Source organism: Caloenas nicobarica, chromosome 6 (assembly GCF_036013445.1).
Source record: "Caloenas nicobarica isolate bCalNic1 chromosome 6, bCalNic1.hap1, whole genome shotgun sequence".
NCBI classification, from domain to species: domain Eukaryota; kingdom Metazoa; phylum Chordata; class Aves; order Columbiformes; family Columbidae; genus Caloenas; species Caloenas nicobarica.
The window spans coordinates 18,149,358-18,221,186 of NC_088250.1; the positions used below are offsets into that span (position 1 = coordinate 18,149,358).

General features: G+C 40.1%; 2 protein-coding genes across 14 annotated transcripts; one reads left to right on the plus strand and one right to left on the minus strand.

Moving 5' to 3' along the window:
• Positions 1-333: 333 nt before the first annotated feature.
• On the plus strand, positions 334-25,397 carry NFE2L2 (NFE2 like bZIP transcription factor 2). Of its 4 annotated transcripts, XM_065637804.1 has the most exons (6): positions 334-559; positions 1,052-1,209; positions 19,715-19,984; positions 20,149-20,244; positions 20,909-21,088; positions 23,112-25,397. In XM_065637804.1, exons 3-6 carry the CDS (start codon positions 19,718-19,720, stop codon positions 24,315-24,317), a joined length of 1,749 nt encoding a protein of 582 aa, XP_065493876.1. In that variant the 5' UTR covers positions 334-559; positions 1,052-1,209; positions 19,715-19,717; the 3' UTR covers positions 24,318-25,397. The 4 variants fall into 4 exon arrangements, with proteins under 4 accessions (XP_065493876.1, XP_065493874.1, XP_065493877.1 ...); XM_065637802.1 differs by lacking the exon at positions 1,052-1,209; XM_065637805.1 differs by lacking the exons at positions 334-559; positions 1,052-1,209 and adding an exon at positions 757-813.
• A 2,856-nt stretch (positions 25,398-28,253) lies between these two features.
• On the minus strand, positions 28,254-46,176 carry HNRNPA3 (heterogeneous nuclear ribonucleoprotein A3). Of its 10 annotated transcripts, XR_010606374.1 has the most exons (15): positions 46,066-46,173; positions 42,104-42,215; positions 41,599-41,622; positions 37,578-37,700; positions 37,350-37,496; positions 37,057-37,267; positions 36,723-36,812; positions 36,554-36,661; positions 36,353-36,433; positions 35,093-35,239; positions 34,123-34,248; positions 33,965-34,036; positions 30,815-30,887; positions 30,329-30,617; positions 28,261-28,562 (listed from the first exon to the last, which is right to left on the minus strand). XR_010606374.1 is itself a non-coding variant. In XM_065637383.1 (13 exons), exons 2-12 carry the CDS (start codon positions 42,167-42,169, stop codon positions 33,984-33,986), a joined length of 1,176 nt encoding a protein of 391 aa, XP_065493455.1. In that variant the 5' UTR covers positions 42,170-42,215; positions 46,071-46,176; the 3' UTR covers positions 31,435-33,878; positions 33,965-33,983. The 10 variants fall into 10 exon arrangements, 7 of the variants coding, with proteins under 7 accessions (XP_065493455.1, XP_065493456.1, XP_065493457.1 ...); XR_010606373.1 differs by having other exon boundaries at positions 28,254-30,617; XR_010606375.1 differs by lacking the exon at positions 30,329-30,617 and having other exon boundaries at positions 28,264-28,562.
• Between the last annotated feature and the right edge of the window lie 25,653 nt (positions 46,177-71,829).

Sequence of the window (71,829 nt, forward strand, 5' to 3'; positions counted from 1 at the left end):
CCCTTACAGCGCTGAGCCCGCAGTGCGACCGCACGGAGCCGACAAGCGCTGCGCGAATGTGAAACACGCAGCTCCGTGAGCAGCTGCGCTAAGGGACACGACCCCACACACCGAGCCGGCTCCGGGGGCTGTGCGGGGAACGCCGGCGCCTGCCCGGTGCGGCCGAGGGTGCCGCTGGCCGCTACCGCGGGCAGGGCCGGGCTGGCCCCGCGGGGGTGCCGGCCCCTCAGGGACGGAGGCTCCGGGCAGCGGGTCTGGGACGGGGCGGGGGGGGCTGTGGAAGCGCCGGGGGCGGGCGAAGTTCCCGGTACGGGCGCCGCCGCTGCCGGGAAAGGAGCCGCCTCCGCGGGCTCCCGCAGCCGCTGAGTGGCTGGGCGGCGGCGGCGGGGCGGAGCGCGGGGGCGGGCGCTGGCCCGGCCCGGCCCGGGCCGCCTCCGTTCCCAAACAGCGCCCGAGCGAGCGGACAGGCGGTGCCGGCCCAGCCGCCACCGCGCCGTACCGGCCCCTCCGTGCCCCCCGGCCCCGCGCGATGGAGATCGAGCTTCCCCCCGCCGCCCAGGTGAGAGCGCGGCCGGCGGGCGGGGGCAGCGGCGCCCCCTCCCTGCCCCGCAGGGCCCGGCCCGGCCGGGTGTCCGGGCGAGGGGTGGGGCGGGCGGTCACGAGGCCGGCGGAGCACGTGGCGCTGCCCCGCCCCTGCGAACGCGCTGAGTCACGGCGGGGGCGGGGCGGGGCCCCCACAGCCCCCCGCCCGCTGCAGTGGGGGGGCAGGTCGGGTCGGGTCGGGGCTCTTCCCGCCCACGCCGGTTGCGGAAGGTCAGTCAGGGCCTCCAGGAGCCGCTGGCAGGCTGGGGCGGGGGCAGCAGCTCCCAGGAGCCGGGGAGGGGGAGAGAGCCGGCGCCAGCCCCTGAGGGAGCGGCCGGGGAGGGGCTGGCCGCCCGCTCGAGGCACGGCCGCCCGCTCGAGGCGCGGCCCCGCGTCGCTGCCCCCGGCGTGGCCGCGCGCCGCTCGCTCCGCGCTCGGGTGAGTGACCGCGGGGTTCCTTCTGTCGTAGCGCGGCGGCCCCACCGGGCCCTGTCCCCTCAGCGTGGCCCGGGCCGGCGGCAGCTGTTGCACAATCACGCACTTCCCTGGGGCGGCGTTGGGCTTGGTCCGGCCTCTCACACGCAGCCTGAGGAGCCTGAACCGAGGTGACACCGGCCTGGGCCGCAGGTGAGGGGCCGTGGCCGGGGGGCTCCCCTCGCTCCTCGGCTGCTGGGCACGCCGCTCACGGGGGCTGAGCCGGGGCGCTTCTCGGGGGCTCCGGCACAGGACGAGGTTGAGGCTCGGTGGTCTCCTCCGAGGCAGAGCTCTTGGAGGCATGCGGGTGCTTGGATGTGTTTGGGTTTCGTGCTCTTGTGCTACGAAACCTCTTCTCTAGAAGGCTGGGGAAGTTTTGGATTGCAAACTAGTTGCACAAGAGTGCGAGTGGATAACTGAAAACATAGTTGAACTCCATTTTAAATTTATATAGTCATTACATGTTTTTCTTGGGCTTTTAAATGGAAAACGTACCCTTATCAACTACATATTAGGTTTAAAGAAGTAATACTTGAAACCGCATCTAAAGCTCTTTTAAGACTTGAGATTTTTGAGGGTCCTTCAGTGTATGTCAGTACAAGTAACACCTCATTAACAGTGTTGGATGTACCTTTCTCTGTTCGTTGAATGCTGTTGCTTTTCTGTCTTAGGCCACTCATGCCCCATCTGTTTTTCTAGCCCCATGTAGCACATCCATGACCTCCACCTTGCCTCCTTGCTTTCTTGGAAAATACTGCAATGAAAATCGGGCTTTTGGCCTGTGCTACGTAAATTTAATAAGTTAATTTCTTTTTGCCTATAGTATCCATTTATGGCAATATTTTTGTCTCGTTTTTGGGAGAATCTTGACAGACTGATTCCTGGGTATCTGCTTTTGCACTTTGTTGTCCGATCCACTGTATCTTTTCTGCCGGCAAACTTAGCTTTTGTTCCTCATTTCACTACTTTGTCAAACCCTTCCTACCGAGCCACCTGTTGCAATTTTCCTATCTAAGCTCAGCAGCTGCTGGTGTCTTCCCTTGCAGACCTAGCCTGAGAAGGCGCTGCATTTTTTAGATAGTAAATGATTACCATCTTTGACGTATAGTTTTAGATGTATGTATTAAATGGAAAATTCAAATACCCTTACCCATAAAATGTTTGCTCAAAATGAGAGACAAAGAACACAGTCTTCATTTAGCCCCTCAGATTTTGCAAGGCAGTGGCTGGGAAGGGTGTGCACTTGTGCAAATGCAGTACAAGCTCTTAGTTCTTTATGTGCCTGGTAGCAATTGCTGTAGCAGTAAAGGTAGATGCGAAAGACAGGGATTGGTCTAGCTCCTTAACTAGGATGTGAAATCGCCACTTTCTGCTACGTACTTCTGAGGGAGTTAGCCGTGCCATTGCCTGCAGTATTCTTGGAAAAAAGGACCTCTCTGCCTGGAAATAGGATGTATCTCTGTATGCAGAGTTGAAATGGGATGTTGCCTATTACACACTAGTAACACGGACATTGAAACACCTAAGAGAAAAGAGTGCAATGGAATGAGGGTCAAGATGTTTCAAATCACACTTGTGAAAGCATGATATTCTCATAGTAGCTGTTCCTCTCTTCAGGAAATTTGAAGTTGTTGAAATGGTTGCTTGTAACCTTGTAAAACAGCTCGACAAGCTCATCAGTTAGGAAGTTTTGAGCCTTACAACAAGAAGAGAGCATAAAGAATTCGCTTTCCAGCACAATGAAGGAAGATGTGGGTTGTATTTAGACTGAAGAAAGACCAACTGTAACAACTGGCAAAACCAAGTAGGCAAATAACTGAGTGCCTGTGTATCTGTTAGGGGGTTTTATACCTGGAGAACTGCCCTGAAGAATCTCCAGCTCAATTAGTATGATCTCTTCAGTCTAAAGGGCTTTAGTGAGGAATTACACATACCTTTTTTTTTTTTTCCTTATGACATGCTGCATTAAACTGTCAAATGAATGGGTTTATGTTTTTATTCCCTAATGGCCTATCATTTCCACATGAGGTAGATTCTGGAGGCAAAGACAAACAAGTGTACTGCTCATGCTTGACAACAAGTCTTTGTTTTTTGGCTTGGTGGTTTTTTGTTTTTGTTTCTTGATAATGAGGTTTAATAACACTTGAATAGGAATATCTGATCAAGATGTCTGTAGAAATATCTATTTATCTATGTGTGTAGATACATTTCAATATAAGAAAACATCCAAATTTCTGAATATAGTGTTATCTACTAAAATTATGGACAAGTTTGAAGGAAGTAAATGAGTACCACAAGCTTTATTTTAAGTGAAAATGCATTTATTTTGAACCTCTCAGTTCTTCTGTGCTCACCTTAATATCAAGTTCAACTGAGGGGGTTTTCTTTCCTTCAAAGCTCATGAAGAAATCTCTTCAATTAAGCCAGTGCTAGATGCAATGCAATGTGCTGCTATGTTTAGCTGAAATGTATGTCAACTCATAGGAGCCGACCGTGTCAATCCCTTCGGGAGGACAGCTAACTGGATATCACTGTTATTGTAGTAAATATCCTCTCCGTGGTAGGAACACTCTTCTGTAGTTTGTCTTTAAAATCTGCTAAGCATTTACAATTATATTGGAAATTGATGGAAGTGCAAGAAGCTGATTGCCTCAGAAAATTCAGCTTGAAGTGTGGTTAAGACTCAAAGCTAGAGAAGAGTTTGGCTTTGAAAATTTGTTGGAAAATATTTGAAAGAGAACAAACTGGGACAAAAAAGAACATTGAGTGCAAGCAGAGGGCAGCTGGATGATCTTGCGTGGTTTAAAGAACTTGAGACATTTTTATAGCACTGTGTGGGTGGTTAGGAAGGCTTGTGTACACTTCCCAGTAATGGTCATGGGCAAGAATGAATTTTGGCTCTCTGTGCCTTCTTTCTTTTTTAATTGAAGAAAAAGAGACAGTATAATACTTATCCTGAATAAGAATGCAGCAGGTTTTGTATAATCCTGAAGGACAAGGACGTTAAAAATGTGTCAGGTTATTACATTTAGTGTTGCACCTAAATGCCTTTTTGATTTCTTGTGGTTTCTATTCCTCGAGTTCTGTATCTTAAATTTTAACAGAGAAAAATATCTCTTCACTAGGTATTGCTACTTTTGTGATCCTGACTGAAATGAATGTAACAATAGCATATTGAATATACTTATTTTGTTAAAGAAATCTTGGACACCTTTGTGGAACATGCTGGGCTTTGTGAGATGATGACGAGGAACACTAGAAATGGAAGGAACTGAGTGAAATACTTGTTCATTTACTTTCTCAGTAAAATTGACTCATACTATTTTTTAAATGTAATTTTTCCTACATAGTTGTAAAATTTTCTTACTTCAATAGAACCAAAAAGCTCTAAACCAGCAAAAGCTGTTGGAGTCTGTCATTGAAAAATTTTTGAATGCATTAGATTTCTAAAGGAGAGTGAAAAAGAGTCAATTGCAGGCTCAGAAAAGGATGATCTTAGGGACAATATAGAAGGTTCAGATGATGACATTAAATGACACCAGCTTTGCCTGTAACACTGTTTGCACGCTTCATTGCAAAGAAGGATTTGGGTTGATTTTTGTATCTAGAATGCTGCTTCTTTCCTTCTCCCTGCTTTGAAATCATAAAGATAAGCTTTAAAATGACTAAACCATTCACTAAAGTTAGGCCAATTTGTGAAAGTGTGATGTATTTGCAATGATTGTGTTGGCTGAGGCTAGTCTGGACAAGTCCAGACAGTAACCTCTCGGCATAAATTAAATATTAATCCCCTGCTGCTGTGCTTGGATTGCACCCAGCAAAAAGTCTGCCAAAGGCTTCAGGTTAATCACCCTGTTAAAGTTTGTTGTGGCCTCCATCTCATTCCAACCCCAAGTGACCTATTATTTTAATATAGCACATTCCTAAAGAACTTGAAAGGGTTTGAAGTCTGTTCAGTTTTCTGATACAGAGTATTACACCAAAGCTGGACTTTGTGCCACAGAGTACTGCTTGATGTGAAGGCAAAAGAATACAATGTGTTTGCCAGATCAGTTTTTTTCAGTAACAATCTGGTTTAACTGGTTTGGGGAACACTACCTGCTACCTCTGCAGGTCTTTCTACACAGATCAATGAAAAGTCAGGTAGGAGGAGCTGGAAGTTGCGACTTTGAATTCATGTTATCCAAAGATGACGGATATACAGCGAACTCCAATCCTGCTCAAGGTTGCTCAACAGTAATACTTTTATGGCATATTTGTTTTAGTAACGTAAGCAATTAAACCAACCAATAAGAAATGAAGCCAGCAACACTATCTGTGGTGTATAAAACTGCTTTAAACTGTGGAAGACTTATCTGAAACCGATACTGACAGATACGTTTCAAGTAAAGATGGGCATTGTGCACTATTATCTTTCCTATCCACTAACTGATTTCTGTACAGAAAAAGCACAGCTAGTGACAGTCACATACTAATCAGCAGTAGTAAGAAGTAGTGCTCAGGTTTTTCGGAAGTATAAGAACAGTATTTCTGCTCTGTGCAGCACAGTACTGAAGCAAGCGCGAGGACAGCTCTGCCTCAGGATTTCTGTTTCAGTGAGTTTTTACATATCTATTTATTCATTTTTCTTTCCTACATTTTAAAATAAGGAAATTTAAAAAAATGCATTGCCCAGCAGAGTATCTTGTTGTACTATTAGTTTAGTTTTACCTTGACATGCTTAGTCCAACAGTGCCTGTTTTCAAATAGAAGCAAAGTCTCTCAGAACCATACGTTTAAATATTAATTTGGATAACTGAGTGGTCTGTAACAACATCAAATAAGGATAAAAATGTTTAATTATTTGACTGCTTTGGAGAAGAGGATTTGTCTTATGAAGCATCTTCTGTTTTCTGTCTTTAGCCATTTTGAATTCTTGGTAAAATATTTGCTCAGTTTTCTTTAACTGACATGTTGGTTTTTTGAATGCTATGTGTTGATACATGTGCTTGGTGTTTGGCACTTGATTTCTACTTTAATATTCACTTTCAAAGAGTTAATTTAAGTGTTTTGATATGATTGTGGAGCTGTTAGAAAGCTAATAGGAGTTAATAAGAGTGTTAATAACTCAATCATAGTAGTGGACATTAGCATTGTTTTACCAGCAGAGTGTAACTGCTGCTCAGTGGTAATTGGTAGTCCCTAGCACAAGTACTAAGTAGCAAGGCTGTAGTAGAATGCGTATAGTTTAGAAGTAATATTAATACTATGTCAGGGCAACTTATATACTACAGATCTGGTTTAAGTTTTTTGTCATGTGAGTTTAGATTTCTGGTTTTGGCCTGATTAGCTGCAGTTTTTATACTGGGAAGAAGGAATTATAAAGTAATGGGGTTTTTTAGCTAAGCTATTTTGGGGGCGCTGTAAATGACTACTAATGTTTCCTATCTTCACAATTAAGCCATTTCAAGAAGTATGGTCTCTGATGCTATTGCAGCACTGGGGGAGTTGAGACCACCTGACCTTGTACTTGTCTCGCAGAGTCTTAAGACTTTTACTCTGACTTCTGCAGTATTTTTATGAGCAATGCAATTAAAAAAGAGAAGAGAAAGGAAAATAAAGTTCCTTAAAGTTTGATGTTGCAGCAACAAGTTATGTAAGACCAGTTTGAAACCATCTCTTTCAAACCTTTTAAGGAAGTATCTTCTGTATAACTCTGAAATGTAAAGATAACTTCTCCTCCTTGGACCCACCTCTGTCTCGCAGTTTCAAGTCTTATTGCTGTTTGCTGTATTGGTTTTACATGCTGTCTGTTTTAAGTATGAAAAAATACACTCCTGGAGACTGCTTGCAAATCCAAGTTTGCACACTTGATAAATTGGCTCAGGAGGAGCTTGGGTGATAGCCTGCCTTTCAGAAGAGGTTTGTTTTTTGATTAAGGGTGTGTCTGTTTGCTGGGTTTGGAATTAATACCCGCTAAATGTTGAAGTGTTGACTTTTCTACTGCTGAGTTACGTGAAAAGCTGCTGTGACTTTGATTTGCTTCCCATTCAGATCATCGCTGTCATCTAGCCATAGCGAGCTATGACAGAAAGATCCTGGGGAGTTTTGTTTGTTTGACTCCTTGTGGTAAGATCATAAAATCATTTTGGTTGGAAGAGACCCTCAAGATCAGAGGGTCTAGCTGTCAAGCCAACACGGTCACTAAACCATGTTGCTGAGAACCTCATTTATGTGCCTTTTAAACACCTCCAAGGATGGTGACTCCACCGCTTCTCTGGGCAGCCTGTTCCAATGCCTGACAATCCTTTCCATGAAGAATTTTTTCCTAATATCCAATCGAAACCTCCCCAGCTCAACTTGAGGTCATTTCCCCTTGTCCTATCGCTACTTGGGAGAAGAGACCAACACCCTCCATGCTCCAACCTCCTTTAAGGTAGTTGTAGACAGCGATAAGGCCTGGAAGCTCGGTCAGTTCTTCTTTCTGTCTTCAGGAACTGTTTGGTTATGTGCTGTTGGGTAAGAAGGCTGAATTTTGTCCTAAAACAGGGTATTTCCAGTTAGATTGCATGCAGTTATGTGACCAGATGACATGTTCCGCAATCAGCTGAATAATAAAAAGATGGGTAAAAGAGAGTGGTAGGGTGGGTGGGTGGTCAGGTCTGAAGGTTGGTGCCGCTCAGCTCAGACGTGTAACAATTTTTCAGAAGCTTCACAGCTGGAAGGAGAACATGGAGATGTTAGTGGCAAAGATCATCTGAGACATATCAGTGGTAGGATACCACCCCAGCTTGTTACACTACCACTCACTCGCCTTCACTGGTATCACAGAAATAGTGGCTGATCTGTGTGCACCTGTGTACTTAATGTATTCATGAAGTGTCCTTGGAACAAGTGTACTGTAGACCATAATGCAGCCTTCTGTTAATTATTTGACATGAGTCACACAGACGTATTTTGTGTTTTATAACATTGAATTATATTTGCACTTTTTTTTTTTCTACTGTAGATGGGTCTTGAGCAGATCTGTGTCAGCTGAGAAATTCCTGGAAGATTATCCCACTGATATTTGTAAAATAAACCTGAGTAAGCTTTTGAAACAAGTAGGATTTATGATACCTAAGGATGAAAATGGAAGTACTTCAGTAACAAAAACGGTACAATTAAAATAGCGTAATATGATAAAACAGAACTTATATTTGAAACTAGGACATAACTTCTGACAGCTGGTCTTCCAAATTGTTTAAATTGAATTCTTTCGCTATGGAAATGCACGTCATGTTTAGGTGCCTCATAGCTGTATAAGCTGTAACAGAGAGAATTACAGCATAGCAGCTTTTGGTGCTGTGCTTTCTAATTTGGTTTTAATATTTGAACTAGAATATTGTCAGGTCAGTTCTTCAACTAGTATAAATAGTTGTGACTCTAGTGAGATGTTGTAGTTCCACAGAATGTTTCCAGCTTGATCTGTGATCCTTTATCATCTGCCACTTCAGGAATCCAGTCTGCACCTACCACTGTCAGGAATCCTTGCTCAGCTGATAAGCAGTACGAACGTCTCTAGACATCTCTTATCTCCGAGGTTTTTTTGCTGGCAAAATGAAGAATGGAAGACACTTAAATAATGAAACTTTTGATAGAGTGCTTTAAATTATTCTGAAAAACTCTGTTACTAAGGTCAAAACCATAGAATTATTTTAAATTCAAAATGAAGCTTGGGATGAGAGTTTTTAATAAGTAGTGTATATGTGGCCAAGATGATGAACAAGGTCTTACAAAATGCAAGTAGTAATAACAGAATTAACAGTTCGTAGCTCACTCTGTGAGCAGTGACTTATCTCTCATTGTCTGAATTAACTATGCTATAGAAAAATTTTAGAATCTTGCAATTTTTACTCTTAATTTGCTGTAATCTGTTTTTTTCCAAGTATTTACTGAGGCATAAGGAAGTCAAGAGTTTTGACCAAAAAGCAGAAAACTGTTTAAGATCCAAACCTGACATTTTCTTTGCATTCCATATTTTCTTATTTTACAAATGATCTTCTTAACATTTTGCTCAACAAATTGATTCTAATTACATCTGGGAAGCTATCAAACCTTCTGTGATGTCTGCTTCTAGAAACATCAGCTGTAAATGCTGATTTTAGAAACAGTCTAAATATAGTGTAGTACACTTGCAAACTGGATAGCCTCCCCCCCAGTATTTAATGTTTGTTAAGCATATTAACATGCCTGAAGTATGTTTGCTGCTTGTAGATGGAAGAGGTATATTGACATGTTTGTTATTCATGACAAGCAGTCTTGTTTTGGCTGTCATGAGTGCTGGTGGAGTGAGGGGACACACATCAGGGATTGGGCTCTAGTTTGATCTCTTAGGTACATGTATCTGTTTGATGAGCCAGCTGCCAGCAGCAGCCCCCGGGTAACCAGCCATACAGGCGGCGAGCGCCCGTGTGCTCCGGGGGGATGGACGGGGAGGCCCAAGGAACGTGGTGGGCGGTGGAGACTCTTGGTGTGGATGGAAGGACACAGTTATGGATGGTTGAGTTTTGGGAGTGGTTTTGTTCTTTTGAGGGCATCAAGAATTACTGCTTTTATATAATCTGGTAAGAGGTATGAAACCATTTGCCTGCTCTGATTCACTCCTCGGAAGATGAATTAGCTCCTTTTGCTTTCAGAATTTACAAATTGAGTATTATGCAGGACTTGAAAAAGTCAGGGTTGGATTGCACCACGCAGAAACAAAGCTTTAATTTTGTACACAGTGTTGTTCAGTTCCTCAGTAGGTTTACCATTTTTAAGCAAAAGCTGTCATTGTGTGCAAAAACGATAAACTGGTATGTAGATGTCTATATTGTTGGCCCTTCTTGAGCTTTCTGGTTTTGTTGTTTGACTTTGCAGGACCTTGAAGTGGAAGAGGTCCCTGGAACATTTGTGGGGGTTGATGGCTTCTGGAGGTTTGCTTTTTGCTGAGAAAAATGTGAATTACAAGTGCTGAAGAAAATGACTAAAATCTGTCCTTACCTCATACTATGGAAAAACAACTCTCATAATGTATCTTGGTGTGGCTGGAGGAAGAGGAAAAGCTATACAAATTCCTTTCATGCAAATTAAATAATTTCTATGATGTTTCATGTAAATTTAGGGAGAGCATTTTGGTCATCAGTACACAGTTGAATAGTATTGTTATTTACTGAAGCTTTTCTGTAGTATGTCACTAATAAAGGCTGTGCAGAGTGTCAAACCATTTAACTGTGAATTAGTTGTGTGGAAAGATAGTGTCAGCACAGCAAAAATTTGCTACACTGGGCCTCCCTTCCTCGATTCTGTTACAATCCTGTACTGTCCAGTGGTGAGCAGTTGAATAGCAATGTATTTTTGGCCTTTCTTCTGTGTATGTGTGGGTTTTTTCTTTCCTTATTGTAGAAATGAAATAACCTTTCCAAGTGTATTTGAAGTTGAACACTCAAAAACAAGCGCTGCTTATTTATTCAAAACCATGCACTGACACTAAATTCTTAGCATAATCTATATAAATTATGTATGTGAAAAGTGCACAATAATTGCAAGACTCTGACCCACAAAGGTATTTAACACCTGCGCCACACAGGCTGCAGTGGGACGTGGGCACCTGTGTACTCTGCCAGATGTGGGCTGACATGCAGAACATGTCACAGCTGGCAACCTCTGGAGCAGGCCGTATCCCCTCCAGTGGAACTGAATGCTTAACCCTCCAGTCTTGCTTTCTGACCCACACAGGTATTCCTGTTGCTTACATTTGTCATTTGGCCCATGAACAGCAACATCAAAGTAAGATACTTGTGAGATCAGTGAAGTGGAACTTGGTGTGACATGTTTCTTCTAATACCAGAGCACACGGTTTTCACATCTAGGCTGCGGGACAGCTGTGCTGTCCCATCTGGTGCCTGTCCCCATAACTTGCCCAGCCATTGGCAAAATGACAGCTAAAAATTGGGGCTTTACAGGAAGATCCCAGTGCAGTGAGAATGCGTAGCAGAAGAGAGATTCTAAATACACCCAGATAATATTTTGACTCACAAACACACTGTTTTCATGTATGTTTTGAAACACACTTTTCCAAAAAGTGTGTCATCCTGATGAAATCAAAGTAGTGGCTAATAGGTTATAACCCAAGGTGAATACAACCTCATAAATGTTAGTTGAGTTTTGTTAGGCTCTTTTCTCTGTTTCTCTGTTCAGCTTTTCTTGCTTTCTGGTTTGTTTCACTGGACATAAGGGCGTGCTATAATTTGACTGGATCGTGTTTCCCAGATGACTGAGCCATTATTATAAACAAATCCTCTTGTAGATAAATGAATGTGTAGCCTGTGGCAATGTCCACACACAGTACCTGCCTGGGTGGGTACAGCAGGATAGCTTGAAGATGATAATTTAACAGGTAATTGTTTTCCAAGTACTGTAGATTCAATATATAAAGTGAATTGGGACACAAAGGCTTTTGTATTCCTATGGTTAAAAGATCAGCAGTATCTTCAGATGCTGTATGGTTTTTATTTTTTTTTTTTATTTTGTTGTATAAATGACAAAATTCAATAAATGACAGGGGTTTTTATGATGCAGTTTTTACTTGGGAGGAAAAAACCCAAACACAAAGCCATTAAGTTCAGCTTTTCCTGAAATGAAGTAGACCTCTGTCTGAGATGGCTGCTGTTTAATACCTTTCAAAATGGAGTTATGTGGTACAGTACATGGTGATGAGACAGCAACTAGAAAGTCCTCCACAACAGAATCACTCAGTTTACTTGCTGAGGCAACACAGCAGAGTTTTATTGATGTATCAAGCATGTAAAAACAAATAGCCTAACCTACTCATTTATAAAACAATTCCATATTCTTGCCAGCCTCCCAATTTCATTATGCAACTTGTGTAATAGATTGTAATTTGACTACACATTAACTTTGTGTGCTTATTGACTTAATCATTTTGTAATGCTGCTGATGCAAGATAAAGAAGTGGCAAGTACATGGCTCTGTTAAGCTGAAAGCGGGACTCAGAATTTGAGTAGAAGAGATCAAAACACTTTTACACCAGTCAAATATACTGTGGAAAAGTGAAATTTAGATTAACACAATATAATTAAGACCTAAAAAGGGAAGAATGGAACCCATCTAACTGAAGCAGCAAAGCTCTGAAAACATGCAAGATTCATTGCTTTACATACTGATGTTCCAGAAAGCGCTCTGGGATGTCAGGAGTTCTATGACTAAGTTTGAAGAAGCTGGATGACACCCATGGCCATTTTTGGCTTTTGCTTAGCAGCCAGGGCAGTGCTTGTAAGTATGGGCATAGTTACATTTATTCAGGAGAACTTCATCGTCATCAGCTCACAACATTAGACCTCACTCTGTATTTTCCTTTCGGCTAAGGCAGAAATAGGGGAATTTGGGGCAGATATAATGCGTGACAGATTTGGCCATGAATACTAGAGAACAGCTCTTGAAAAATCAGGTTTTGCACAAAGTACCAATGTCAGATGTAAGACTGCTTTCTGTAAGCCATGCAAATAAGATGGGTTTTGGTGCCTTCCCCCCACTGCTTTTTTAAAAAGAAAAGAAAAAAAGATGTTGAGACAGGATCTGTCGTGGGACCATTCAGCCCCTGGAAACTGCATACTCTATAATAAACTCTATTATTTCAAAGCTGCCTTCTAAAATACATATTGATTAAACAATTTAGAAAAACACAGCTACTTCTGGAGTGCCTGAGACAGAGAACCAAACAATCTTCTGCAAAAAGATGTGCAGTGCTGAACAAGAATCCCCTGATCTGTTGTAGCAGAAATGGTCACCTCAAGGCAGACCAAATGTGGTGAGAAAATGATAAATGTATTTCTGACTCTGGAGATTAATGAGCCAGAGAGGAGAATGTCGCTCCTGCAGCCATGCCTCAGGCTGGACGGGGGGCCCTGAGGCTCTTGCACGCATTCAGTATTTTAAGGAGCGGCATGGAGGTGAGGATGGATTGGATTTTGCAGGAAAAGAAGACTATTGTCAAAGTGAGGAAGTAAACTGCTCTTTGTGTCCTCTTTTGCCCTTCTCTTTGCTGTCTTTCTGACGAGGGTGTTTTTCTTTACCTGCTGTGGTCTCGTTCTACTGTTAGCATTAGGATTTTGCAGCTTTTGGGGCTGGAATGATGTTAGTACATTAATGACCATGAGCAGCCTGTTGGGAGCTGTACAGATCTTACAAGTCGTAGCCTTTGTCAATGCCATTCCTGGAAGATGATGCTTCAGGTGAAATACATAAATCATCCCCCTCTCAGAGGAGTTATTTCTGGAGTGAGGGTTGGGAGAGTGAGTGGGTGGTGTCCAGAATTGCACTCGCAGGGGAAGATTGTCCTTCCAGTCAGGCAGAGCTTCCCCCTTCTCCATCAGAATAATGCCCTGACAACGCTTGTAGTGAAACTGTCTTAAGAATGCTGGACAATCCAGCCAAGGAGTTTTTCAATTAATCTAATTTGTAAGAGTAGATCCTGAACAATTTAATATTTATTAGGAGACCCTGCTGAAATACAGTAGGAGGTACAGTCTGAAATATGAGATGTGTGTTAGGATGAAACAGAGGCCAAATGCTTTTGGCTAATGAAATATCAAGACGACTTCTGTTCCTGGCCTGGCACAGCATTCTAGAGGTTTCTTACTTCAGTAAGAAAATGAAATTTGCCTACAAACGCTAACATTTTGGGGACTGCTCTTATCTCATATCTCTGTCCATGCAGAAGAATGTCCCAAGACACACGGTCAGCATAGGCTTATTTATATAGATGAGTGGAAATTCTCTTACAACATCAGTTCTCTAAAGCTATGGCTCCACAACACTTTTAGAGTCCTTTTTCAGGTAAATTAGCCCGCCTGGGCTTAAATGCTGACCAAGATATCAGGCATCCAAAGACTTTTTAGGACTGGGAAGAGCAAATGGGCATCAAGAAGCAGAAGCAGGCTGGTTTGTGGTCATGACGTACTGGTTTAGTGCCAGTCCAGTCACACCAGTAGTAACTGGCACAGGTATGAAAGATGGGAAAAAAGACACCCTCTCACACCCACCCAAGCACCGTTTCCTCCTGGACGTCCTGGGAGCTCCTGGGGAAGAATGTGGGACAGCAGGGAGCTCCACAGGGCAGTCGGGGATGTGACCTTGTGCGTTCACAAATCACAGGTTGCTGTCACGTGGCTTAGTTTGACAGCTGTCTGTGCTGTCACACTTCCAAATCCTAAATCCAGGCAGCTAAAATTGCTGCCCTCTGCCCTCCAGCCTAAATAGCTTCTACCATTCCCTTTCCCCCGTTCTTCTCATGAGGGCAGCTGCTCATTCGAAGATTTTTATGTCCTCACTGTCCCTTCCTCATTCTTGAGTTAACTTTTGTTCTTCAATTTTCAGTTGTGTGGGACTGAAAATTATGGGTCAGCTTTCAAAACTCAGTTGTTTTTAAAAAAGTTATGGTGTTGGACTAATTTTATCTGCTGCTCTGAAGCACGAGGCTTATGTGTCCAGGATTTTTTTCTGTAATTATGAGTTGTAATTATATAAGTAACTTACCTTGAAAAATATTTAGAAAACAAACCACTAGTTATGGTGATTTCAGATATCATCTGAAAACATCAAATGATTTATAAATAATTCTTAAAACCTGCTTGAATAAAATCAATTCCTCCTGAGGATAAAGAGGGGAAGACATTCAGCTGTTGCTTCTGCAGCCTGTGCTTTTCTGAAGTGCAAAGATGCTTCCAGCTCCTTCTCTTGCACTTGCTTTATTGCTTCATCCCCTCCTTTTCAGTCTTGCTTTGGAGCATCTCAAGTCCTTGATCCTCACTTCCCGCAAGGTTTTTTTAATTATTAAAGCAAAAATGTAAGGTGCTTTTTGCTCATTCCTTTCACTTTCTGGAAAACAAATAGGAATTGGGGGATACTTTGTCATTTCTCATTCTGTGAGTGAGCTGTAAGAGTGTTGTTTCTGCTTTTTGTGGGGTCCTGGTCCGAGCTCCCTGCTGGGTGCAATAGCCATTGATTCGGTGGCTCTTTAGCTCTTTAGTTTATTTGTGCTGGCATGTGAAATCTTTTCTCTTCTTGGAGTGAGGTGCTAATGGACTGTGGGCAAGAAAACCAAAACCTTGCCTGGTGAGAGATTCTGCTGGTGTTATCCCAGTTTATGTTGCAAAAGGCATGACTTTAAGAAGTAAATGTGCTCTGCATTTAGGGGATAGCTAATAACTGGTTGAAAGTGCTGTGTGAGATACAGTGTATTGTTTCTCTGCTGGTACTTGGGCTGCTGGATGTTTCTACTTTACCAGTGGTACCTGTAAAAGGCTTATTTTCCAAACAAAAAACCAAAAGCAGTCAGATAAACCAAACAGGGATGAAATGAAAGATTAGCATTTTGTTTAAAGCACAAAAGTCAGTCTATGAAAGTAACATGAAAACAGAGTCTCTTGCCTTTGGTCACCCTCCTGCAAACATGTTTACTTAGGAGCAATAAGAGTTAATTGTCAAACTTTACAATGTAGTCAGAGATTTTCTCATAAAATGTATAACACTCTGCCCAGATGGCAAATGCTGATATGTAAATCTAAAACATGAAAATTTCCATTGGGGGCCAGATGGTGGCTTAATGTGAATTGTTTAACATTTATGTTTATCTTATTAGAAGTGCCTTTATATGTCCAAACTAAGCCATCAATGTGGTTGTAAGAGCATATCAGTAAATGAACAACAACAAAAAAAATCGAACCATGCGTGCAAGGCACCTCCTGCTTACATGGGTCACGGGAAAGCAAAGCATGTCCTCTGTCCAGAGAAGTTCTGTTTGCAAACTTGTGAAGAAAATATTAGAAGCAAAATAAAATCACGGTTTGTCTGCTTGGGAAATGCATTAAAACCATGTTACTGTAATGCGTTAAATCGAGGCGTTGGTGCTCAGTGGGCAAGAGCTGAGCTCTGGCTGGGTCCTTCCCCCACCCCTCGCACTGCCAGACCCGGCGTTTCCTCTGATGCAATTCCAGAAATTGCACAACGGAGGAAAGAACAAACGGGCACTTGTGGACTCTGTCACATGAGGGACGGCTGGCGCCTTTACAGTAAATAGGTCTGACACAGAAGGAAGTGGTCAGGAGTGGTCAGAAGCGGCTCGGAGGGGCAGCAGCAGCCCCCGGGGCAGGTGAATCGTTCACGGGGCTCTCAGTGCTCCTGCTCCAGTTCAGACGTGAATCTGTGCTCGCTCGTCCCTCCAAGTGAATCTTTCTGAGACCAGCACATCACGTTGAGGCGTCCACAAGTCAGAGGGTAGCTGTTGCACAGGCAAGAAGTAAAATACCTTTTACTAGCTTTAGTGAAACACTCCAGGCATCAAATACACAGTTATTTTTGCTTTCACAGTGGAAGGGGGAAAATGCTTCAGCGATAAACCTAAAATAGAGTGCCTGCCTGTATCTGTGGTTGTCTCTGTGTATGTGTGTGATGGTGTTCAACAAGGCAGAGAAATAATTTAAAGAGGATGGATGTGGGAGGCTGAAGGAACAAAATTGCAAAATATTTGCTTTAGACTGCAATTTTAAAAATTTTTCTTTTTGGTTCTCTGCCTCGTGCTGGGGGTTGTGATTCACTCCTTAGTGAATCACTGGTCAGTGTTGACGCCATTAACCTTGACCTGAGGCTTTGGACTAGTGCCTAGATTTTGTTTTTTAAAGGGCAATATTACTAAAAGCATTGGTTGAACTTATAGATAAGTGTTAAATGGCAGGTTAATATTTAAATCAGTGTGCTGTTTTATGATATTACATATTAGCATATTGAACAGAAGAACACTTCCTCCATGCAACCTGTTCATGTGAAGAGTAATTACTCGAACTGTTATTCGAAAGCTAATATTGCTGTATTTATACAGAACTTTTCAAATTGAAAGTAGGAGGGTTCTTTTCCAATTATTTAGTAATTAAAAAAAAACCCCACCCTTTTGGTTTTGTGTGCTGCAAACACAACAAAAAAATAATATTCTAAAAAGGTGCCACTGACAAGCATCTCTCTGGGCAGAGCACCCCACGGGTCAGCAAAGCTCAGCCCCTTGCCAGAGATAAGACACTGGGCTGAATGTGGTCCCTGGAAACACGGTGACAGGAGCCGATCGGTGCTGCTGTATTTCTCAGACAACAGCCCAGGTCCTGACCATCCTGGAAAGCAGGCAAGCGTGTTCATTCCAAATGTGATTGCGCTTGCTGGGCTGGTTGCTGCCGACACGCAGCGGTGGTGCTGGAGGTGCTGGTGTTCGGCCACCGCCTTGTCCCTGGTCAGCTGGTGGCTTTGGAGGCCTCTCATCCCACAAACCAGGCAGCACCCAAAGCTACTTATTTTGGTAAGGAATACGGCCAGTAGCGTGGCTCAAAGATCTAATAGCTGTGCCTTCAGTTTGTGCGCTAAGGCTAAGTGGTTTTTCTTCTGAAGGAAAACATGTTATGCCTTCTGTGCCTCTTTTTTTCATCACTTTTGTTTTTCACGATTTAAACTGAAACTGAGCACCAGTTCTGCTATTTGTGTGCTCTAGGCTTTTGCAACTCGGGGAGGAAAACAGCTCTGTTAATTCACAGCCTCGTGCATGATACACACAGAAAATCTTTTGAGTCACATTTTAAATGGTGCCTTGTAAATGAATAATTCAGAAGTGAGCCCTAAAATCCAGATCCTGCAGTTTTATCTAGAACATATTGCAAATGCTCCGAGACTGGGAAACAGTTTTGAATCTGCTGCAGAAGGAGACAGTGAGCAGCTGGTAAACTACGGGCCCTTAATGAAACTATACCATATTGCAATATCTCCAATTACTGCAGAACTTAATTAGTTCGTTTTACCCTGCCAGTCTGGAGAGACCAAACATTGTGTTGGGCAGCCACTGTAATTATTTCAGCTTCTTCATTGCTGGCCATTAAAGCCGAGTGTGGTCTCCCCCAGCAAGGTATATTTAATATGTCTTAGATTTGGGAATGGTTGTATTGTGTTACACACAGATATTTGATGTAACCGCCTGATTTTAGAGAAAAATAATTTTTTTAGTAACCGGTAGTTCGTGCAGTGTTTAAATAGGAGTGTTAATAGTGTAGCATTTTTAATAAAGAAATGAGAATACTGAACTGGTTTGTTCAGATGTGGACTTGCCCTGAAGCCTTTTGCTGTAATGGCTGTACAGAAGGGATCATTTCGAATGGCAATGTGACTTGGCGTTGAGGTTACTTCACTTCTCTATTTGAAAATAGTCTTTAGAGATAAGGGAATGTTTGAATTTGATATGGTGGCCAAATAAATGTATGTTGGGTGTAGAGCTGCTAACCGAATCAGTAAGGTTCTGTTGAAATGACATGTGGCGTTTGGTATATTATTTGTAGCGTGCAGCCTGATGAGAGTGCCCTACACTGAACATTATTTCTGTGTGCTGCCTCTGAAGGGTCATTTTAAGAATAATGAAACATGCCATAAAATCAGAACTCCTGGACACCAGCTAGAAATTGTTGGCATTTACCCATCTGACAAATTTGGCTACCAGGTATTAAAATTCTGTATCAGCTGATATCAACACTGATGATTTTTTGAGTGCTAGATTTTCTTCACAGAAGTAATCCAAATTTAGCCCTGAAAAATATTGACTATTTGAACAGTAAAAAAAACCCAAAGCAATCCACCAACCCACCTCCCACTAAAAAAACTCATATGCAAAAAATTAAAATAATTTTTAGCCAAATAAAATAATATTAAGGGGGTGGATTTCTCTAAATAGCAGAGTTTAATTTGTCTTCTGAAACACTACAGGCCCAAGGGTCGCTGATCTCCAGTAAATACAGGTCATCGTTAGCTGTCTGACAATGATTGACTCTACGATGAGTCAGAGGCCAAATGATTACCAAAATTTGACGCTTGTTGACCTCTAATATATACTCAGCTGCTCCAAACCAACTGCACTAGACCATCAACTTTGACTAAATTATTATTTTTTAGTAATTATTATTAAATTATTATTATTTTTTAGTAACAGTCTCAATAATTGTGTTTAGTGCTACAGTGATGTTATGTCACTTGGTGACTTTCAAACCAGGTTATCCTCTGACTCTGAAGCCCTGTTCTCCTGTCCTTTAATGCTTAATAGCAGGATGGACATAAATATTTAAAAATACATTGTGCAGTATGGCTATTAGAGCTACTTCAGACAGCCCCTGTCATGTTTATAATCAGCTTTTACAGTATTATAAGATCGTACTGAAAAAAATTTCCACGGGCAAACTTTGAAATTTCTGTTCTTTTCTCCTAAAAATGACTTTCTTAATGTGATGTAATTCATTTTATAGCTTCATGCGTTCTATGAGCTAACTTAGGAAAAAATATATTTATTCTCTGTTCAGTTCACATATTATCTTACCAATTGTAACAAATTGCTTTGTGTCTCTGAGCCTGCGTTCAGCCCACAGCAACCAAACCATCAGTTCACACACTTCAGAAAGGTTGCACAGAGCCATATTTCACTTAGATAATTTTGTACGATTAAGAGAAAAAGCCTCGGTTACGTGAGCCTACCTGTTTAATAGCGAATTTAAAAGCTTTGCTATTGTTCTAAACCAGTTTTGCTGGGGAGGACGCTGGCTTAAAAAAAGCATTTCTATTACAGGACATGAACTTGATTGACATCCTTTGGAGGCAAGATATAGACCTTGGGGCAAGGCGTGAAGTTTTTGATTTTAGTCAACGACAGAAGGAGTATGAACTCGAGAAACAGAAGAAACTTGAAAAGGAAAGACAAGAGCAGCTCCAAAAAGAGCAGGAGAAAGCCTTGCTGGCTCAGTTCGAGTTAGACGAAGAGACGGGGGAATTTGTTCCAGTTCAGCCGGCTCAGCGCATTCAGGCAGAAAATACTGAGCCACAGATCGATTTTTCACAGGTAAACTCTAATGTGTGTTTGTGAGCATGTTTAAACCTTTTTCCATTCACAGGAAGCCATAATGCGAGTGGTTGCCTAAAATGAATTTGCATTTGTTGCCGTAATGGAAGATTCTTCAGTTATTCAAAGATGCAGTGACATTTTTTCATCGCTTTCCTATTTAGACCACACAGACTTCAAAACCAGAAGCAGAGGCCTTGTCCTTTGATGACTGCATGCAGCTCTTGGCAGAAGCTTTCCCGTTTCTGGAGGACAATGAGGTAAAAACAATCAATGCAGTGGTTTCATGGGTGGTCTTCTAGGGGATCAGTCTCATGTCTTCCCTTACTAAGATTTGTCTTCACCAAAGTATTGGTTTGTGATATGATTTTTGTCCCCAAGCAGACTCCATCTGGAATAAAGCAGTGTCCTAGGCTTAAACTCGGGCTGCGTCCGGAGGGAGCGGGGTGCTGCTTTTGTCTTCTGCTGGCTGCACCCGCAGCCAGGCCTTGGTGTGGATCCAGCTGTGGGCGGCTGCTCCAGCTGCTGCAAACAGCGGTGCCGGGCTGGGCCGCAGTGCAGCGCTCCGGAGTCGTGCGATTGAGCTGCTTTGTTCCCTGTGCTGACCCACGCTATGGGATGTGTAAAGAGAAGCCCCATACCGGCCAGTTTCAGTTTCTAGCTTTTTTTTCCCCCCCCTCTATTTCTTCCCTTAATATGAAAACTCCTTTCATAGGAATATTTTTGTATTATCCCATTATTTACAGAAAATGTTTTTGTTAAGAAATACCCGTCTGTTCTGCAGAAATGGTAGAATACCCAAAACCCGATTTTGGCCTTGGAAAATTCAGAGTGTTGTGTTGTTGTTTTGTTTGTTTTGGTTTGTTTGATGTTACTGTTTTGGTTGGGGGGGGGGTTGACTCTTTTTTTTTTTTAACACTCCAGGCTTCTTCAGCTGTATTTGAGTCACTGGATCCTGCTCAGATTGATAGCAACCCAGTCTTCATTTCCTCTGATCAAACTCAGCCACCTGAATCGCCTGTTCTAGTTCCACTTACTGATGCGGAGAATATGCAGAACATAGAGCAAGTTTGGGAAGAATTATTGTCCCTTACAGAGTTACAGGTAAAGGTTTAGTATGATAAGGACCTGAAAAAAATAGCATGATATTTTGGAAGAGTATGGACTGCAGTACAAGAGCATCTTAACACATAGTGATCATGACTGTCATGTTGGATCCTACACCCATAGGTTGTCTATAACTCAATATAAGCTTTAATTTTCATAAAAATAATATATTGAAAAAATGTAGGAGGAAGGAAATCAGTTGTTTAGCAGAAGGCCTTAGTGAAACATAATGTATCTTCTCAGTCAGAACTTCCCCAGGTTTAGCAAATCGTTGTTTGCCTCTGCACGCACCTTGTTACAGCCTGATCATGGCTGAAATTTCAGCTGCTTAAAAATGGAGCTTCTGAATTATAGATCTAAACCAGGAATTGTTTCCACAAGCATTACTGTAAATGTTGTTTTGTTTGGTTGGTTTTGCTGTGTCTGAATCTTTTACGGTTACTTTTGCATTCAACTTTTATCTAAGGAAAAGGGCCTGTAAAGATGACAATAGAACATATATCTAGACACATAGAAGAGTCAGGTATAGTTACTGTTCATGAACTACTGTTCATATATGTGCAGTAAGAACTAACAATGTTATGTACATGAGTTGAATATTTCAAAGGAACAAAAAAATCACTTTGCTATATTTCTAAATTGTGCATTACAGGAGACATCTAGGTTTTTTTTTTTTCTCCTGTCCCTTTGTTCCTCTATATATTTTCCTTAGATTTGACTATAAAATTGAGTGAATTTATTTTCAAATATGTTGTAGAATGTCATCATGCTTCAGCATGATGCTGCTCTACTTTTTGTTGTTAACCTGAGAGATGACTGCTCAGTGGAATACCTGTAAATCCAACTCATAGTAAGAAAACCAAAAAAGGTGTTTGCAGGAACTGTATTTTTTCTGCCACTTTACTTTTTCTGTTTGTCTCTTTGTATTTTTGAAAATTTTCCTGGTTTCCTAATCTTTACTGCTGTGGTTGGCTTAAAAGCCCCACATAAGTAACAAGGGCAATTGGCTGTGAAGAGGCAGCAGTGATGCTGAAAATATGCTACCAAACCAAACCAAAATTATCTATTGCAGTCATTCTGAATAATAATTGAATAATCTCCTGAAAGAAGTGAGATAATTAAATTGAGAACATTGCAGTTTACAGATTATGTTTGAAGAAAAAAAAAAAACAGCCCTCACATTCAAAACCTTAGTTTAAGCCTTGAACAATCTCTGGTTAAATAATCAGTGTGTGGTCCCTTCTTAAGATAAACAGAATCATTCTGGTAATTGCCTGATTCTTTGGGGACAGCAGGCACACTTCTTTCAGCTTCAGTTAAGCAGATGCCACCCCGTTGGAAAGCACATGGGGCTGGTAGCCACTGGAAGCCCATCAGCCCGATGGTATTCGTGGCTCTCGCTGATGTCAGCCGGCTTAACTAAAAGTATGCGGGGTGAGTTAATGTTTGCCAGGCTTTATGTTCGTATTCTTTATTTCACTGAGAATTACATTTCTCTGCACTGAACAGCTGCTTCATTTAGTAAATCCTGAAACAGTCTTGTCCTTTGAGGACATCCATCACATAGCATGAAATTAAGCGTGCAACAAGTAATTGTGTGCATTAAGTCTCATGCAGTAACTTCACGTCCTGTACTCCTGCTGTTTCTAGCAGTGGTGCTTGTGAGGCGTTCAGACCTGGTGACCCCAGGATCCGCACCAGCAATTTAGCAGGACAGGAGGGCATTGGAACGGGTCTCCAGCATCTTGCTCTGAGTTTGAGAGGCTCTGCTGTCTTAATCTAAATAGCTTCATCCAGAACAAGTTGCTTCATACTGTTGCTTTAGGTATTGAGTCTTCTTCCTAGGTTGCGTCTACTGTGCCAAAAGCATGTTGTAGTCAGCCAGGTTACAGCGATGTGTAATACCCATTTTATGTGCATGTTGATGGCCGAAATATGTAATGTTGGTGGGTTATATGAAAAGGTTTTATCACCAGTTGGTGATGTGTTACTCAACTTCTCTCTTGCCTTTCCCGTGTAGTGTCTTAACATTGAAAACGACAACCTGGCTGAGTTAAGCACAATCACAGGCCCTGAAACCAAGCCAACAGAGATGCACAGCGGCTATAATTACTACAGCTCATTACCCATCATGAGAAAAGATGTTAACTGCGGTCCAGATTTCCTGGATAGCATTGAGGACCCCTTTTCCAGCATTTTGCCACCAGAAGAGACCAGCCAGCTGAGTGTGAACTCTTTAAATGACACATCCCCTTCAAACTCCGATTTCTGTGATGATTTCTACAGCGCCTTTACTGATTCAAAGTGTTTGTTGCTGCGTCACCGTTTGCCTAGCAGCCAACCGCTTGCGGAAATTCTGAGTGAACCTATCGATCTTTCCGATTTCTCACTGTGTAAAGCTTTTAATGGCAACCACTCAGGAACCGTAGCAGAATGTAATGATTCAGACTCTGGCATTTCACTGAATGCAAGTTCTGGCGTAGCATCGCCCGAACACTCTCTGGAATCCTCTGCCCATGGAGATAAGACTTTTGGTTGTAGCGATTCTGAAATGGAAGACATTGACAGCGCTCCTGGGAGTGTGCCGCAGAGCCACGCCGGCGCGTACTCAGTGCCGCTCCAGGATCGAGTGTTTTCTCCCGTGGGGCCAAGCACTCAAACGCCTGGTTTGCAGTGTACAAACACGCCAAAGAAAGAACCCCCGGGCAATTCAGGCCAGCCCAAAGCTCCGTTCACAAAAGATAAACCTTCAAGCCGCCTTGAAGCTCATCTCACAAGAGATGAGCAAAGAGCAAAAGCTCTGCAGATCCCTTTTCCTGTCGAAAAAATCATCAATCTCCCTGTTGATGACTTCAATGCAATGATGTCTAAGGAGCAGTTCAATGAAGCCCAGCTTGCGCTTATTCGAGATATACGCAGGAGAGGCAAGAACAAAGTGGCTGCTCAAAATTGCCGTAAAAGAAAACTGGAAAATATAGTGGAACTGGAGCAAGACTTGAGCAACCTAAAAGATGAGAAAGAGAAATTGCTGAAGGAAAAAGGAGAGCATGACAAAAGCCTTCGTCAAATGAAAAAGCAACTAACCACTTTGTACCTGGAAGTGTTCAGCATGCTACGTGACGAAGACGGCAAGTCCTACTCTCCTAGCGAATATTCCCTGCAGCAAACTAGGGATGGCAACGTCTTCCTTGTTCCTAAAAGCAAGAAGTCAGAGACTAAACTTTGAAGGGCAGCACAGCTGCCTACTGTCGTTTTCCGAGTTAGTATTTTTGTATCGCTATCCTGATAGTTTTTACTGTGAGGTGGAATGCAGAATTAGGTAATATTTTTCAAGTAATTCTATGCAATGATAATTTTGAAGTTAATAATTAGTTTATGGAAGAGGCAAGTTTAAAACGAATAGTGTAATGCAGATGGATGTATGCAAAATTTGTAATCTCACTTTTATAACAGATGTTTCCTTCTTAGAGCACCACTTTGCCTAGTTTCCATATACATGTAAATATTTAAAGATACCGTATTTATATACTGTTCCTATCTCTTGTTATATTCATAGATTTGATATATATATAAATGATTCTAGCCTTCTAAATATAATTTCTTGCAAGACAACCAGTATGGCTTCTGATACTTTTTTATAAATATGCAAGTGTTTGTTTCCCATTTTTCTTACACATTTATACTTGCTTTATATTTAATATATGATTTTAATTTAGTATAAAAGTTGATAGTGCTTGAGTTTGATTTATCAGTTCATTAAATTTTTTTTTAACTCTACTTCATACACATTTATTTCCATAAAGAAGGGAAATCCTCACTAGTTCTCCAAGGCTAAGTCTTCATGTAACAAATATGCTTAATAACCAGGGATGTATCACACCGTGTTGTCGGTATCACTGACACTTTGTTCAGCGTAATTTTAACTGCCGTTTGGTGGAAGGATTGTGGAACAGAAAGTTGTTTCAAGTTTATGTAGGTTTACATAATCTGTTTTGCTTCTCAAACACTACTTACATTCATTATGATATCTCTCCTCCAAAGGCATTTAAAAATCCGTTAATTAAGACATTGTCAGCATTACACATTTTTCCAACTAGAAGTTCTGTGCACTTTGGAGTAGTTGTTCTGTACACGCGCTGTGTCTCTGACTGAGCAGCGATTGTCACCGCGATTACTTTGGAGCTTGCGGGAAGAGGCTGACGGACCGCCAGCCCACTGCACTGCTGGGAACCTGTGCTCGCTTAACTGAAAAGCATTGTGGAGTTTAAATTATGATTTATAAGAGAATAAAAATTGGGCAAATCAACAGCATCGTTTTGTTTACTCTTCAAACGGACTCATTGTACCTGATAATTGTGGATTTTCTGAATACAGAAAGTGCGTAACTTGTAATTTGGAATACACATTGATCTGAACATTAAAAACCATACCTTCCTTTATCTTCCCTATGGCACTTCTAATAGAGCACCAGTGGCAAAAAAACCCCATTTCAGATCAGATGTGCCTTTATCTTTTTAGGAATATTTTGTCTATTACAGTATTTATACATAACCACATTTAGTATAATAAATACCTCTTTGTTTTGCAAGAGCTTACAGTACATTTTCTGAAAAAGAAGGAACTGGAGGTACTGGAGAAGGGCAGGATAGGACCCACAAAGATTGTTTAGTAATTTTGTAGGAGAATGGGTTTGAAGTGGGACATCAGATTAGGAAACCAGCCTTCTATCAGCTCATTATTCACAAAGTTAGAGTAATGCTAAATAAAATATGTTGCTGGTGAATTCAGCCTTCAGGTTTGTATTTCCCAAACCATTTAACCATGGTGCAGCTGTATATCCAGCAGAAAGCATCTCCTCTCATGGTTGGCCGTGAAAGCCAAAAGAACAATTTTTTATTATCATCATCATTCCCATTCCACATTACATCACTTTTTATGGACCTTCTGGGTGTCGCCAAGAAAAAGAACACAAAGAGGAAGGGCAGGGGCTGGTACAGGCAGCCATGGTTCTGATGGATGTTATTCTGCCACGGGACGCTACACACGTTCTGGTTGTGACGGTTCTGTGGTGTTTGCCGCTTTCATACAACTCTCTCGTGCCTCCCAGCCCTCTCACCTGAATGGCATTAACTGCTCTGGAGCCTGTGGTTATGTAGGCATCAGTTTTCCCTGTATGTACAGAATTTCAGATGCTATTTTATTGTCCGGGGGTCACAGTAGCATCAGTGTATTACCCCAAATGATTTTGGATTTCCAGTCTCGGTCACCTTGTCATTCATCTTCCTGCTAACTTGTTCACTGATTCTGAATAGCAGAGGCCTCTAGTACCTGGTGCAAACACACACGCTCTCTCAAACATCCTCTGCAGTGTGAGCTTGCTAACCCGAGGAGAGCAGAACTGTAACAACAGCTTCACCGAGTCGGCAGCTGTGCTCCAGGGCAGTGTAACGCCAGCAACTGTGATCCTGTCGGCCGTGTCCTCTTTAAAAGGCAGGACTGAGGGCTAAGCGCCAGCACCGGGAGAGAGTCTTTGTTACCTAAACCTGGAGCTGACAGATGCTCCAGCCCTGTCTGCCTTAAAAGTAACAGTTTCACACTTCCCATACTGTGTTAACTTGCTGCAAACCTTCAAGTGAGGCCCTGCCACATAAACGTTTGTATCTGAGATACAAAGTCATGAAAAAACGTGTATCCTCAGGTTTCCAGCATCCCTAGAAGCACTAGGAATCCCACACCTGACATCAAGTAGTAACATCTGCATTTTTGCAGAAGATGCTGGGAAATGTAAATCCAGGTGACCCAATTTGCAGTTGGAGGCTGCTTACCTTGCTTGCACTGCCCTTCCTCTTGTTAGCGGCGTGTCAGTCCCTCTGCACAGCTCCTGACAGACGCTGAGTGCAAGGGACTCCTTTTGGAGCAAGGGGTCAGCAGCAGTGGTTGAAAACCTAGAGGCTGGATTAGATGGACAAAGCAGATTTATTTGCTCTAGACAGGGCAGCCACGCACCAGCTAAACTCAATCAAAGATACTGCAGCAGCAAGAGAAATTTTTCTTGCTGCTTGGTTCAAATGTGCCTCTATTGACTCTGCCACCAGCTGCCTGGGCAGGAAAACACACCCCTTGCAGTCACCAAGCCTTGGCGAGACACAAGAGGAATGCCAGACTTTGCTGCCATTGAAAGCAAGAGGATCTCATCCATGTTTAAGGGTGGCAATTTCAGAGCAAAAGCATTGAGGGGGAAGCACAGCCAGCTGTGGCCCGGGGTGGTCTTTTCAGCACTGACCCACCATACATCTAATGCACAGGTAGGTCTGATGGCAAAGCACAGAGAACCTAAAAGGAGGGAGAGCTCCTAGGTCCCCCCCCACCATTAACAAAGCAATAAAATGTCTCGGACTTAAAGCAGAAGTGTTCTCTCTCACTGTAATACAAATACTTGTATTACAAATTGGCTATAAAACAGAGACCTCAGTAACCACCTGCCCTCCAGTTTGTTCCTTATTTTAGCACTAATGCAAAAGCTGAAGGCAAACAGCATCCTTACAGCCTTTGCAGAGGCTGCTGGATTTGTACTAGCCCTGCATCTAAACCCCAACACAGGGAGACTTACTCCACTACCAAGATGAAAAGAGCAACAACAAAGCTGCAGTTAACACAGAGGCCGTGTTTGAATTCCACCAGGCAAAGAATCAGGCTGAAGTAACTTGGACCACAACAACTTGCATTGTTTAAACCAGTATTTTTCATTCTCATGAATGTACTTGCACCGGAACACCCAACATCAGTAAGGAAAAAAAAAAAATTCAACATTATTTTGGTATATGTGAAAACATCAGATTGCAAGCTATACCCTTCAATTCATTATTACTGAGATACAGAGCATGTTCCCAAACCTGAGAGGGACTAGTGACATTGCCAAGTCTAATGCCTCACAGCGCTGACTTCATACACTGACAAATCCCTACCTGGAGATTGTTTATTTCTTGTTCAAAACATTCAGTTTTAAAACGGTTACAAGCTGAGGAGCTGGGCTGAACCAAGCCTTTCTGACTTGCAGAACCGAGCTGGAAAGATGATCCTGTAACTCACGTGTTGCAATAATTTAAGACCACATTGTGTTCCTCACAGCACTAAAAAAAAAAGTGAGGGCAACGCATTTTAGATGGTAAGTCATTTGACAATATACACTTTATTCTGATACAAAATAGAAATATTTTAACAAATTTCAATCCATTATGGACTATACTGAAATATTTCATTTCCATGCTATTTTTAAACTTGTTTAACCACAAGCTGTAAGATTGCGGCACACTAGCACCATTGCTCTTGAAGTCTTTGCCAGTTATTTTAACATATTATTGTGGTTCCAGTCTTGCGATATTATCTTCTACATGAAGGCCATTTTTCTTCTACGGAGATACTTGGATTACTTTAGTTCAGGAAAAAGCTAATCTTAGATAGAGATGTCAACCTGTAGCACCCACAGCAGAAAAAGAATCATCCATCAGATAACCTGAATTTTAGTGATACTCAAGATCTTTCATGCTCCACACAATTTAAGACACAAACACTTGTCAGACAGCACAGATTGATAAGTGAGCGAATATTCCACCGCAGTGCAGACAGCACATGAGAACATGTTAACGTCTTAAACACGGGAACCAACGACAGCAAGTCAGTACATCACACAATCAATGTTTGAAAGGCTAGGAGCATTCCCCTACCGCCTTAAATATTTAAAGGATATCAACGTTAAGACACAGCATTTAATTTCACTGTTCTATAATAGCAAAACACTTATCACATCTGCATCAACCTGGGCCCCTTTTGGGGAAATACATTTTTACAACCTGAAAGTACCATTTACTTTTATTATAGATTAACACACAGGTTTAGGTATCAAATAAACTGCAGAACTGCAGCTGCAGGACCAATTCTTTGTAAACTTCCCATCTTTACCTCTCCAGTTACAGCTGCTGTTTTCAATGGCAGCCACCACAGAAAATCTCAGCCCTGAAATCGTGTTCTTAACTCTTGGACAAAGGTACACTTGACAAAGTACTACCTCAGGAGGTGTTTGACAATGTTTCTTTCTGAACAAATTGGGATATGAATAACTGAAATTAGGCAAATCAGTCTAACAAGGACGTTACGAATGCAAGTGTGAAAATAATTCTAACAGTGAATATCTAGTTCTGTGTGTGGTGCAAAAAGACCCCTCTGGAGCACAGACAGGTCTGCACCAATGTAGAAACCCCTCCTGTTAGGGCAGAGCTTTGTTCTATACACAGGCCTACTAATGGCATGCAAACTAGAGTTTTTGTTAAAATATTTTCAATATTTTACTGTTAAAAAATTGTAACGCTCCTCCTCCCCCAGGTACACAAGCATTTGTCCTCAACTGAGTAATCCTGAGGCACGCTGGTGCTGCTCCCTGTCACCTGCTGCCATGCACAGACACCTGGGTGAGCTCCCAAGAGAACTGTGCCCAGCAGAGGAAAGCAAAGGTTTGCACCTCTAGGTGTAAGGACACTTGTCACCGCAGCACCAGCCTGCCCAGCATACTACACTAAGGACACACTGTCACCTCACTGCAACTTTTAAAATTCTGGCTCAACCTTGGCTAACCAAAAATGCTTGTCAATGTTTTTTAAAAATATATCAACTCATTGTGAGATTTCAGTTAAGCAGCTCCTGATTACAAGAAAATCTCAACCTTATCATTGTAAATTTCATCGAAGTTAACTTGTAATTGTGCATTACAATGTCAAGAGCTTGCTTTCTGGATGTTTACAGACAGCAGGTAATGAGGTTAAATACTTGAATCAGTCTGTGAACATGCAGAAGCCCCAGGTTAAACTGAAATGCACAGGTTCCATTTGACTTTATTTTCTGAGTAACTGGAGCATAACCAACACTAAAATAGAAACTGACTTCACAAAAATAAGTCAGACTCAAAAATGCATTCATCAGTATAAATAGATACTAGGCTAATATATAAAAAGTTTAAAATATTCCAGACCTGTAACAATCAAAGATGCAGAAAAGGAAATACATGTTCCAAGAGTTAAGAACCAATGTGCATAAGAGCAGATTCCACACAAAGTTCTCTCATTGCCATTCATCTGTATAAACGCAGTTGTGCTTTCAGCGGGTATCAGGTGACGGCATTGGCCTCCACTAAACCACCCAAACCTGAAAGGGAACTCTGAACTGCACAGATAAATCCAAACCCACCTGGTACGCCACGACTCATTAATCAGGAGGGAAATCACTGCTCTAACCAGTGCCAAGGGCCTTTACAGAACTGCAGCAGCAGCGCAAAACACACTGCTGAGAACTGTGATAATGAACCGCTTCAGCGTCTTCACCTCTCCGGGCTTCTGTAAGGTGGCTCTTTCTAGCACAAGGTACCGAACAATTTCTCAAACCCCTCCGAGCACACTCCCCACGGTAACTAGTGCACATATTTCGTAACATTTGTCATTTCGGTCTTGTTGGTCTCGGACACACGGCAATTTTGTACCTGCCAGGGACAGAAGATTCTTGAATAGCATTGTGGCAGCAAGCACCCCTCACCCAGCACAGGCAGCACTGGGTGACAGGCTGGAATACTTGCTCCTCAGTACTTAAGGCTTTCCTTGGTGTTAAAAGGCTGGCAAAGGAAAGCCTAGAAGGAAATAAGGGTTAAGCAAGTGTTTTACTATACACTACAAATCTTACCCAGTCAGAAACCTTCAATTGAAGAGGATGTGCAAGACATTCCCCATTTTGTCAAGCAGCAGCTTCATTCAACCTGAAAATTAAAGAAATTACTCTTACCTTGTTTAACAACCTCCCACTACTCTTTATAATTCATGAAAAATTTTAAAGGCAAACCTTACCTATGCTCATTGCCCTTCCTTTCAGGTCTAACCGCTAGACCTATTGATTTTGAGTCAACTCAAGTAGCTATCACTCAAGGAGGTTCCAAAACGTGAAGAACTCTTGCTAGACTTTCTTCGATATTTCAGCTGTGATTAGCAGATTTAACTAGCCTCGGGACAGCTGCTCACTATCAGCACAGTATCTTATGCCTTCACTTGTCTGGAAGTTGAAGCTGTCGCTCCTGCTGCCTTGTCATTCTTTAATTATGCTGACTTCTCCATACTCAATAGGCTGCTGAAGTCCTGTCTTACGAGTCTCCTTAGCAAAGTATGGATCACAGAAGTACATCCTAGGTTCTTTAAAGCTGGTTAATCACTGTCCTTGCACCTTCCCACATCGCAAACAACAGCTACGCTACCCCACCCACCTACAAAGCCGTCACTTACATCCATCTCTTTTAACAGGTTGCATACAGATCTTGTTCATAAAGTTTATTATGACACTATTTTTCAAAGTTAACATTGTTGTCACAGTACAGCTACTGTTAAAAACAGTACAGGCCCTGTTAACAAGAACACTGTCAATACATTCTAAAATAATTTAGAATTACCAGATCAATTGTCAGAAGGGACACCAACCCCATCCTCCAGTTGTCCCTGCAATCAGATGCAGGCCCCAGGTACAAGTCTACACATCTTCTAAGCATAGTGGCGTACAAAGCAAGTCAGTAGTTGGGTGGCTCACTCCCTAGTGAGTTGTGTCTTAGTTTCCAATGTTTTCAAACTCCAAATAGGTTGTTTAAAAAATGCCTTTATTGAAATACAGCCTCCCCCCCACCCCAGGCCCAAATTAATATGTACAACAAAAACGTTCACTAGATCACCAATTCTTGCTTTAACTTTAGAGATATTTTAAAACTCCACAGAAAAGAATAAGCAGACTTTGAAATCCAGTTTGGAGACTACCGTCTTGACACCAGTTCCTTGGTTTAGTGTACTGCAGTCTAAATACACGCCAATAACAGTGTTTAAATAACATTGTTTAATTGTTTTTTTTTTTCAAACAACACACTCATTTTTCTACTACTTCTTAAAATTATAATTCATTATTAATATGACTGATTATGCCTTTGAGCCATTTCACACATCTTTGCAGATTCATTCCTACACTGGAATTGCATTTACCTTATACTGCACATTGACTCAGAAGTGAAACAGGTGTGAATAATTCCAATACCATATTGTCAAGTGTTTGAGCATTTCTTCTCTTGACTGGGTCCCTACTTTCTGAGTCTGAATTGACAGAAATCACTGTCCTGGCAATAGTTGAGAGAATTCACATCAGCTGAGAAAAGGACAGATGCAGTGCCTTAATTTGGAGGTCAGAAGTGAGAATGAAGTACAATTTCTAGCCATATGTGCTGATAAGATTTGCTACTCCAGTGCATCAGATCGAATTGTAACACACTATCATTCTACCTGTGGAAACTGAAGACTGTACCATTCTACATTGTGGCAAGTGTTTCTAGTCAGTAAAATACAACTAGATTGTGTTTTGTTTTATCTTTGAGCTCTTACTCAAGCGTAGACGTTTGCAAGGGAAGAAGCTTGAAAACTATACTACTTAGAGCCCACTGTGGATGGGCTTTTGGAACGCGTTACCTGGGACTGTCAGTGATTACACCTGCGCTACCCTTGGCTCCCAGTCAGAAGAATGTGTCCAGAAAATTGCCTAGGGTGCATGCAAGAAAGTATATAGCCATTAAGTTATTGAGGAACACACCTATAACTCTCACTATGACGCCTCATTTAATCGAAACAGTGCAGTCTGGTGTGAGGGAGGGGGAAATGGGGACAAAGGAAGGGGATGAAAATTCCAAGCCACCCTCCCCAAAGTATAGTTTTATTGAAACAGAATCATTGTATATCCCAAGGAAACAGGCACTTGATTCCCCCCACCTTAACTTCTTGGGAATTACAATAAATATAAAAGTAAAAAGCAAGTTTCTTTTTCTCTTCACCCAAGACTTAAGCAACTGCAGTTATCCCTTATACATCTCAAATGAGACGGGAGACAGCTTTAATGTGTCTAAAGTTGGTCTTGTTAAAATATTTATCATGCCTTATTTTCTTGAAGCGCTAGTACTAATACAGAACTACAAATTAAAAAAATATGCACAAACCAAAAAGTAATTTGAAATTTTCATTAAGGTAAAGCTTAGTTCTATAATTCACAAACACTAATTTGAGTAACTCAATCCTAGTTATACATCTAAACAAACTATAATGCAACATACAGATGTCTTCCCTCTGTATGCCTATGTAACTCATGTCAATGACAGTTACATATATACACTGAGACTAGACCCCTTAAGACTGCAAATCAATAGGTGTTTCTATTGTTAACTTTAAATTAATACAAAATAGTAATTGAGAAATGCATTAATCCTCTCTATTAACTAACAAGGAAACACCCTAAACTACATTTTATTTCTGTTATAGAGTTCTCTGTACTAAATGTGGAAAAACTGAACTACACAAATATTGAAAAGTTAAAAATTCCTTAATTTCTTTATTCCTGGTACCACTACCACAATTTACAGGGCAATATACCTGATGTAATGGGAAAATAAAAAGAAAAAAGAAAGACAAAGCTACAACAGATAAAGACCTCAGGAATGTACATCTAATCGACACTACATTGCATTAATCAATAGCTGCACTTTTTGCAAACTGTGGCTATGACAGTCCTGAACAAGAAGGGTTTCCTGTTTAAGCTGCAGTAACTTTTCTGACTATGGATCATCGTTCCTTCTGTGGCAGATTTTACAGTTCCTCTAATGCATTTGGGACGACTGTCTCAAAGTAACCTGCAGCTTTCCTGACAACTCCTCGCTCTCTCTCCTGCTAAGAACTGTAGCCTGTTGAATACAGGATAAGAAAATTATTACTCTCAGTGAACAGTTGTACATCATTAATCATCATTAAAAATATGCATTGCACCTACCCTTTTCCTGGTAGCATTTTTAGAATCTTCTACCACCATAGCCCCCACTTCCACTTCCAGATCCATAACCACCTACAAAACACAAGGTGTATATTGAAATAAAAGAATAACAAGAAATTTTGCCCACAAAAGTATTTTCTGTACAAAATCATATTTACCACCATAGGGACTGCCTGAACTTCTGCCACCAAAGCTGCCACCACCTTTCATGGGACCATAGTTAGACTGCTGTTGTCCACTGTAATTGCCAAAATCATTGTAGTTTCCACTTCCACCATAATTACCTGAAAGAAATGCAGATTTATAAAGCCACTTTCGTTCAACACTTCGGACATGAAGCTTGCCAAATTATGACATCCAACGTAGATGTAAATTTTAATTAAAACAATTTAGAATAGAATTGCAAGCCTTTTGCATGCTACTTCTACTCACAATGCACAAATGATGGAAGGCCCTTAGCATTTCGAAGATTAGAAAGATCTCATTGAAGATTAAAAACATCACGCAATATTAGCAAAAATACAGATTTGAGTAGGTAATTTGAAGTTAACAAAACAGGCCAAATTTGAGACAGCTTCACTGTCATTCTTCCAGCGCCCAACACTTTGCACATATGACAACAGTGTTAACTACATACAATTTATTTGCTCTAAAAAGAGAACCGTAACACACAGGCTGTATATACACACCAGAGGGCACAATGATATAGCAGACTTTGCAGCTTAACTCCCCAAACTTGGGACAAACATTTAAGAACTTTGTATAAACTTAAGATTTCTAGTCCTCACAAAGGAGGATGTGGGGTACATGGTATGAACTGTTATCTGCCAGTAGCAGTGTACTTCTAATGGTCAAAAGCTTCAAAATTCTCCTACTCTGCCTCCACACACAGATTTATAGCTGCTGCATTTTGAAAAATAAGTTCCAGGCAAAACAATTATTGTATAGTAAGTGTATCAAAGCTGACCCAGAGGGAAAAAAACCTTTCCTTAAGTAAGATAGCATTCTACATTAAGATCTAATTGTATAATTCCTTTCATGCAGTATCATACTTCAAGCATTGTACAACTCAGATCTGCCTTAAAAAAAAAAAAAAAAAGGGATGTCTAATTAAAGCTGGCCTCTTACCACCTCCAAAATTTCCTCCCTCGTTGTAGCCATCATATCCTCCTCCTCCACCTCCATATCCACCACCTGGGTTTCCATACCCTGGTCCTCCTCCACCACCATAACCTCCTCTGCTGCCATAGCCAGGACCACCTCCATAGTTGCCACCTTTGAACAGAAGAGTCAAACAAAACACACCAAAGCTAAATACTGGTAAGAAAAGGCTAATTTAATTAAAAAAAACCCCAAAACACCCACACCAACACAAACATACAATAAAAATGTCCCACAATGTTTTCCCTGTATTATATTAATTGTGGTTGCATAATTTATCTAAACTAATCCAAACACACCAAAAAAAGCCCATTATTTTATGTATACCCTTGAAGCACAATACTTAAAAGTTCACCACAGGGACATGCTGCTACCACCACCACCATGCACTGCGTGTAATAACTGCCTCTTTACACGAATGGCTCTGTCAGTACTGTGTATCATCCTTTGTATTCCTCTGAACTGAAATAACTCAGTACGCAAAGCCCTCAAAAGAATTCTGGTTTATAGTTTTGATCTAGATATACAGCTGTATTTGAATGTCCAGTAGCTTTGACACATGTATTTTTTTCTAATCTCATAAAGCGTACCTGAAATTCTTAGTATTCTAGATGCTGATCTGGCCTCCAACATTTTGATTGAGTAGTTATAAACTGGGAAATGGTTCCAAAAAACCTCAACATTACTACATGCATCTGCTTACAGAATCAGGACAAGTAACGACATACTACTTCCCTCATTCTTCCCTCCATACAAAAACACTACTTCCATAGCCATTTGGTAATTTTCACAGCTCTCTTCAGATGCATTTGACGCTCATCCAAACTTGACAATGAAAAAGATAATACTGAGCCATGGAAAGTCTAACAGTTGATAGAGAAGATTCCTGGTGTGTTAGCTGGTTGTCACTGCTTTATTCAGTTTTAGTCATCTTAACTGACACCACAATCTTTGTTTAGTTCTAAATAATCATAAACAGCTGCTGCATGACCTCATGACATAAGGTTATTTAAAGGGTAAATATAGGAGTATTTTTTTTCCCCTCTCCATCATTTTGTAGGGAAAACAAAACTTTTAATTCTTCACAGCTCTACAACATAGAAAACATTATCATCAAAGCAGACATGGTTTCCAAGGTGAAGTCAAGACTTACAGTTGCTTGTAACATTGGGGAGGAAAAAAAAAAAAAAAAAAAAAAGAAGAAGAAAAAGTGAACAATACACTTACCATCACCAAATCCATTGTATCCGTCACCACCCCCAAAGCTTCCTCTGCTCCCACCACCGCCACCACCACCCCCATAGCCTCCTGGAACACAAAACAGATGAGAATGTTTCCCTGAACACACGTGTTTGGTGTCTAAGCCAAGTGACACAGGAAATAAAAAAAACAGAAATCACATTCTATATAAACATTTCAGCCACTTACCTCTTCCACCGAAGTTTCCTCCTCGGCCAAAGTTCCCTCCACCACCTCCAAAGTTTCCACGACCCATGAAGTTGCCTGAGCCACCCCCACGACCTACAAAATATTTTGCTTAAATTACATTAAATGGAAATCAGTTACCTAAGATAACCATGCGCAACTCAAAACTCACCTCTCTGAGAGCTAGCAGTCTGCATCTCTTGTTTTGAGAGTGCTTTTTTCACTTCACAGTTATGTCCATTTATAGTATGATATTTCTGAACTGGAGAAAATTGTGAAATAACGAAGTTAGAAAATCAAATCATTGAAACCAATATGCTGTAGAACTCTCACAGAAAGCTGCTCTAAGGCACGACCACACTTTTAAAAGGAAGATTAAATCTACCCCATCTCTTAGAATAGTCAAGCAGTTGATTATGCCAACATCTTATATTCCACATTGCTGCTCTGAAATCTAACGTTACGCTTTTATCCTGGAAGTAATTTTTTGCTGAAGAGTTACATACCAACAATTTTATCAACTGTATCATGATCATCAAAAGTTACAAAAGCGAAGCCTCTTTTCTTTCCGCTTTGCCTGTCCTCCATGACTTCTATGGTTTCGATCTTGCCATATTTCTCAAAGTACTCCCTTAAATTGTATTCTTCTGTATCTTCTTTAATTCCACCAACAAATATTTTCTTTACTGTGAGATGTGCCCCAGGCTTTACAGAATCCTACAACACCAAAAATGACGTTGAGCATTTTAAACTATTAGGTAAAGATCAGAAAAAAAGGTTGACCAAAACACTAACTTACCTCCCTCGAAACTGCTCTCTTTGGTTCAACCACACGTCCATCAACCTTATGTGGTCGAGCACTCATGGCAGCATCCACCTCTTCCACACAAGAGTAAGTCACAAAGCCAAAGCCTCTGGAACGTTTTGTTTGTGGGTCTCTCATCACCTGCAAAAACATAGGGGGAATTCTGCATTTCTGTATTAAGTACATATATCCTTTCAAAAGCACAAATATTTGACACTTTACCACACAGTCCGTGAGTGTGCCCCATTTTTCGAAGTGCTCTCTCAAGCTGTCATCTGTTGTTTCAAAGCTCAGACCTCCAATGAACAGCTTTCTCAACTGCTCTGGCTCCTTTGGCTCATGGCCCTAGAAAATCAAAAATCAAAACCGTATTTTGAATACAAAACCAGAGTTAAAATTTCACAGAATTACTAAAAATTATCTGTTCACATTATAACTACAAATAAGTGGAATACATTTACATAAAAACAATGACTTCTAATGAGTTTAGACAGCAGCATAATAAACACTTAATGAGGCATGATTTTAATTAAAACCCTAACTAACTAACAATGAAAGACTGCTCAAATGCAAACAACAGTAAAGAGATTTCAATTCGCTAAATACTTTGGTTGATCCCCAGCCCCCATGAGCGCATCCATTTTATGCCTATCTTACTTTTGAGTTGCACATTGCTCTATAGGGATTACCAACGAAGTACTGCTAGATAAAGGGAAATTCTAACACTTTATGAAGCATAATCATGAGGAACTATAAAAAATTGAAGAACACAGTGTACAAAAGGTTATTGTCCAAACTGTCTAACCTTTTGGGATATAAATTTTGAAAGGTTATTTTTACGCATTTTGAATAAATTTATCAACTCTTAATTCCTTAAAATGGTAAATTTTGTACTCTGATTATTTTGTAAGTTGAGTGCATGCAAGCAAGGAAGTAGAAGTACATATGTGGTTTTCAGTGTTACGGGAAATACCTTTTAAATGGGAATCAACATGGACTTATGTCTTACAGATTAAAAAAAAGGTGGTCTTCAATGACTAATCAATGACCAGTAGCGGGTACAACCACTGCAATACGACTGGTACCTTAGCAAGCATTGTACAACAATTTTAATTGAAGATCTTGACAATATCACCTACATGTGAGCAGCCACATTTTAAAGTGTGCTAATTTTCAGAGCCCGGTTTTCTATAGCGCAATTAAAGTGGGTCTACGAGTGCATTAGTGTTTCTGCTCTTTCAGTGTTGCATGCTTTTTTTTAGTTAGGCAGAGAACACCCCTGCACATTTGACAGCAGTTTATGAAAAATGATTTTACAACTTCCTCCCATCCCCAAGACAGAGAAGTCTTATAAAAAGCAACCAGATTAAAATCTTATTTAACAAGCAGATACTTTTGTGCATGTATAATACTCCACAACAAGGTGCTGGCCAGCTATGCTGCTGGGTAGCAATACTGCATATCACTTCAATTCTGCAGCATGAATATGTAACAGGCTTCACTGATTTTGCCGCAGTGGGTTAATCTACACTAGATGCAGCATTAGCCTGAGCGCTGAATGACGTAAAACCAGCCACAGACTTCTACATGTAGATGTCCTGCTTCAAACCTGAAGGTAAAGTGCTTTAACCTCTGCCACAGTTTCAATAAAGGGGATGGCAGCACTAGGCTTTGTCAGAAAAGTACACATCCCTTTGAGTGCAACACAACCACCCAAAAGAGCAATGAATATCGTAAAGCAATACATGATACAAGAGAGAATTTCTCAATAATATACTGCTTTAAGAAAACCATTGGCTTATGATGTTCAGGTTGTACTAGAGGAAACAACACTCTTAAAAACTATGAAAAGCTGGCTGGGAAGTAAATCCCTGCTCTTACACCTGCTAAACTTAGTGAGAAAGAGCCCCATCATTTTCAGTAACGACTATCTCTTCAAGGCACCTTGTTACTACAGGACATTATATAAATGATTGACAATCAATCATCCTGTGACTACAAAGTAAAGCTGCTTTTCTGTGGTCTTCCAAGTGGCCTGCACTACAGAATTAAAAAAAAGAATTCTCTCTTCTAACTATACATATACTTAAAATCTTACTGGGGAACACATATACTGTATATAGAAAGTGCTTTAGGTTAAGTGAAATGTTGTTTTCTGTTGCTAATTGCATGGTTTTTTAAATCTACTGACACTAGTGAATTTTTAGCAGGGTTATGTTAAAGCTGGGAACATTAAGTGTTTCACACTCTCCTATGCATATTAAAGGAAATCTATAATGTGAAATTGTGGAGCTCAGACTCATGCAAATACAAAAACCTATAAAAGGAAACACTGGACAGACTTTTTACAGTTCTCTGACACCCCTCAAGGCTATGGGGTTTTCAGTTAGCAACTCAGACTGCTTTTACCTTAAAAGAATGACCACAGAACTCCTCAGGTCACTCCTGAAAGGAAAAGTGAAGCCCTTTTCTACTTATTTTTATTATGTGCACATGAACTGCCATTCTCACATGGGAGGAAAAACACCTGCTGTTACATCTTCTCTCATCTGTCAGAGAGAAATTATTCTCAGGACACACCTATGGTACAGGAACTCTCCACAGAAATAAATGGCATCACTTCCTTAGGGAATTGTTTGTTGGTTTTTGTTCTCAGTGAGGATGAGCACTTCTAGAGTTTTCCAAGTGCTGCCCTCTGTCACACAAGATGTTGTTTCTCAGTCGTTCTGCTGCAAGCCAGTTACAACAGCCATCTCTCCTGGGCACCAAACTTTTCACAAAACATCTCTCCCTTCCTCCCTAGTGTAACTACCACACTGCTTCAACAAGATCAGCAGGCTCCCTCCCACTCAGCTGACACTGCGGGCCAACACGCCATCTTGCAGCACTCCTTCACTGGGGGTGGGGGGGTAGCAGTTAGAATGCCCGGCCTGCCTGCCGCTGCCAAGACACTTCTTTTCTCCCCCATAAGCAGTCTAAGGGACTTCCCGAACAGGCTCCGCGGAGGCGGGGAACTTTCTCTGCAGCCTTGACTATTGACTCCCTCCCCCAGCCCGAGCCTTGCTCAGCACCGCCCGCCGCCATTTTGTGAGCGGTCTCATCTCCTCCACCCTCAATATGGAGCCGGGGGCGGGGCCACGGGCCGCACGCGCGCCGCAGTGGCGCCATGGGAGTGTCCGGGGCGGGGGGCACTGCGGGGGCAGCGGGTTCCTCCGCTCGCCCTTCCTGGCCAGCAAAACCCAATTACCGGTTCCTGCGTCCTACCTAGAGCCCCGCACGCTCAGCGCAGTCTAACCGTACCTCTCTCATACGAGAGGAAGAAAAAAAGGGCAATTAGCAGCCTTCCCCCGGGATTCCTCTAACAATCCGAATCTTTGCAGAAATCCCAGGACCTTCTGACAATGCTGCTGCAGACACGCGCTGCCTTTATTCTGAGTTTGCTATAAACCTAACTTCTCTATAGCAGGGGTTTTGACTAATCGGCCCTGTGGAGCTGCAGCGTTTCTCTCTAAAGGCACTGTTTTCAGGGGAGTGCTCCAGTGCACCATAGCTCTATGAACTCCTACAAGCGCCCACAAAATATCTGGCACCGCACCTACACTCAGCTGCGGCTAAACCTGCGTGGTGAGACTGCTCCGTGCCCCGGCAGCTCAACCCTGCACTGCCTTCTGCAACCAGAAAGCTTACAAACACCTGGGGCCTCCTCGGCTTTCTCTGTGAAGCATTTTCTCTAGTAACTTAACTAACTTCAAAGTACCTTCCAGGCCAAGCTACTTTTGTAAACTACAAGAGCTGATTTTGCAGGCAGCGGAGTGACCCCAGTTACATTCTGTCCAAAGTCCAAGAGCAGTGAGACAGTTGCAACACTCCTTCCAAAAGCTGTACTTCAATACAAAATAACCATACACGACCAGATACATGCAACTCCGACAAGGCTTGCTCTTAATTCAAGTGCATAGGCCCCCCCACATTGCAGTAGTGTATCATTCCAGAAAAAGTTGAACTAGCTAAAATATTCAGGCACGCTGGAAAAGTAATGTTAGAAAACAAACAATCAGAAAATGTCTCACTTATAAGCTGCATAAACATATTTAATACCCTCTTTGCTGATCTTAAAATTGAGTTTATTTTCTGAAGGTTATCAAGACTTTTTATTTCCCCCCTCCCATTTCCACACCCTGCCCCACAGTATCTAGCTCCCATCCTCCCAAAACAGCCCCAACATCTTCTCTATACTACGCACCTTATTCAGTCTACGGTATTTCTGCTAGAAGCAAAAGAAAACAGTTATTTTTACTTAGTACAGCCTCGCTTTCATTTGCAGTGACTATTAGGCAACCATTTTTATTAAGAAAAAAAAAATTAAAAAGGAACCTGTCTTCATTCCCACTAAAAACAGGATTTTGAAGATAGGAAGGAATCAAGTTCCTGCAGATACTGAGGATGCATTAATTTCTTAAAAAAAAATAATATTAAACCTTGCTTTAATCAGAAACATACATTTCATTAGTTTTGTTATAACAGAAAACTAGGAAAGCAAAGTACCCCCACTATGTGTAACACCCCACCCCTTAAAATTGTAAGTGACATACTGCAATTTAAAGTTACTCCACTAATATGGGGATGAAGAAGGTAGGAAGCAAGCTATGAATTAATACATCAGATAAAAACGGTTAAGGTGGGGGTTTTTTTAATCTTTACCCCTTAAAGCTACTTTTTTAATTAAAAAAAACAAGCAATCGTCTCACCTGTGAGGATCGTCTTCCTTTCCTCTTGTAGTCTTCCACTTCTCTCTCTTCCTTAATAGCGGCCATTTTGGAAGGGTACTCTACCTCAGCCTTTCTTTTAGATCTAGGAAACCTAGAAAACAGGTTGGATAAGTCAGTACTTACCCCAAATGCTGTGGAGTGAGGCCTTCTCGGGCTGCAACGCACGGGTGTGGCTTTATGGGAAGAAAGAGGAGAGGGGCGAAAGCAGAAAAAAATTATAAGTATTTAAAAGGGTAGAGTTAAAATCCTCAAGCTCTTTTGCTCAGAATTAAGAAGAGTTGCAGAGGGAACATCTGCTGTCCTAGTAAAGGTCTTTCTACAGCTGCTGGAATAACTAGGTACAACCTAAAGCTAAAATCCATAGCAAACAACTTATGTCCATTACTGTCTTCCCTAACTATCATGAATACCACTGGCACAGGGCAAGCAAATTTCACCTTCGACACCCAAGCCCACAACATAAATCAAATTCTACTTCTCCATGTTTTAAATCCAGATTTTTTTACGTTTTGCAAATACTGCTTATTAGAATTATCTTCTGTGTAACCTATTCCGATCAGTGACCCAGCAGCCTACAAAACTGGAACACTAGAGTATGTGTTACATGTTCTCTGTATTGAAAAATATTTTCCACTAACACCAGCGCAAGAATCCTTTACTGATTCTATTCTTGCAGCATCAGAAGTTCTACCACTTGATCCTCAGCAATGTGTAGCACTAACCACCTGCATTACTTTTCCTTCCAAGTAATATATTCGATTACTACCCTGTATTCCATTTACATGCCCAACTATTCAAAATAAATGTTATGTATCACTACAAAAACAGGTATTTCACAAGATAAGCTCAATGAATCTGAATCTAAGCATTCAAATTAAAAAAACCCCACAAACCACTTTTCCTTTAGTTTTTATTATTTCAAGTTTCCTGAGATCATTAAGTTACCTAATTTGTCTTACTATACGGTATTAGTATCTTTGGCTACAGTTCATCACTACTTTAGATGTTCCTTGAAACTTTATTACAGCAGCCAAAATAGAATACTGTCAACCAAATAAGATGCTTCTGAAAAACTATATTTGTGCTGCATTAAAATCATTGAAATTTACAAGATTAGATGTATATTTTGGTAGTTTTTATTTGTTTGGGTTGTGCTTTGTTGTTTTTTGAAATTATTATTCCTGCAAATACTGCATAGGGAAGGCAGACAGGTCTCTACTAATGACCGATATGTACTGTCACTCAGAGTGAAAATTATTATTTAATGTAACTCCATGTTAAAATCCAGCTTCAAAATAAAGTCAACTGTGAAATCATGAGTATCATGATTTAGTGCATTGACAGTTTTAAAGGTCTGAAGAAATAACACCAAAGTGTTTGTATTATCTTCAGTTCCTCTTTACGCAATGTTAAGCCTGCTCTTGAAATCCTTTAAGTGAAACACCAGTTTGACTCAGGACGCATTAGGATACAAAGTGTTTCAACTGAGCTGTTCACTTCCTTAAGTCATACAGGGGAGGTATGAAACAAAACATTAAAAATTCAAGGCCTCTCGAAAAAGTAGCTGTATGGCAAAATAAAAGTTGGGGAATTGTTAGGGAGGAAAGGTATAAGCCGCACTAAATTTTTAAGTAAGAGCATGCAATCGCTCTCTGATTTTGTCCCCTGCTGCTTTCCCCAGTGAGGCTCCATGCTGGCCAGCATGAAGCTCTCAGGGAAGGTTTCTGCCACCATGGCCACAAGAGTTGCCTCCTTGCTGATGGATACCATCAGCTGAAGTGGAACACAGCCCTGTCCAGCCCTATTCCTACTTGGTCTGATACAAAGTTTTTTTAAAAAGCTGTCAATATCAGCTTTATTATACATAGCATCAAGAAAATACTATATTCAACTCTAAATAAAAATATTCAGAACATTTTAATCAGCCAAATTAAACTAGCATTGAAACAGTCATATACTGCAAGTTAGCTACAGAACTGAAAGTAGTCCGAGAACAAATCTGTTATTTTAAGGAGCAGAAAGTCACTAGGAGATGCCTCATTACTCAAAAGAACTTATAATGCTACTGTATCTCTTACAGAGACAAGCAAAGAGGCAAAACAGACATTCCCAAGATGGAAGTTCACCTGTCCATTCAGAGAATACTATGGAGATGTGTTGGTCTTTTTTGTAAAAAGCTACATTGGACCTAATGTGCATACAATGTATCATGCCAAACCTAAGAGTTGAAGCAGCAAAACAATAGATTTTCAGCTCTGTGGTGGCAGTTTATTCCCAACGCCAATGGGAATGTCTGCTAGGTAAAAACAAGATTTTAGCTTAATAACTTATGTGGTGGGTTTCCAAGCTTTACTGAAGCACGTTCAAATGATCATCATCCCTCTCAGTTGTCAAACTATTCAATAATCCTAAAGAAACTAAAACAATTGTGTACATGGAAAAGTTATTTTTAGAAGTTTTCCTAAGGGATCCAATTTCTTCTCTGCTTTTAATGTAAGAACAAAAATTAGCGTGACCTGTTGGTCTCCCTGTTCTCAATTCTCTTACGCTTCAGCTTGCAATGAAGGGGGTCAAAAGGAAAAAAAAAACCACACCTGCAGCTTTTTGCTTGCCATATCTTGAAATACTTGAGCGAAAAAACTTAGATTTTGAAGAGAGAGAAAAGAAAAGGGGAGATATCATGACAGTATTTTCCTCTGCATGTTGATGTGCATTTGATCGCAACTTCACTAAAGCTGAGGAAAATTTGAAGCAAGGTTTGCGAAGGACTGCTTCGTGTTGCCCGCCAGGATACCACCAAATGTCATAGCTCTTGTGCGTGTGTGGTTGAGAGAGCTGATAAAGGAAAATGGCAAGGTATTTGCGAGCCCTCCTGCCTCCCCAGGCAGCAAGAGCTCCCTGCACGTGCGAACCCCCCCGGGAAGGGGGTGAAGGATTTTAGGGAGGTGCTGCAACGAGTGCCAGCATTCCTCAGCGAGAAGCAGGGAACTGCACTAAACAACCTTAACGCTTTAAAAGTCTGTTCCCAGGAAAGTGAGCGGGAAAACAATCTCCTTGGCGCAGTACTCCGGGTAGCTTACGTAGGGAGGGCAGAACAACGACACACGCATCTGCGGGCCCCGGCTCTCGCCGGTCTCTCCCGAATACGCGCCCGGGTGTTTCTGTGTCCCCCAGGAGAGCGGAGGAGGCCGCTGCTACCCACAGCCCCGTCCCCCGCCGAGGGCCGGGCCAGGCCTGCCCCCACGCTCCGCAGCGCAGCGAAATGGCGGCCGGCGCCGCGGGGCGGAAGCGCAGCCTCTCCCGCGCCCTCCCTCTTCCTGCCAGCGGCCGCCATTGCGGGCTAATGCGCCATCTCGCAGGGAAAAAAACGCGTCTGGAGCGCGGCAAAAACGCTACAAAGAGGCGACGGCCGCTCCGAGGCGGCAGCGGGAACCGCGAGGGGCACCATTATGTGACCCCCGCCCTCCAGCCCGCCGCGCCCAGCGCCCCCCGCTTCCCGCCCGGGAGCTCTGCCGGAGAGCTCAAGCAGCTCCGCCGCCGCGGGGGGGAGGGGAGGAGGCCGCTTCACGTCCCTTCCACCCGCGCCCCGGCCGGGCCCGGCGGGCCCCGCTCCCCCCGCGCGGCGGGCCGTTACCTCCATTTTGTGACCAGCCTCGCCTCCTACAGCACCAACATGGAGCCGAGGGGAGAAGGAGGGGGGTCACGTGGCGGGAAGGCGGGCTCCAGGCACCGCGCGACGGGAAGGCCGGCAGCGGCGCTCGCGCGGCGGCCGTTAACCGCTTTCTTCTCCGCGCGCGCCGCCCTTCCCCCCGCGCGCCGCGAGCCCCGGGCCGCGCTCAGCGCAAAGGCCCCTTCCTCACCCAGAAAGGGGGAAAGGACGGGGACAGCCGGAGAGGGGACGCGGGGAGGGGTGCGAGAGGAGAGAAAAGAGAAGATATAACCGTGCCAGCGTTCGGATAAGCGCCTTCCCGCCCTCGTCGGTCCCACGCCAGCAGCCGGCCTAGCGCACTAACCGCCGCCCGCTGAGGGGGTGGTGACGCCGGCGCGCAGCCGTGACTGGTGCGCACAGGCCGGCCCCGCCTCTCCCCGCCACGTCAGGCCGCCCGCCGGCCCCGCGGCCTCCCCCCGCCTCCCCCCGCCTCGGCCGACCCCCCCGCGCCTGCCGAGCGCCGGCCCAGAGTCCCGAGCGCAGCCCGCGGCCCGCAGGGCGTGTGGTGTGTGGCTGCGGCCATGGGGATGCTGAGCGGGAGGGGAGCCATCGAAGTACTGCCCGTGAGGGAGAGTGTTGATCGGACACGTTAAAATACTTTATAGAAAAGAAACGAGAAGAAGGGGATGTGATACTTAGAGAGGACTTGTGCAGGAGGATATATCAGGCTATGCCTGATGCGCCCAGAACCTTCTAAAACAAGTTACTTCTGTCCACGCATTGTTTTTATCTTGGAGGTGCCGCAAAGAGGCAAGAAAAATATTTCCTCTCCGGAGACTGTTTAGCACTCACCCGTTGAAAGTGAGGACAGGTTAGTGTATTTCTGGTTGAATACCAAAACACACCAAAGCGACAAGTTTTATAAACTTTCCTATGGTTTCTTAAACAGAGGCAGTGCCCATATCTTTTAATGGTGTTTGTCATCATAAACTAGCATAGAGAGGTTAAAAGAAAGGGGTCTTCTGCAACAATTTTGTATAGAACAAAGCACAGTTAAGCACATACATAACGATTTTTTCCTTATCTGGAAAATGGCATAAGGAAAAACAGCATTGCAAAAGCTTACCCTTAAAGTCTTTATTATCTTTATTCTCTCACAGGACCAGTAGCTATTTCGGTACAATGACCTAACCCTAGGCAGGAGGTGTTGGCACTTACTCTCTTTAAATATATCTTTATGCTATATAAAGGAGTAAACTAGTTGATGTAGTTTTACTGAAAGATTTGTAGGTGGGTACCCCTCATCTGAAATACTTGCCTAAAAGAGTTACGAATCACTAGAAGTTCAGTATTAGCTGAACTAGATATTAGTATTTCATTTCTTTATACCTTTACCCTGCAGTTCCCTCAAAAAAATGGAAAAGATAATGTTCGAGTTTCATATTGGCATGTTTCATTTATGAAAAAGTGTCAGAACCTGTTTAATTTCTCTAACTAAAAAGAATTTTCTTAAGATGTAGAGAAATTCCCAATAGGTTTAGAAATGTTCTGCCCACTATTGTGTATAGAAGCTGAAAGAAGTTTTTAGACTATTGCTGTATTTTTATCTCTGTGAGAAAGTGACTTCCTAGAAAGTAAAACCCACTGGAAATCTCAACAGCTTCCAGATACTCTTTGCATCGAAGCCAAACCCAACAATTTCTCATCTTCTTTCTCCCAACCAAGTAAATCACACAACTTAACTTTTTATTTCAAATAAAATTCTTCATCTATGTGTCTTTTATGTTGCTGTTCTCTTGCGCCTGTTCCCCAAGGGTGAGAATTCTGAGAGGCAGACAATAGTACTGGCTTAATGTATCTCCTAGTTTAAAAGGTTCTTCTGCTTTACACAGGAGCTGCCTCCCCAAATTTGAAGCACACCATACCTTTATTAGTTTGATTGTCATTCATTTCACAGTTAAGTGTCACTCATGGATCCTGATTGTCTTGCAGTCTCATTTGGTTGCACACGCATAGGCAGATCACATTTAAATTCTATAGTTTCAGTTCACAGTTGTCCTCTCCTATGAGTAATCAGTTTTACAGAATGTAGTAATTTTATAATATTATGCTTACTGCACTGACATAAAAGACAAGGCAGTAAACGAGGGAGATGCACATTTTACAAAGATTCACAGTTGCTGATGAAAATTATCCACAAGTTTGAGGTCTTAAATGAAGAATTATAATTTTGATTTCAGGCAAATAACTTTCTGCTAGTAAAGTGTTTTCAGGTTGTTTGTTATCTAGTAGAATATTGCTGATGTATTTTCATAGTCAGATGTAGTTTCATATTATGTAGCAGGCGCAGTGTCGGTGATCTATGCAGATGGCTAACATGCTTTTCTTTTTTGCTAGCAGTGTTTGTAAACATATACTCTCCTCTTTGTAAGCCAATGGAACAGTTTGTACCTTGTTAACAAAAAACTGTGAAAGGCTTTTAACTTTTATGTATTTATGTGGCTGAAATGTTGGTTTCTTTTCATTGTCCTTTTTTGTTGGGGATTTGTTGGAGGTTTTTGTTTCTTGATTCTTACCTGGCATTTGTTTGTAAAGTGAATCTTTGGAATGTAAATATTGTTGGTGAAATTGGCCAAAGTTTGGTTTTAGTGTTACACAGAGATTAGGATGGGAATATGAAATTGATTTTGAATTCTAGTCTCCAGAATAGTAATGTTAATAGAGCCAATTCACTGAACTCAATATATTGAATAGTTTCCTAAACATTTTCCCCATTTGTTTTGCCCTTCTTTAGATGCCGATTAAATCTGAACATATTATATTAGACTTCTGCTCTCTCTGTGTTTTATCTGAGTTTTCTTCTTAACATTTTATTTGCTTGAAGCCTTCTGACACATTAAAGGGAGAAGTGTGCGTTTGGAATGATATTGGGACTAACCAAACAGTAAAACCTCTAGCAGTGAAGGAAAGACAGCTTGCTGAGATGCCATTATAATATAGTTTGGCTCTGTGACTTTATGAACGAGAATTTCATGTTTATTGCCTAGATTGTAGGATAGGGCGAATTCTGCTACTAGCAAAATTATGCCCTAGACAAAGTATAAAGCTTCATGTTGAAGTGTCAACAATAATATTTAAGGAGCTTACCTGAGGTAAGTATGGCTAACATTCTATGCTGCTTGATTTACACAAGGGTATGGGGTAAATTAGAGATTTCTTAAAAGCAATACTTTTTTAATGCTATATATTTTGTTAGCAAACATACATTTTCTTTAAATGTAGATCAAATAGAAAGGGGTATATGTATTGTTAAGGGAAAAGAGAATTTGATAGTCACAGTTGAAAACTCTAGGTAAAATGTAATTTAATATGTTGTATTTGAGACGCCAGTGCCTGAGGAGTCAGCTGTGCTAAAAATTGTGTAATAAAATCATAACAGCTGGGAAAAACAGAAGACATACATGATTTGTAGAATAATCCTTAATTGGGATTCATGTTGTTTACACAGGAAGAAAAAAAAAATTTGAGATGTAGAAGAAAGAAGAAACACAGAGGATGTAGCAGGTAATATCTGCTGTTCTTGACATCAAAACTGTAAAAAGTAATATGTGATTACACTCAATCCTAGTGTTCTTTCTTTGTTACGAAGTTTTCGAAAACACTAGTTAGCATTAATTGTACAACTAAATAAATAGTAAGTATTATTTGGCACATTTTATTAAGACAAGGAACTGCAGGTGGATTTCCTGCTTGCCTACATATCTGTACAAGAGAGTGGGGCACGGGAAATATATCTTGTTCTTTCCTTGACTGCAATGCAGATCTGCCTCTGGGAGGGGTTTTCATATCCGCACGGCTCAAACACATGGTCAGTGTTCAGCCAATAGTTAGCCTCACAGCTGGCACTGGATTTGTGTGGCTCATAATGCCTTTTCTGACTGCTAAATGTGAAAACCTCACCCTTTTTTTTTTTCTAAATTGAATTTACATACATTCTTCAGACTGTGATTTATATCAAACATAATTTTAACTGTTCATCTGGTATACACTGTAGCTACCCTAACAACTGCTTTGGCAAGGATTGTCACAGACATGATTTTTTTGGGAACACAGCTACATAGATGATTCCTTTCCTGTATTTAGTCTCCCAGCTATGCTTAAGATGCTAGGATTATATTTTTGATGGCATGCCATGCTTTAATCTGTTTGTAAATTGTAGTCCACTTTTAAGTATTACACCCCTGTGGCAAGTCAGATATTTCAAAATGCATCGTGTTGATTTTTTACATAATTAACTTCTGGTTGTTGCTGCTGAGAAACATTCATTTTATAACATGCATTTGAGATTTTTAGATTGCTATGATACAAGGACATATGTGCAGTTCTTTTTATATAGCATGAAATGTGTATGAATAAGTTTGTGTCTTTCAAAAGCTGCCAAAATAAATTTAAATTCCAGAGACTAATACCACATGTGCTAATGTTTGCATTTGGAACATTAAGGAATATCTGTTTTAAAAAAAAACCATCGAGTCTTCATAATGAATTCCACACAAGTTTTCTTTTTTCTTTCCTAACATACAAATTTTGTATTTAGTTAGAAATAGATATTGCTAAATGCAAAATATTATGCTCTAAAGTATAATACAAGTGATTGTAATTTGAACCAATATAATAAGCATTATAGTAGTTTCTGCTAAGTATCTTATAATTCTTTCTCACTACATTTAAAATGATTGTATGGACCAATACCAGGAGTTCACTGGAGATGCTGGGTAAGTAGAATAAAACTCAAGAGCCAATCTACTCATTGTGGCTGATTAGATTGCTTAATTAAAGAGAAATATATTGAAAATGCTGGGACGATATAGCCAAAGGTGAGGAAACTGCAGCTAGTAGTCATTTGTACATTCAGAGACATCAAGTGTATGAACTGATGTATTCCATGGAAAATTGTTTTATGAGTTTAAAAAAATGCCCTATAATGCTAGAATATTTGCCATGGAGATGGCTGCACATGCTTGTTTACCATGTTTGGCCATGTGCAATAAACAGTTGGAAAATGCTGCGTAGTGGATATATTTATGGCAATATATAATCTGATGACATATCTGCCTTCAGGACACACATGGTTTGAATTAATTTGCTATATAATTAATCATTTTCTATGTGTTAATAAGAGGATGGTAATATAAACAGATTATGCAAGAGAAATCTAACTGTCTAATTCATAAAAAAGTATTAATGTTAAAGGCTGTAACTTTCAAACAAGTTATGTTGTGAAGCAAGTTATGTTGTGTAAATGGGAACAATTCAGATTTAAAATGTTGATATTTTGCTTTTGGAAAAATGACAGACAAGTATTTTTTGTGGAGTTTCCCCTGAAACCTGTTCTTCTTGGTGAAATATATAATAACCAGTACCTTTTGAGTGCTTGCAACCATAACACTATTGTAGTTGTATCACCTGCATTTAACGTATGTTTCATCAGTCTACTTTATCCAGATGTCAGAGGACTTGGTTACAATATCTTGTACCAGATGTAGTTAAAACATAGTTGGATTTTGTGGTGTTTAAGGGGTTTAATAAACTGTCTAACAATGTCCCCAAAGTGTACAAAAAATCTGGATAAAGGCTTTAGAGTTATGAAATCAGATTAATGTCGGATGTACATTCCTTGCACTTACTGTTGGCTGAGGATGAGGCCTACAACCTAAGCAGGCCTAAGTAATTTGCAGGTATTATCAATTTTCATATTCTCTATGAGTGCCATTTCAGAGACTTGTTACTCAAAACATGCAGATAAATGTGTCTGATTGCTTTGCTTTAGTGGGTCCATCTCAAAGAAGTATCGCCTGGGACTCTGTGATTTTGGATTCTAAGTTTAGTCAACCAAGAAGGCTGTACCATTTTGAATACTAGCTGTAGTTGTACCACAGAGTTTCCAATGATAAAAATGATTTCTTATATTTTTGTGTCTATCAGTGTACGATGTTTTATTTAAAAATCAAGAAAGATGCTTGTAACATGTAAATAGACAATATATGTAGCTGGCTATTTCTGTAATTTAAAGTTGCTATTTTATCTAAGCAAGAATTAACTGCTGTTGATGTTCTCATATGGACATGTGCTAACCCTCCACTACACCTGTTGCTTTTATTCCCTCCCTCTTGTGCAGTTAGCTATGGGATTAACTGAATTAGTTATTTTTTTCTTCTGTTCTGTAGTCCTGTGCCCAAACAATGCCTCTGTCTTGCCTATTTTTTTTAGCTTTGCACCCTCTCAAGAGTTTCAGAAAGCAGATTGATGCAATTACACAGCGTATCCCAGTGGAAAAGTAGGACTACTGTGTCAGACCTAGAGCAGTGAGGCAATATTCCAAGCTGACGGCTGGAAGCCACAAATCTTGACCATTATTACAAAAGTTAGGAATACAGAGAAGAGTATTATTAGCCAGTCATGGAGTATTAAATTATACATGACTGCAGCACTGCTGAAACATCAGCCGCCCGCCTAAAGATCTTCCTCCTCTTTGTTTCGTTCACAGCAATGACAAGAGGTGGATTTCCCCATTTTGACCTTTGAGTTAAATCTGCCAATATTGATTTTAAAATCTGCCAACTGTCCATCTTTTGAAGCTGATTTTTTTTTTTTTGAAATCCATATCTGAGATCCCATTTACACTAAAACACAAGCATGTGTGTTTCCAAGTGGTTTACACACATTTTGGCCGTAGGATGCTGAGGGAATTGGCAGTATGTAAGCTGAAAAATGTCTGTACATGTTTCACCTTGTTATTAGGATTTTAATTTAGTGATATTCCAGTAAGAATGGAATGCAAACTTTAGTCCGTTCTAATATGACTTCTGTATGTCTGCAGCAGCAAGCCTCTTTACTGTACCAAAAGCTAATTACTGGACCAAACCAGCTGTCGCTTAATTACTTCTCTGTGAAGGGTAGTGAGGAGAAGGGAATATTTTAGTATTAAATACAGTTTCTTTTGGAATGTGCATGTCCCTACTACATGCTGCTAGGTATTATCTTAGCTTGATAACTGTCTCACAAACCTTCAGTTCCTCACAGCAGGGGCCATATTCCTTTGTTATCTGCATAAATGATGTTAGTATGCCAGAACCCATATTTTTTACCACTGTATGAATACCACCAGTGCAGGAAGTGTCCTCAAACATTACCGAAACTGTCTCAGGCCTTCCTTAGACTTTCCTGGACACTGTTGCTCTTCCTAGTGCTCTGTGAGTGTTCCTGCTTCTGCTGAGGACTGTATAGGAAATTTGCTATGTAAAAACTGTAGGACTGCCACCTTATTGCGTCTAAATTACAATTCAGTCTTGTAAGGTCACAGTCTAGGTAGGATGATTTGAAGAGTAGACCAGAATTCTATCTTTGCTGTGACAATCAGCTGTGCTTTAACCATTCTGGGAAGAACTGCATTATAAGAAAAATTCAAATACATAATTGCTCATTGTTACTTCCTGGGGAGGAGGCAGGGGGAAACCCTATGTGTTTATGTGTTTCATACTGCCTTCATACTGCAGAATTTGAATACCTTTTTTTTTTAACTACTGGCAGATTGGTTATGACTTCAGCTGTGGTAATTGAGGATGTTTTCTAACATCCCATGATTTAACATGTTGGATTGTGAATTGAAGCAGCTGAAGTATAGGCCCACTTTTGCCTCTCCTTACTGTTTTCTGAAGATGGTAACCTCCAGCAGGGGAGGTACGAGACAACAGGCAGTGTGCAAATGACTTAAGTCTCTGCAGCTGTTGGCTCATTTCTATTCTGGTGCCACACGTTGTTATCAGTAATTTGTGACATTCATCAGAAGAGAAAAGCAATGTTTTTTTCATTAGAAAAAAACCCCTGTGTGTATGTTTTTCCTGTTTTTGTAATGTGTGTGCTACCATTGCAGTTAAGCTGAATGTTACAGTATTAATGCAGTTTGTTTTATTACTTTGGGAATACTGTCCTAGCAGTTACTGCTCAACAGAGTCAAGGTGAGGCACAGCAAGGAAAAAAAGGGTCATTAGCTCCTAGCTAATCAGAAAGAAAACCTTTTAAAAAAATTCTCTTGTTCTTAAAATAATATATAGCAGAGGAAAATTATATAAGAAAGAAAGGGCTTGATGAATTTAGTAGTGGGAGGTTACAGAAAGAAGTAAACCCCTTTGTTTTCTTTCTATATACATGATTGATGAATTTCAGACTGTGGACTTTTCTGTGATTGTATTTACAGATAAGGTAATTGATAATAGTTCAGCTGGAATTAGTATCAAATTAGAGCACACAACAACAGAATAAACATTTGACTCCATATAGAGTTTGCTCAAATATATTTATGTAATAGGCAAAAGTATTACCACCAAAGCTTACATCGATTTTTCTAGTGATATGTCTCAGCTCATAAAATTTGAATTCCGAGCTGCATTCTTCCACAATCTGGAGTTGTTTTGTTTCCAAGTTTGCTTTCTGATCTCTCAATAGACATTGCCTTTTACTTTATTTTTACTCGTAAGTGAATTGAAGCCTTGCGCCTTTTGTATCTTCCCTTTATTTTCAATTTTTGATTGGCTCTTCCATTTTATCATCTGTTTTAAAAATATGTTGTAAAATTTTTAAGTTCATCGTAATTTTATTTTTATATTTATGATCAGTATTTTTCTTCAGTCTTTACTTCTTATTTAAAATGAGATGGCTGATACGGCACAAAGTAAATGTAATTAAATGTTAATAAGTAATGATTATAATAAATACATTTTTCTTGCAATGCCACGTTAGTATTTTACTCCGAGGTCTGAATCTTGGACTTTTATTATTGTACACAGATTTCTAATCCTCACACAGCCTTTCACTGCAGTCAGGCCTTGGTAAAGAAGGAGTCCTTCTTTACAAAACGGATTGGATGACGAGGATCCAGATTATTCCTGAATGATGGATCTAAATTTTTTGATTTAATAATAATGATGATATGACTTAATGTATCAGTTCTCTTGCAAAGTAAAATATTTTGAGCCACAAATTCAATCCTATTTGTTGAAATAATTATTAATTCAAGATATGACCAAAAATCAAAGTTCACTGTGTTTGTTTCTTTTGATATTTCATTCCTAAACCATGTAACATTTTTCTTCATTTTGACCATGTCCAGCTGGACTGGCAAACTGAAATGCTAGTTCTAAGAGTACAATTTGTATTTTACTAATAAAGGTGGTGGTTTATGTGTGACATAATATTTGAAACCATCTCCTCATACATAGATTAACTACTTAAATAGATTAAGCAGGGTCAGATGTAAATTCTTGTATATTTTGGCAAGCACCACAAGCAAGGTACATATATGCTATACTACAGCATTTCTTTATTTCTTTGGGAAGAATCAGCATTAGGGATATCAAACCTGAATCTCTTTTGCAAAGGAAGACATGAAATACTTTTGCCGCTATTACAATAGTATTACCTGAAAGAATATTGGTTTCCTGAGTATGAACTATTTGGGTTTGTAGTACTAAGGCTCTCATTCAACCAACTTTGGAGTCAGTTTGATACGAAGTTGTAATATAGGTCTCTTACTAGACTTAATATGTACTAGCTTTGAAGAAAGTGTTGCTATATTCCTAAAAAGAGGATGAACCTTTCTTGAAAGTATTGTTATAAACAATACATTTGTTAAATAAACCTCAGATGGTGACACATACACTTGTTTTAATCCCCAAACAGATTTGTATACAATTTAAAGCAGTGAAAATTACTGGTCTAGCTTTGTGAGTGACTGATTTTTTTCTTTTCCACCATTCCACATATAAATACTGAGAAGCTTGGCATAAAGAATGCAGCCTGGGGCATACCCCATAAAACTTACAATGCAATTAAATGAGCAATTTCTACTGGAAATAAAATGGGTATGTTGAGTAGAATATGAATTAAACCAAGCAAGAACAGAGTCAGACAACCTTTCATAGTACTCCAGGCTCTTCAAAAGAACCCCCAGGGTCAGCAGTACCAAATGCAGCTGACAGGTCAAGGCCAATCAGTAAAGAAAGATAACTGCAGTTTGCAATGAAAAGCAGGTCATTCCAAATTTTGATTAATGTAGTCTCAATGCTGTAGTATCCACTCGAGTGGGTTAGCAAAATAAAGACAGATAGCAGTGGATTAACTCTAACACTTCTTTATTATGCTGCAGCTGTTAGAAGCTTCTCTGCTGCATTCACTAAAAGAGGTTTTCTCCAATTTATGATCCTTCATCTCACGTTGCTGTCTGTCCTGAATTCTGTGGAATTGACTTAGTTACAAGGGGCTGCCCTGTTGACTATTTACAGGACTACCAAAATGACCTCAAAACAACTTTGGAACAAGGCAAACCCACCATGTTCCTAACGTTATTATTAGTTCACGTTGGCAGCGTGTTTATTCTGTGGAGCATATATGGCAAAAAGGTGTCAGCTCCCATGGCTTTGTTAAAACGCTAGGGGTGACTAATTTGTTGTTTATTGACAGCTTTTTTTGCACAAAACAAAGACTCAAAATCTTTGGCTACAGAGTGAACTTTGCAAGTGTAGCTTGCCAGTGGCAAGAATCTGAGGAGTCCACATACCATGAAGAAATGTTGCCATGTAAACTTTCCTTTTATGAAAGAACAAATGTGATCCTAATCTGTGTTCCTTAGATGGCATTTTTGAAGAGAAAGAAGTACCCTCTTAATTGTTCTTTTCTGTTCCAAGATAAAATTAGCAAATAAGTGTTTGTATGCATACTGTCCAACAGTCTTCCAAATCAATCTGTTAGAACTGGTTGCATCATTTTAGCCAACAGCACTTTCATGACGTCAGTGATGATCCTGGGAGCACAGGTGCAGTCTGTGCATGTCATCTCCTCAGCTCTGGTGTGCAGGAGCTCCTTTTTGCTCTGCTGTGCAGCTGGACACAGGGCAGTACTTAAAGTGGGCTGGAGACTAGCCTGGCAGTGGTACTGTAGGATGCAAATTGTATCATGTATGGCACTGCTATTCAAAGTGTACATCTTCTCTCTGGTCCTATGGAAGACTGTAAAAAGGAATATGTGTAACTTTATGCGCTATACTGTTTAATGATGCCACAGCCAAAATAGCAGGGTTCTGTTGAGCTGCCGGCTGTTACTAATACAGAGATCTTGTCTGTATGTCCCATCTTTCAGAGCGACTTTGGTTGGACAGCCACACAGAGCCTGCCCTATAACAGGAGAAAGCTTTAATTTCTTTTTAGGGAGGATGTTATTACGTTATAGAAGTATTTCAGTGTCTATTCAGACCACAGCTGACAGATTGGCCACAAATACAATGTATTTGTACATTAACAGTGCTCAGCTATTGGTATTATATGAACATTTATGGGTTTCCTTGTCCCACCTGTAAATAAGTATAAAATTCATAGACAGTTTGCAACAGTTGCCTGATATTTTTTTTTTTTTTTTTTTTTTGGTCTCTTCTGAGGCTGAGCAGTAGATGACTACCTTTTAACTCCCCTGCTTTGAACTTTGTGTGTGTGTCTGGATGTGTGGGGCTGTGTGCCAACACATATCTCCAGTCAGCCCATCATGACTAGTCTGAAAGAATGAGAGCAGAACATGGCAGTGAAGTCTGTTGCGATGTCTGATCCGTTACCATCGGAGAATGGAAAATGGGTCTCTGCCTCTTAGGGCATCAGTCTCCAGCAGCAGACAATGGAAGCGGCAGGCTCTAATGAGAAAAGGGAAGCCAGCGAAGGAGACAGGCTCTGTGAAATTTATTAGCCCATGCAATAAAGCTGCTTCTTTGGGAATGAACCTGAAGTGGCCTCTGAGTTTATTTGGGATAAAAAGCCCCGTAAGGGAGGCAGTTTATTTGGGTTCATCCTCTTCTTAATCCAAGATATTGACCTCTACGATCTCCCAGCCAGTAGCAAAAATATCAGACTCTCCCATCTGTGCACAGTACCGTTTATTTTCATCTAATAAAAACGAGCTCTGAATCTGTTAACTATTATCCATTTCCCTTTGCAGGATGTATCTTACCAGTCATTGTTGACAATATTGCTATCAGACTCATTTTAGTTTATAACCCCAACTATTTCTCATTTGCTTTGAATAATGGTTTTCTGTTGAAAATTAGGTAGCTGTCTTGTTAATTAGTAAGATATAAACGAGACACATCACTACATTTTTTAAGCTGTGGTGCCAGCTAGTGGCGAAAGATGATAGACAGCATCTCAAGCTTGACATTTACGTAAGTGTACAGTATATTTTTATTTGCATCATGATATGGTGACATTAAGTTTTATTTGTCAGTTATCATTACTTTGTGACAAAAAAGGCAAAATAAAACCAGCAGCTGCTATCATTTTCCAGTCAGATTTTAATTGAGTGTTGTTTATTTGAAACCTTCCTGCCATTATTGATGGAGTAATTGCATCATTCATCAGGCTATTTGCCAGTGAAGTCTTTTAGTCCTTAGTTTCTCATGTGTGAACATCAGTTCTTATGCATTATGGACCTGTAGGTGCTCTTTTACTTTGCTAGAAAACTGAATTTCTTTAAAAATGCAGTAGAATTTAGTTGTTAGCAGTAAAAAGATGCTTAGATGCTTTATGCAATTGATTAATTTATGAACACTGAGGAGAGCTCTAGTGTGGCAAATACAGGGTAAAACTCTGATTATATTTACTTGTAACTGATGCACTACACTAAAGTGAAAATCCTGTATATTGTTAACATGTGAAGAAAATTCAAACAATTCACGTGCATTATCTGTACTCAAATAATCTCACAGCAGAAAATAAAAATAAGCAAACCTTAAGAACATTTGTGAAGAAATGTAAAAAGATTTTTTTTTTAATGTTTTTTTGAACAACGGGTCATTGACAGGCCATCTTTTCTAGTTTAATTAAGCAATAACTGATCTCAGTGAGGTTGTGGAAGGTTCTTGAATAATAATAAATAAAACCAGAAGATGAAGCATTTCTTTCATTAAATAGTAGGAGCTGTTTATAACTCTATTACTTACTGCTAAAATCAATTATTATTACTAATACTCTACAAGTAATTTATAACTGAAGGCATACTGAAGGTTGTAAAGCAGAACTTTTCTTTTTAAATGTCAGACATAGCCATGAAGGTCAGCTATTGTGAATAAGGACACCTCAGATGAACACACTTGTAATAATATTTGTGAAGATAGATCTAGTGTTAGTGACAGCTGCAGGCAGTAAGCAGAGCTGTCACAGTCTTACTTCCGATCAAACGCATATGACTACACTGGTGCAAAAATACAGGGAGGTTTATAATCCAAGGAAACGGAATGATTTTTGTATAAGATGTAATCATCTGATTTAGACACACAAGCAATTTATTTTAAAAAGATGCTTGAGATATTAACCTATGCAAGAAATAGTCTCCTGTTATGAAAATAAATTGTATTTCAATAGGCATGAAAGAATTTCAAGGGCCCATGGTGCATGTTTGGTTCTTTGCATGTAACTACTTGAAATATACTGTCATATTTTCATCATGTACTTCCTTTTTGTCCACTTCCCATAGACAATGTATTTGTGACAGATGTGCACTTTCTGTTTTTTTCATGTGCTATTATGAGACAGTTGTTTTAATTTAATACTACAGGGAATATTTACGTGGAGAAAGTTATGTCTCTTAAAATATTAAAATGCAAGTACAAATCTTAACTGATTTCTTTTAACTGTGGGTTTTATAATGTCCTTCATGCTCTTTCCTTATTTATCACTTAAATGAGTTGGGATAGTCTGCAAATTGGTAGTCTCTTGACATTTACGTAACTGTTGATTCAATAAGGTTTTAGTTTTTCAGCGAACTTATCATGTCTTGCCCAGACATGACAGTTGCAGAAAATTAGGTGCATGCTTTGAATTTCAGAGCAACTAATGGCATTCTCCAGCTTCAGTTTTCTCTTCTTGGTGCTTTAAATTAAATAATTGTCCTTTAACGTCCTACTGGTATGTAACTGAAACACCATATTTATGCTACAATATTTTATTTTATTGGAACTCCACTGTCATGAAAAAAAAAGTCACTTATTTGGACTAATGACTATAGTGCTGTCAGCATTGACATTAAATTGCCAAGATATTTGACTTCCAAACACAATAATGTGGAGTTCAATGGTCTAAACACAGTGACTAATATTTATTATGTTGAAATATCCATTTGGATTGGCAGTCCTTTAGCTATCATGGCAAATTTATTTCTTGTCCAGAATGAATACTCTATGCAGAAGACAGAAATGATGCAAAAAGATTCTTCTAAAAAACATTTTAAAACATATTTTTAAAATTATTTTGAGGTTTATTTTTCACATGCTTACTTGGTAAGATATAAATGTAACAGTTTCTTTACTACTGTAGAACACATCTTGTTATAATAGTACTGAGACAGTATACACAGTGTATTCTAAACTGGATACCCTTGTGCATCTCATAAAGCTCTCTGAAATTTATGCATTTATAAATCTCTATAATAGATTAAGCTCAGCGGACTTAGAAGAATCCAGATTTTAAGCATAAACCTTGATTTTTAAAAAAGAAAAAAAACCTGTCTAAATTGAGTTGTCATGTAATTCCTTTGCATCCGTCTACTGATGTTGTGTTGGGACTGGATTTGATACTATGGCTGATGAAGGGGGGAAAAAAGAGATTCACAATATTCTTGAAGTCAAAAGGAATGTGTTTGGAAGGCCCTCTGGCAAAACAAAAAGCTGCTTTACAATTTACAAAGAGCTACCAGGTTTGAGTACCTGGTGGTGGCGTTTTCAGCCCTTCCCTCAGAACACTGGTGCTGGAGCTCTCCACAGAGCTCTGCGTCAGAAGATGTAGTGGCCCTGTATGGGAGTTGGCCACATCTGTCAGGGAACTGCTGCAGATGGTTCAACTCATCAGCTGACAGAACTCCTGGCAAACATCATCCAGGAGTGCAGGGACCTCACTTGGACTAAATGCTAAGCTCGCCTCTTGTTCAGTGCCATGACATTTTCTGCAAAGTAAGATCCTTAACCATTTCTATTGGACCCTGGATACACTTGAAGGTAACCAGTCTGCAAACCTGTTTTATACAATTTGCAAATGTGAAAAATTTAAATTAATACTGGTTGCAGCATTACAAGTCCACCCAAGCAGTGTCTCAAGCATAGCTCACAGTATCTTTTACATTTTGGCTATATCTGATATTAGTATGTCTCTGTAATGATGTCACAACTGTGACACAATAAACTCCAATGCATTTCTGATATACATATTATACGTTTGAATTTGTAAAACTTTTGCTTTAATATCAAGTTCATATTGCTTTGTGTGCAGTCACTCATGCAGAGTTTACCTTACTTTTATCTACCTTTCTTCTTGTTACTTGATGTTTCTAGCAAAGTTGTGACATTTATGTTGGTGTTGTTGGCAGCAGAGCGATTACAGCAGGTGTGGTTCACAGTTAACTTCTGCAACAGAGCCGGCAGAGGGAGCGTACATGTCAGTGTTTTGTAGTACTTGCAGATTTTGGCCAGTTTTTTGTCCTGTTTTTGCAAATACATGTATTTTTAATATATGTGGTTGTTATATACGACAGCATGGCCAAATGTTTGTGCTCTAGAAGTGCAGTAACTGTGGAGAAAAGCTGAGCTGTCTGCTGGTTTACGATTATAAAATCAGCTTTGACTTTGCAAAGACTGCATATATCAGTCTGTGTACTGCGAGTAATGATTTGGACAGAGGTTTTTTGGGCCCTGGAGAGAAGAGAATTTCCTCAGAAAAAACCCTTCTATTATGCCACAGAATACACTATCTTTAGAAAACCGACAACATAAATTTAAGGACAGGTTAAAATGACTTCACACACTTGCAAGGTCAAGCCCTTAATAAATCACTATACGCATTGTGTGCAGTTCACCTGTGTGAAACAGGCTTGAAAAGGTTGTTCTGGTTTCAGCTGATGTCTGGAGATACATTTTGTGTGTGTACAAAATACACTATGCAAAGACTTCTTTTTTGGTTACATGTAAATGCATAGACTCTTAGAATGAGAAATTGCTCTGAAATCACCCTCACATTTATAGTAATTGTGTCTTGGGTGGGCCTGCTCCCAAAGTTGACAGGAATTTTATATAAAGAAGTGTCAGGCTAGAAGGGTGTTTTTTTGTACAATCTTACGTTTGTTTAAACAACACAGTGAATTAAGTATTCCTTTGTAAATTCTGTTGTTTGCGTCATCATTTAAACTTTTTTTTTTTTTTTTTTTTAAATTTAGCATTATTACACTATGTGCTTGGTTAAGCCAGGAAGGGTTGATTATCATTAAAGTGTTATTTATTTCTATTTTATTAAGCCCCTTTTTACATTCATGTTACAGGTTAATTTATACTTTTATTTCATGCACTACTTGGCTTTACTGATTAATATGCCCCATGGCATTCAATAAAGCCAGGCAGTGGAGGAAATAAGAGTGGTATTAATTTCTAACATTGCTATAAATTTACCTTAATAAAACTAGTTCAATAACACTGCAGTAGTAATACAATGGATGCTTCCAAATTGTTAGCAAAGACACAACTGAAAGAACAACCCATTTTTTTCTGGAATTTAAGAATGCTGTGCCGTCTTTTTACTAGTGTTCAAATTAGACTACTTGTTATAATACCGAGTGCTGTTACATAGTGTTCTAAATAGCGGTATATATTTTTCAAAAAGAACTATTTTACTTAGTCAATCAGTTCAATCAGATGCGGGTAAATCCTTTGGATCCTTTCAAATGCTTTGCAGATTTTCGTGGCCACTGTTACTTAACAGACTGCCTAAAACCATATTTTAAAATATCAAAGAAAAAAGAGAAAATTCTGGAGGATAAGGGCAAACAGCAAACAAGGAAAAAATAGAACAATGGATTTTCTTTTTAGTAGTAAAATAACAACTATTGATTTATGTTTTCCAATATTTTCCATTGATTTACATATTGATTTGTAGTAGAGTAAAATTCTCAAGAAACAGAGATAGGATTGGTGAATGTTAGTTTTAGGTCTATGAACCACTCACTATAGTGGAAATATTTTTGCTATATTTAATTTTTTAACTACTAACTATGATAGCTGTAATTTTTTCAGGTCTAGATTGTGAAATCTTTCTAGTGTGAAATTCTTAAGTAATCTTTGCCCATGCAGCAGCTAGCTGTGACAATCTTTATCTCATGCCCGCATTCCTTTCTTGCTCAAACTTGTATTGCCTTAACTGAAAATTTTGCTCAAGAGGGTTATGGATACAGCTGTTACCTGACCTTAGTGCAAAATGAAGGCATGATGAAGAAAGTTAGCATGCAAAAGTCTGAACAAAACCATTGTCCCAAAGGATTGCCAGATCCTCAGAGCTTGATCTTGGAAGGTGCATGGATAAGCTCTTAATTGCTCCTGAAGCTGGTGGGGTGTGAGCTGTCTCTGCACTTTGCTGGGTCACACCTTAGTAAATCACTTGACACATTTTGCAGGGATCACCTATGGGGTGAAAGGCAGCAAATGTTTAAAAGGATTAATATAAACATTATATATCAAATGGAACTTATTTTTACATTCAGGCAGCTATGAAAATAATGGTTAGATAAAATCAGATGGTCAGCAAACTATCACTTGATTCTACTAAATGAATGCACTTATATGTATTTACATAATGCGTAAGCTGAGAATCTACCAATGTAGATCCAAATTCAAATTTTAGGTTTTATGTAATGATCTTTGCTTAGTATGTTTTTCTGAATAGTAACAAAGCCTGTAAAATTGCCTTATTTACTATAAAACTCTTATATGTCCAGACATACCATTTAATTTGCTTGTATGGTGCTGGTAGAGTTTAATTATGTCAAATGACTTTGTTTAAGTGTTCTGTAACTTTTAAATCATAGAGTCACTGAAGTTAGAAATGGAAATGATGTCCTCCTATGTGCAGGGCACAGCCTGTTCAGGTCTGTGCTCTACCTGTGCAATGTGTGATATTTTATCTGGGTTAGTCCTCTTGCAGAATTCCATTTTATCCACTATTTTCTTAGAAGAGTATTTAGTTTCTAATGGAAAGCTAAATGTCTTCCTGTATCAAACTTTAAAGAAGGTAATAGCCAGCAATAGGAATAATAACATTCACAGTCATGTTAGATTCAATGTTTTAAATGGGGATATAATCCTTCATATTTTGGAAGAAATTTGCCAACTGCTGTGTCAAGCTGGATGGCTTTTTCTAGAATTATACTTCATGCAAAGCTCTTCTATATGCCCCTGGAGTGGTGGAAAATCAGGTTAGATAAACAGACCATCGATTAGATTGTTTGGCAGTTTTGTTTGCCAGACATGTTGAAAATCTGTACCATATATTAATATTGGTGATACATGCAGACAGGTAATGCTTTCCATCTTTCATTGACAATGGTAGAAGTTTGGGCTACTCATTAGCTCTCTGGAAAAGGCGTGTGGCATGTATGAAAAAGATACTCAGAAGATTTTATTTCTAGCTGCACGCATAGGCAGCAGATAGGATTATAAAGGAAAATTCACAAGAGTAATTTTTAGTGTTTAAACCCCAATGCAAAGCTATATATCTTTCTTCTTGTATCATCACAGCCAATCAGAATAAGCTGCAGTGCTTGCAAAACAGAAAAATGTATGTTTGAGCTGCGAGGCATAACACGTGCAATTAAATAAGTGGAGGTCTCTCTAGTTAACGGTGTACGGGCCAGGGAGCGGATTGAGTCAGGACGCTGCATCAGCCTGGGTGCTGCAAGTGAGGCATGAAGGGTTAAGGCAATGTCTTCTCCTTTGTGAGATTTTTAAAAAGCAGTCTATAAATTAAAAAATTAAATGGAGGAAGGGTGAATCCGTCTTCCGGTCTCTGGCACTGTACTTCATGCAGATGTTGAAATGAATATTTGCTTCTGTTTCAACTTCTCTCCAAGTGTCTTTTATTGGTAGGGATAGGTCTGATATTTTGATTTCTTTTGCCTTTTTTTGTTTTTTTCCTTCCATCCGTATAGCACACCTGTGCTTTGATAGAACACAGAAAATTCTCTACTTTTTGTAGAAGGAAATATGTACTGATTTTCTATTCTGCCCCTCCACAAAATGTTTCTCTTCTTTCAACATATTTTTATGGAATTATAAGCTGTTATCTTTATTTATTGGCTGGCAATAAATATTATTTATTTTTACACCTCCTTCTTTACAGCACGATTTTGGAAGAGGAACTGTAGTCTAAACATTGTTGTTAAGCTTTACATTTCCAGCCATGCATTTAAGTAACTTTTGTTTCAAAAGGAATAGATCACTTTTAAGGTGACATTTTCTGGGAACTAGAGCCTAAAATTCAAAACCAATATAGCCAAATCCCTGCCTGTATGTACAAGGAGAGCGTAAATTGAACACAAACCCCACCAAACATGACCGTAATTAGGATCATTAAAATGTTTTCTGGGTATCTGAGGCAAAAATCTGTGTAATGACACAATAATCAGACTGACACGTTCTGTATGAAGCGTTTGAAAGAGTTGTTCTGCTGCTGGCGTTCGTTAGGAGTTCGAACGGTGCCTCTGTCTGGGCCTTCTCGCACGCAGCACATGACGCACGGGGCCGGGCCTGCCCGGCGATACACACGAGCTCCGCAGCGATCGCTTGCGGGAAAACGCCGTTTCTCGGCAATCCCCGCGGCGGCGGGGGCGGGCCCTTTCCGGCCGCGCCACGGCCGCGCTCCGCCGCCGCAAGGGGGCGCCGCGGCCCGCCCGGCCGCCGCCCCTCCGCGCTGGGAAGGCGCGGGCTGGCGGGGCTGCGGGGGCCGCTGTGATGGATGGGGAGTGCTCACGCCAAGACAAAATATGCAATAAACTTAACGTTACTCGGTACAATTCTTATAATGTGATCATTTGCTAGCGATCGTTATGGGATCGCTGTACTGAAAGCGGTACTGCTGTCGGCTCAATTCCTCACAGCAGAGCTGCGCCCTGGACTCAGTTCCATGGCAGCGTGCTAAGCATGTGATATCCCTGCAGAGTGTCACTGCCTTGCAGCCTTTGCAACAGATCTTTTCTGCAAATAGTTGCGATCTTAATAAAGAGATAGGAAAATAAAGGTGGGATGGGGGGTGAGGGAGGGGAGGGATACCATTTGCATGTAACCATAATTCCTTTCCTTATTTGCATTCATATATTTGGTTAAAATCCTGGTTGGAAGGCGGATGTGGAGAAATGTCCTATACCCTATAAACTGTTGGAAATTGACCTCAGTTGATGTTTCCTTTAGGGATAGTAGTTTAAATGCAATCCTGAACACACTGGATATGTGTGGATATATATGCCTCTGTCTGGAGTTTAAGGAAACTTCTTCCTCATGCTTGGGCTGGAGATGCAGATATAGAAAGGCGAACTTGACTATTTTGTCCACCACGTTACCACTGCTCCTTACATGATAATAAATAGTGATAGTTATTATAATGACAGTGATGATGATGATGATTATAATAATAACAATACTAATAGCAACCAGCATGAAGAGCAGAGCAGACAAAAGGACTTGCTACTAGGGAAAATAATCAGAAACATTCTGGACAGCTCACCCAATCCATTTAACAGAAATAAACTTTTTTTTGCTTGAATTTTAAAGACAATGTCTTGTTTCTTTTTCTCTTCTCTTTTGAGCCAATGCTCACCAAAAGCCCTTCCTTTTTTGGTCCCTGAAGTGAAAGGTTGTTTGGAGGATCTTTAAAGAGTGTGGATGTGGTCTGCTGCATCTCAGCCCAGGTACAGGGTCCCTCTCCAACTGAAAGATGTAGGCACTCATTGCAAATTTCAAGAGTATGGCCTTTTTAATTAAAAAACAGTTGGCCTCATTTTATTGGGCCTTCCTGAGACTGATGTTGGGTAGGCACACTATTTCTTTGTATTTAATTAAACTTTTTGTGAAATAAATATCTGGCATGTATATAGTACATATATGCGTTTATGCATATATAAAACCAGATATTGGCCAAGGAGCCTAAGGAGGTTGTCACAGAGGGATGGTGCTCCTAGCCTGGTGCTTTTAGGACAATGATACAATAGGTCTTACCAGAAATCCGGAGTCAAGGCATTTGAGACAGTATGGACAGTTTGTGTCAACTGTAATTCTATTAGTACGATGGTCTCACGCCTTTTTCCTAAAATCCACCACCTTCTGTGTTATAAGCCTGCACAATAAATTCAGTGAGTGAATTTAGGGAGAATACAAGGCTTTGTGGCTTCAGAATTCCATCCAAGGAGATGCATCCGAAAATACGTGCTTTTCCATGGTTATTTTTATCCTGTTCTTTGTTAGAGAAACTATGCAGGAAAAATGTGTTTCTAAAATGTGTTCCCAACTATAATAGTTGTTGCAAAGCAGGGGCTTTCTTTTCTAAGCTTTAGAGTATGTTCTTCCAAATTGCAGCTTTTTTTGGTTTGTTTTTGTTTTGTTTTCTCTGGCATTTGTTACTTGGAAAAGAAAAGATGGGAATGACAGAAGGAAAATATGAGAAATAGATTACAACAAATGGAAGAACTCTTTAGGAGCAGTTCATTTTTCACCTCTGGGTGCCACTGTTCAACTGTTTCTTCTGCAGTGACCATCTGCTTAGAAGTCCAGCTCTTATTGGAGAAATATTCCCTGAAAGAAACTGTTAAAGAGATACTGCCTATATCTCTGGATAATCAATAAATAAGTTTCCAATGTACAGATATTAGTTATGCACTGTTCTGATATGCTATTTACTTACTGAACAACGGAACAGTAAACAGTCCACATTGGTTCAGTTTCATGAGTGAAGTAGTCTGATGGTTTATTTAAAACTTCTCTTGCCTCTTTAGCTAGAAGTCAAAATGTGAATCTCCTTTTTCTTCCTGTGTGAATGAGTACTAGTACGGATTTATTAAGTACGTGGATTTGCTGTAATCATTCAGTTGATTTAAACAAGTTTTACAATATCAACAATAATTTGCTTTATTGCCCACATCCTACTTAATTCAAAAATCTATTGACTGATATCATTTATTTTCAACTGCTGTGGAACCGTTAATATTCAGAGCAAAATTAATTGCAGTCTGTGTATCCAGCTGTTCCACCAGATTAATTATATTGTGACTATTTCTTCTGGAAACTCAGCCAGGGCAACTCATTGCTAAATGGCACTAGACCTCTTCTCTGAACTGTACTATGATTTTAATTCTAGGCAAATAGAAATCTTCTATGAATGAAACAAAGTGTGTCATTTAAGTCCTTCATTACTATAGGGCTTTGTTTTGGGCAACATTTTCAAAATAATAGTAATTGCATTTTAGGTTGTGATGATACGTACCTTTTCTCCCCCAGAGAGGAGCACTGCTGCTGTCTTGCCCATACCCCATCTAGAAGTGTTCTTCCTGCACCATACTAAGTACTGCAGTCGAGCAATGGCAATCAGCAAGCCTTCTCATATCTGCATGCAGACTACAGAAAGTTCCATGATATCCGTATAAACAGGCATGGGCTGTATTTATTTCTGTTCTAATAGTTCTATATCTGTTCTATATCTGCATTTGTTCAAAGTGGTAGAGGAAAAATTCAGACTAAAACATCTGTTAAAAATTAATTTCAACTTTGTCCCAGATTTGTACATTTTTTCTATCCAGTTTCATTGGAAAATCCGAAATAAATAGAGCACTTCAAAATAAAAGAATTTAACTTTATCCTGGGAACACACAGTTCAGGTTTTGGAAGGGGAAACGTGTAATAAAATGCTGCTCAAATGAAACTGGTAAAGCTGTAAAATACGTAAGTGGAAACTTTGAGGAAACTGGCAATGAGAAACTGGAAATCAAGCAGTAATTGAAGTTTCACACAACCACCCTTTGCATGTGTGAGTACAAAGGAGAGACTAGGCACAAATGTGAGTCAGAGCTCTCCTCTCAGGAACTGAAGGGACAGAGATTCCCAGCATCTGTTTCCTTAACTATCACCCAGAGAATACTGGTGGTAAATCACAGTGAGTAAAAATAGCATCAGAAAACTAGCTCCAAACAAATGAAGTACTGTATTTTGCAGTACTTTTGCAGTAGATCTGTATCCAGCTCAGCTTTCATCTGTGTTCAAATTGGATGTGTCAGATCACATTCATTTATAAACCAATTGTTATTACAATCACAAGCAAGGATAATTAGGATGTCTCTCAGAATAGCCAGCCAAATTTGATGCATAAATGGGAGATTTATCCTGCTCACTTATTTTAATGAATGCATCAATGTCATCATTGCAGAACAAGATGGCCAAATCCTTTGGTACTATTAATCACTGCCCTTCTTTTGAAGTGAATGGGTCTATGTTGAGTTGAATCAACTCTGGTCCAGCCAAGAGACTCCAAGTGGAAGAGTGAGTTTGTATGTATGGTTTTAGGTGCCCCATTGATCTGTACATAATTTCCATGTCATCAGTGAAGGCTGAAGTAATGATACTTTGCCTTGAAGGTCTCTAGTGGAATTTAACTGAAGTACTGGGAGTTCTTAATCTGGAAACATATGGTTGCAAGGAATTCCTATCAACTGTAGGAGTTCTGAATTTATACTTGAACATCAAACATTTAACATAATATTTTACCCATTTATTAAAATTGTGATGTTTTAAAAATATGTCAAAGATCAATATGGAATCAGCATGTCTTCAGTATATCCTATTTGCTGTAAACAGCCTTATTATTAGATATGTTAATATAACATTACTCTGGGATACAGCAGTTTCAATTAATTAGATTTTCAGGTAAGCCCTAAAGAATCCTGTGGTTGAAGAATATTTGATAAAACAACAAAAAGCTGACCAAAAAAAAGAGAATAATGATATGCAATGAATACTAAGAATGAACCACTGTTAGAAGCTCCTAACAGAAAAGGAGAAGTTTTACAATGAGGATCACCTATCCTACTATCTCCTATTGCTGTTCTATAGAGAGAATTTGACTTAAATAAGTATCACAAACAATGCAATAGCAAATTAGCAACAGTGGTGTTCAAGAGTATTTAAATTATCTGAATCTCTAAAGAATTTAAAATTCTGAAAAATAAAACCTGCAGTTCTGAAACTGACAAACTTAACAGTGTCACTCTCATCTAACCATAAGTATCTGTTCTTTATAATTCTTTTCATCTTTGCTCTACAGTGCATGTAGTTCAGTGTCCATGTTCTCTAGTTTATCACAGTTACCTTTCTAAGAGAGTTTTCTTTCTTGGCATTTATGTCATTTAGAATCTGGACCTTGAGGTGAAGAGTACATTTTAAAAGAAAATATTTCTTACATTTTTAGCCAGGTCAACAGATTACAATTATTTTCCTTTTGGTATTTTACTTAATTAGAGTCAGGGTTCCACAGCATTCTGGTTTTATGCTATATGCTATTATGCAAACATTAGCACTGACACAGAGGTCTTCCTCTTAAAGAATTTGTGAAGAGACCTTCAAAAACACTAGTTGCTGTTGTAGCCATCATGCCCTGTGGCTTTATGAGGTGTAATGTTGAGTAACCAGAATATTGTTAGATAGGAAAACGTAACTGAAGAATATTCAATGTCCCCTTGATACAATGATGATCCAACTCCTTTCAGTCCCTTGTCCTTATTTCTGTTTGTGACAGGATCATTTCTAGTGATTTTCTTCCAGTAGCATTTGAGTCATGTAGTGTGGTGAGTGCACCAGCTGCTTCAGACACAGATGACATTTTCCTTGTATGCTTCTCTATGTCATTTGGCATTTGCTTTCCGTTTTATGTGTTGACCTATTCACTCAGGAGCTTTAGCAACTGAAACACATCTGATTTGTTCATTGGACATCATATGTGTTTTGTCTCATATCTGCTGCTGAGAAAAGGTGTAGAAGACCCTGAGAGACATGAGGCAAAAAAGGGACCAGGTAAATTAAGTGATGTCAGATTTATTTTGCTGTCTGTATCTAGTTTTCTTGATTAAAAACTGAAGCACTTTACCTACAATATGTATATTTTTAGTATTAATGTATGTATTTTTATGTATTAATTACCCAAAGCAGCTGCCACGCAAACAGTGGCAACGGTTCTTTTTAGCAATGAGGAGAAAACCCTAAGAATTTAAGGCCAGTAGTAATTTGCAATGTGCAATTTCCTGTGGTTTTCAAAAGCATTATGTTAAGCTAGATTATTTTTCTTTGCTTTCACCCACTGATGATGTAGATGACAACACATTTTTGTATTTATGTTGCCTGTTTTACCATTCTAGCTCTGTTACTGGAATACAGGAATGTGCTGATTCATTCAGTAATGTTTTGCGACATCCATTTTCACACTGTATTTGGTTAAAAAGACCAGATGGCTTGGCATGACTGGGAAGCTCTGCTCATAGCTCCAAACTCAAGAGCTATGAAATGAGTAGACTTGTCTGCAGATTGTTTAGTCACTGAAGGCAAGATTTAATGCAACTGTTGTCGTATTGTAAGGAGCCTTTGTAAGGAATACAGCTCATTATTTCTTGTCCTAAATGAGTGTCTAGGTTTTAGAAATCATCCTAAGTATTTGTTGAATTATGTTTGTGTATATATGTATACAATATATAAAATATACCATTAACTTTTTATATATATAAACACATATGTACAAATATAATAGAAACAATTATGATAATTTCTGAAAGATGTGTCAGCTAATGGAAGTTGGATGCAATCTTAATACAAAATAGAATGGGTTCTACAAATTCAGATGCAAAAAAGGCAAAATATAATTTGCTATGATGTCTCAGAGATAACACTTTCAAATGAGATCAGCAACAGTGTAAATACTGATGTTAAAGCACTTGCCACTGCCCTGCTTTCTTCCTGGGTCCTCTGCTGCAGGTGAACAGGAAGTGGATTATCCTAAAGTTGTGGGAGGACTTTTATCTGATTATTAGTAAAGACTGTAATGCAGTTGCTGGAACAAACAGCCATAACCCTTTCCAAGAAACAAGGGTTTTGCCATGGACTTTCCTGGAAAACAAAACAAAACAA

What these genes read in the sequence shown, in the direction of transcription:
- NFE2L2 (XM_065637802.1), top strand. Translation starts at nt 530, where the DNA reads ATGGAGATCGAGCTTCCCCCCGCCGCCCAG. An exon ending in CGTTTCTGGAGGACAATGAG is followed by an intron (nt 20,245 to 20,908) that starts GTAAAAACAATC and finishes TTAACACTCCAG; the next exon opens with GCTTCTTCAGCTGTATTTGA. An exon ending in TGTCCCTTACAGAGTTACAG is followed by an intron (nt 21,089 to 23,111) that starts GTAAAGGTTTAG and finishes TTTCCCGTGTAG; the next exon opens with TGTCTTAACATTGAAAACGA.
- HNRNPA3 (XM_065637383.1), bottom strand. Translation starts at nt 42,169, where the DNA reads ATGGCCGCTATTAAGGAAGAGAGAGAAGTGGAAGACTACAAGAGGAAA. An exon ending in AGAGAGCAGTTTCGAGGGAG is followed by an intron (nt 37,268 to 37,349) that starts GTAAGTTAGTGT and finishes TTGGTGTTGTAG; the next exon opens with GATTCTGTAAAGCCTGGGGC. An exon ending in TTCAGGCAGTCCCTATGGTG is followed by an intron (nt 34,037 to 34,122) that starts GTAAATATGATT and finishes TGTGTTTTGTAG; the next exon opens with GTGGTTATGGATCTGGAAGT.